The following is a 72089-nucleotide window of genomic DNA, read 5'->3' as shown; positions in this document are numbered from 1 at the left end:
ATATTCCTTGGTGTGGGTGGTCAATCACCTCACATAGTAATCAAATTCCTTGCATAAATCTTTTCATTTATTAGATGTTGCCAAATGAACAGAAGCAGTGTTTAAGTTGGCACATTGTAAATAATCATTATATGCCGCCGTTCTATTGTTGGATTTGGTATTGCATGTTTTTTGAACAACCAACAAAAAACATGTGACCAGAAGGGTCTGCAGAACATAATGGCAAATTACTTTTCTTAATTATCCTTTGAGCCAAACAATTACAGATAAACCCACTACACACTTCTAGATTTTCCTAATTTTCATGGTTTTGAGTTCAACAATTAGTTTATTTGAGAAAACCAAAAGTAATTTCTGAAAATGGCCCTTTGCTGAACTCTGTATTCTACTTTTCAGACATCTATGGTTTCCTTGGTTCACCCATGGGCTTCACACCTGTTTCCTCTACAAACAAGTCAAAAGAATGACAAGTATGAAAAATGTACTAACACTTGGAAAAATGCAAAATCTGTGGTCAAAACCGATTTCTTTACAACTCTGTCTGTTGCTGGAAGCTGAGTAAGTGGTGATCTTAGCACTGCAAACCTTCTGCTGTTGCCATTTTTAGAGAAAAACAAAGAAAACATTTTCCACCCAAATAATCCCTCAATATTGTGATATAATTTGGCTATTTTCTCAACTCCCTTTAGGGTACTCCACAAACTCTAGGCATCTTTAAAATCCCCAGCATGTGGGGAAAATGCAAATTTGGTGTGAATATTCTTTGTGGGGAAAAAGTTATGAATACCTGAGCACAAAGTGACCAAAACATCAAAAAAGGCCAGCACTTAGCAGCTAAGAGGATCTTTATTGAAAAGGTAAGGACACTCAATTTTGTGTGAAGCTCACAGATTGCACGTCAGGTAACGTTCTTATTCGTACAGCTGTTCTCACAATTGTGTACTAACATTGAACACAATTAATGTGAGAAACTGGCTTAGTATATGTTGCACACTTATGTAAGTGGGCATCTAGTACTAATCCAGTGGTTTTAGTGGTGGTCTTAGACAACCTTAAAACGCTCTGTAAGTGGTAGCAGTGGAGAGCAGCCTTCAGGTTTAGTACACTAACACATACAAATATCTTCTGCCCGGAGATGTACACAATGGACACAATACTTTGCTAATAAAACAGGTAAGTAGCACAAATACACAGTGGTCGCCAGGGGGAGTCCAAACCATATACTAAAATAGTGGTATGCGAACTACGACTCAAGTCAAGACTGTACCCAGAAGACATAGAACTGCTGGGGCCCCAAGGAACCTCCCAAGGTAAGTACCCAGAAACCCCATGGAGGCCGTGAGCAGAGAGGAAACACGACCGCGTGCTCAATTCAAGTCAATAGGTAGGTCGTGGTTGCAATTTTAAAGAAAAAAGACCCTTCCCAGTGCACAATGAAGAAACCCCGTGGAAGACAGAAGGCTGGAGAGCCACCCCACCCATGGATACCCTAGGAAGCAGGATACCTACACCTGGGAAGCCGGGTGCATAGGTGCTAAGTGGCATCGGAAACCGCCGTCAAACTCAATGGAGGACTTCAGGAAGATGCGCTGCTGGAGAAGGTGAAGGTGTGCGGTGGAACCCAAAGGTGGATTCAAGATGAGAAGTACCTGCAAGCCGAGGGGACAGAGTCTATGCCACTCAGAAGTGAACAGGAGGCACGGAAGACGAATGCCCACCGATGTCGGGTGTTGCAGGAGAGCAGACGGTGACCGTGGCGCTTCAGCAGTGTGGACCAGGCGACGCTGTGGAAGACCAGGAACCATTCACAAGCTGTCCCACGTCGGGTGTCGATAGTTGAGTGGTCGGTGTCCATCGGGAGCACCAACAATCTTGGCAACTGCCACCAACGTGGAACGCGAAACAGGTGGGGTGTCGGGACCAGCAAGGTTCAGGTGATTCACCACAAGCACAGGAGTCAGAGCAGGCCCGAGCAATCAGGGGAGCCGGCTGAAATCAAAGAAGACTCTCAAGAGAACCCACAGGCCAGAGGTACTGGAGTCGCAAGAGGACCCCGAGCAGCTCACCAAAACTTCAATTTAAATACTGCCAGCATCACCGAAAGAAAGAATGAGGAAGCATCCTACCAGCTTTGCTGGCAATTATTGAATTGGAGGACTGAAGTAATATATACGGAAACCTGCAGGATGGTGCAACGTTTGGGATTTTGGCAGGCGAGGGACTTGAACATGACAGCATGGCACTGACAATTGGAGGCACCACGACCGGATTAATTTCGAGGGGCTGGCTGAGCCATGCAGCGTGTGAGTGACGTACTTTGCATTTAAAAAATAGTCTATGAAAAACAGAACTTTTTAAGCAAAAACTATATGTTTTCATCTGGTTGCAAGTAATTAAGCAATGCAGACATGGCAGCCAGGGGAAAAGGCATCAAGACCTTGAACTGTTCCAGTCCTTCCTTCATCACTAGTTGTGATTGTGTGCCTCTCCAATGAGATCGTTTAGAAGTAGTTATACATGAGCAATGTTTAAGTATCAGTTGATATGCACTGAAGAAGGCTAGATGCCGAAATGCATTTTCTTTATTAAATCAGCTTAAAAACGTTGTGAGTGCTCCGCATTTTTAGCTTGAATATATATATATATATATATATATATATATATATATATATATATATATATATATATATATATATATATATATATATTATTGTCCACCAAGCACAGCAGCCGCTGTGCCTATGCACTCCAATCCAGTTAGTTCAAGGAAACCACGAAAACAGTGCGTGTGCTCAAAATAGATTTAATTCTCCATTCGAAGTTCCAGCATGTGATACACGGCAAGTATGGAACAAAAAACCCAACGCGTTTCGGCGATGACTCTCGCCTTGCTCACGGGTAACTCGTGTATGAAAACCAACAGTTAAATAAAGTTTACCCAAAGTGCACATGTGGTCAGTGACTCGGTCATGAACATAGACAAAGGACATAGTTAAGGATCACTATGGTGGCCATCTTAGCATGGTAAAATAACAGTGTGCCAAGTAAGAAAACAATATTACACACAGTTATTGTTCACTGTTACTCAAGGAATTTTGGCACATTCTAAACATGATGTTGACATGCTGGATTGCGGTATGCATACACTTATATACAAGCCCAGTGGCTGAATTGAGACGGCCCAACGTAATGCTACCTGTGACCCTTATTCTCAGTAATGTTAACAGTATCGGCTGCCACCGAGCGGTTGAATTCACATGATCTAGTTGATTGGCTGTTATTAAGTAATAATTGTCCAAGTGGATATTCGTAATATTGACATTGTCAACAGTTAATCATAATTGGTCAAAATCATCTTTTCATAAGCTGTTGTATACTAGTGAATGTCCAAGTGGACTAAATAAACAAAAGTACATAGGTCCTGTCTGGTTAAATAATAATGCAAGATAATAAAATAAGAATAGGACTTGTTAATTCTGTGCCAAGTGGCCAATTTGCAAATTGTCCAAATATTCAAATTAATCATATAATAAACAATGTTTCCACTACAGAGTGAGTGGCCCAGAACCTTACTACACTCATCCTAGAGTTCTCATCCTTTCTTCCCCAGTGGGAATTTCAACATCTATTCACTTCAGGTGACAAGTCTTCTCGATCCTGTACAACAGCGAAAGAAAACAAAAATATACAGCCAGTCAGCATCTCCAAGTAATAAGCCAATAATGATAATACTCAAACTATGTTCAAACAAACTCGGTACACTGACTGTGCTCCAGTGATTTCAGTGATTAAAAACAGTTAAAATGATGTTGTTTATGCAGGACATTTGGAACAAACATTGTTAATCTTCATAGTTAATCAGTTAAACCAATGCTCAGAAATTTTTGAGAACCAAGACTAGGGGAGCTCCCTGGAATTACACCATACTGATTAAGACTCCTTCACTCTCCCAGGTGCCAGATCATTTCTTCCTCCGAATTCAGGCCCCCCGGAATCAGACTGTCTAGGTCAATAATGTATCTGTTCTCCAGTTGCCGTAATTTACGAATCTTGTCCCCCCCTCTTTTCATTTGTGGTAATTTGTCTATCACAAAGAATTTTAGGAGGTTACGGTTTCCTCCATGTAATTCCTCGAAGTGTCGAGCAACGGGGGAATTCTGTTCTTTGTTTTGAATTGCCCTCATGTGTTGCAGGATCCGAGTCTTCGCAGGAAACATGGTGCTACCTACATACTTTTTGTTGCAGGGGCATGTGAGAACGTAAACACAATATTCTGACAGGCATGTAAGGTGCTTTTCAATGGCTCTTTCTTTTTCCTCTACAGGAAAATACACTTTTTTGACGTTCGTACTATACTTGCATGCTTTGCATTTCATGCAAGTATAGAGACCTTGGATCTTGGAGGTATTGGGTTTGATCATGCTTACCTCATTGCGGCTTACCTTACTCCTGAGAGTGTCTGATCTCCGATAGGTGCTACTAGGCCTTTCTTTAAGGATATCATTGAGGGTAGGTTCAGTCATAAGAACTTTCCAGTGTTTATGGAGACTTTTTTGTACCCTCCATGATTTTGAATGAAATGTGGAAATGAATCTGATCGTTTCATTTTCCCCATTCTCCCTTTTCTGTTCTGGGGTCAAGAGGGACAGGTGACTGATCTTGCTAGCTTTTTCAAAAGCACGTTCTAAGATTTCTTGCTTGTAACCTCTTTCTATGAACCGTTTCTTCATACACTCGCCTTCTTTGATAAAGTCACAGTCCCTACTACAATTCCTCCGGGCCCGGAGAAATTCTCCATACGGGATACTTTCAATCAAGGCCTTGGGATGGCTACTTTCTGCGTGGAGTAGGGTGTTTCCTGCGGTCTTTTTGCGAAATAACTTCATCGCAAGTTTGCCTGCAGATACCTCCACCAATAGATCTAGAAACACTGCCCCAGATTTGCTTATGTTCCCCTCTAGGGTCAGGTTGAGGTCATTCTTGTTCAAATCTTCAATAAATGACTCTGCGATGTTGTTCGGACCATCCCAGATGATAAATAGGTCATCTATGTACCGCAGCCATATTTTCACATGGCTGCGGTACAGATGGTTGGTCCTGGCCATGTTGTTCGGACCATCCCAGATGATAAATAGGTCATCTATGTACCGCAGCCATATTTTCACATGGCTGCGGTACAGATGGTTGGTCCTGGCCACTTGCTGCTCCCAGCTCGCCATGAATAAGTTGGCGAAACTGGGAGCAAAACAAGTTCCCATCGCTGTCCCCTGGCACTGGCGATAGTACGTGTCATTGAACACAAAATAATTGTGTTCAAGACAAAACTGCATCATAGTGATGATCATATTTGTGTGTTCCATATATGAGATAGATCTTCTTTTGAGGAACAAACGGCAGGCCTCAATACCATTGTTGTGTCTTATAGACGTGTATAAGCTACACACGTCTAATGTTATAAACAAGTAGTTTTCATTCCACGCAAAATCTTTCAATTTGGTAATGAAGTCCCTACTGTCTTTGAGGTAAGATGGGGTCTCTTCCACAAAGGGGCGTAGAAAGTGGTCGATATATCTGGATGTATTCTCCAGCAAGGACCCAATTGAAGAGACAATTGGCCTTCCTGGAGGATGTTTGGAGTCTTTGTGCAGTTTAGGTAACAGGTATAAGACTGCTATCATAGGGTTACGGTTCAGAAGGAATGAGTACTCATTCCATTCAATAAGCCCTTGATCTTTCCAACCTTTTAACATATCAAAATATGTGGCATTAGTTTCCTCAATTTTTTCTATAGATGAGATCTCGTAACAGTCTGCACATCTCAGTTGCCGCATACCTTCAGCAATATAATCTTTTGTATCCATGACCACCACATTCCGCCCTTTATCAGATTGTCTGATTACAATAGAAGAGTCATCACGCAAAGCTTTTATGGCAATCCGTTCACATTTGGTCAGATTGTCTCCCGACCAATGTTCATGTTTCGCCAAATTTTTAAAGTCAGCAATCATCAAGGATTCAAAAGTGTCAATACCACATGTAGGTAAAGAGGGGTTAAATGTGGATTTCGGTCTGAAAGGATTTGGACAATTCAAATTCGTATTAAAACCCAAAGAATTAGCATTAATCACTTCATTAATTGGTGTACCCATTTCTAAACTCTTCAGAGTGATAAGTGCTTCTACTTCAGTTATACTTTCATTAGCAGGTTTGGCATTGGGTGGAATAGATGTAGTGTGTTTTACTTTAAGTTTATTCCACTTGTGTAGTCTTAATTTCTGTGTAAATTTAAAAAGGTCTATGCGTTCTTGCGAATAGCAGAAATTAGTTGTGGGACAAAAAGATAGGCCAAATTGGAGTACCTCATGCTCACTCTTGGATAGAGGGCGAGAAGACAGATTTATCACATTCTGTTGATTCATTTTCCTCTTCTTTTTTGGCCCCGTGTTTCCACTCCCATAGGGGCTGTGTTTCCTTTTGCCGCCTCCGCCCCGCCTGTCTTTTGGTTGGGCTTGTTGTCATTTTCTCCTGGATTTCCTCTGCCTTTGCCTTTTCCTCTGAATCCTCGGCCCCTTCCTCGGCCCCGATCTATTTGCCAATTCTGCTGTTGTTGGGTTTGGTTCATACGTTTGAATTCCTCCCAAAAATTTGACGACTTAGTTGGATCCTTTGTCACATTTTCTGTTGATCCTGATGTCTGTTCCTCCACAGAAACATCACTCTCTACCACTTCTTCACCAGATTCTGCTTCCATCTGGGTCTTATCAATATTTGCCTGTACTCCTTTGCGTACCATGTGGTCATACTTCTTACTAAACGTAAATACTCTTCCCGAGCTGTAGTCAATTTGATCTCTTAAGAATTTGCGTTCCTTTTTGGCTATTATTTCATCTTCATGTTTGCTGATTCTTTTGTTGATTTCCTCCATTTTTTTTGTAAAGGTTTCTGGTATTTCCTCCTTAGAGATCTCCTCCTTGAGTTCTGCTATTTTCTTGAGCAGTACAAGTCTATCTTTCCATGCATGTTTTATAAGGATAGATAGCATCCTGTTAGAACAGTCCATAAGATTCTCTGCCCACTCTTCTGCAAGTTCCATGTCAAGTTTCTCATAAGAGGGTGCTATTCGAATCCGTAAACCCCTTGGAATTCTTTTTTCTTCTTGATGTTTCTCCAGGGTTATTTCCTCCCACCATTTGGAGACTTCTTTACGGATTCGCTTTTCCAGTTTGTTATATTTGTTCTGTAGATTCATTATTGCAGATTGGGGTTCTTTATTGGGTTGTCCTGTAGGTGTTGCTACAAACATTGTCTGTGCCCTGAGCCTCCTGCGGGACTCCGTATCATCATCCATATTGCCGTTTCCTTCACTGGGTAAAATACCCTTGTTTATGCTGGTAATCAAGATAGTATTTGTAATGTTCACGCACTGTTTATTATGTGAATCAAAGTTTAACTGGATGCCCGTGTCACCTACCGGCAGACTTGTTTTATGCTGCGGGTTGAACACAGGACAGTAACGTAGTAAGTTGACAAATTAAGCGAATTATATAAGTGGAAATGTTCGACTGAGTCTTTTACGTCTAGTCAGACGCTCCACATGGTGGCCTCATCCATACCGTTGGAAAGTCTTTTTACTATGGGCGCCATGTGAGCAATGCTCGCGTTTACCAGAGAAAATAAACGTAAATGGACTTACCCAGGGATCACGCCGACGAGGTCCGACAGAGTCCTCTGTATTCCGGACAGGCAGTTCCCTTCCGAGCGGTCCGAAATTCAATCTGGCAATAATCCACAATAATTCGCTACGTAGTTTGTACTCCAACGCGGTCGACCGGTGTCTGTCACAATAAATCGGCCCACTTCCTTCGTTTACACCGGGACCTTAAAACTGCGGTGCAATCCAGGGTCGGAGGTCGCCCTGTATACATTATTGTCCACCAAGCACAGCAGCCGCTGTGCCTATGCACTCCAATCCAGTTAGTTCAAGGAAACCACGAAAACAGTGCGTGTGCTCAAAATAGATTTAATTCTCCATTCGAAGTTCCAGCATGTGATACACGGCAAGTATGGAACAAAAAACCCACACATACTTATATATATACACACATACCTAATAGCTATTATCTACAAGGAATTAAAAGTAAAAATCGTTTCTATGGGACTCCCCGGATGTGAACGTGCGTTGTTTGTTCTAGATCAGTGACACTCAAAGTGTGGCCCTACTGACCTTTGAATGCGGTCCCCCCGGGCAGCAGCACTGGGCTGCTGTTTACGCGACTCACAAATGGATGCTGCCAAGTTTGGCAGGGTATCCGGTCGCACTCTGTTGGGGAAATTAATCCCTTTTCGCCAAAAATTCACCAAAAATTCAACCTGATTAGACAATGATGGTCATAAGTCAAGGTAGACTTTTAGTTATGCATGTTTATTCGCTTTTGATTTGAATGCTTTGTCCTTTTTTGTGAAAAGGTAAGGCTGTTACATCACAGCCATATGTCATTTCAAATATTTTTCCATATACAATAGTTCATCCACAAAATGGAATTAGGACCCAATGCATTTCGTGCTAGACAGCACTTCGTCAGGGGAAATACATATCTGTGGGTTAAAGCCAAAGGTAAAACGTAATCAATGATAGGGAAGCAGTCCACAATCAAATTAAAAAAATGAGAATGGTAAGAATAGAAACAAAGGGTAACTCAAGTTTCTTAGTGCAAATGTGTCCTCTTGTTTAAACACGTAAGTGAAAGTGAGTTGAAGGCTCCAGATGGCAGAGCTTCAAGGTGATGGACTCGGCTAGTAGAGAATCCGATAATAAGTGCGTGCAAAGGAGCCAAAAGCATGCGAGTGAAAAGAAAGTATCCAGGTGCTGCCCTCGCGTTATCCAATATATTCCTACAGCGTGGTACGTCTGGTTATCTCGAAGAGTAATGAGATGCTCCGGTACAAATCACCAGTGAATCCATTCGTTAGGCGCATGCAATTAAAACGTCTCTAAGGCGTGTGTCACGAACTGCATGGTAAACGGGCGAAGACGCGCGTTCAACTAGTTCTATCAACATGCAGTGATGGTAAAAGCACTCGGGTCTTACCGGTTTAACGCGTAAGGTGCATCTCCGCTCTGTGCTCAAAGTCGTGTTAGTTCGCGCATGCGTGCAACGCGTATTATCAGAAGGTTACCATGTGACCCGGAAGAAGACGCAGGTTACAAAACGAAGTTAAGGGAATAAAAGGAATAAAAAACAAATTGAGCTGTAAAGTATGAGGAATAAAACGTACAACAAATATAGACACTTTGCTTAAATGTAACAGCGTTCCGTGTTGTATCCAAGCTGTGGGTGCATCGGACAGAGAAATTGTAATCGCGGCCATCTTGAGATGGTCAAAAACCAGTCTACCTGCATACAATTACATTGTGGGTAGAAAGGACACTCATGATTGTGGATCTTATTTGCGAGTGTAACGCAATCAATTCAACAATAGACACTGTTATATGCAATAAAGTTAAACCATCATTAAAGCAGTTTAAATAAAAAAGCATTCATATAAATGTTAAACAGTAAAAATTAAATGTAAATGGTTATCAGAAAAAATCAGAGAAATCAGAAAAAATGTCTGAAATAAAAGTTCATCACAGGAAGCTACTATATTCAAGGCGTTCATTTAACCCCATGGGGTTGCTGGAGTTCAGTTTTTTGATCCAGAACATTTCTCTTTGGAGTAATCTTTTTCTGTTGTCACAGCCTTGCCTTGCGGGAACACACTCCAAAACCAGAAAACGGATTTGGCTGATGTTATGACCATTAGAAATGTAATGAGCAGCTACCGGAGCTTTGGTGGATCTATTTCTGATAGTGCTTTTGTGTTCTGTTAAGCGAGTTTTAATTTTTCGCTCTGTCTTCCCCACATAAGGGAGTCCGCATGGACATTTCAGCAGGTATACCACATTTTTGGTGTCACATGTGGCATTAGTATATAGGTTGATAAGTTTTCCTGTGGTCGGATGGTTGAGGCTAGTGCCACGTATGATGTTGTTACAATGGCCACAGTTTGCGCATGGTATTGTTCCTGTGTATTTTTCCATTTTATGGTGTACCTCTTTTTCGATAAAATCCTTAAGGTTTCTGGACCTTTGATAGGCAAACAACGGTTTACTGAATAATCCATGAAAGTCTGGTTCTTTCTCAATCATTTCCCAATTCTTGAGGATAATTTTCTTCATTTGGAAGCTCAAGGTGGAATATTTTGATACAAACACTGGTCTATTTTGAGTTGAATCCTTTGTGCGTGTTTTCAACAACTCCTCCCTAGAGATGGTTTGGGTTCTGGTTTTGGCTTCTTCCAAAATGTTGTCCGGATATTTCCGCTCTCGAAATTTGGTGATCATGGTAATAGCATTCTTCTCATAAATCTGATCACTGGATGAGATTCTTTTCATCCTCAGCAATTGCGAGTATGGTAAATGGCGTTTTAAGGACATTGGATGACAACTGTCAAAGATCAGCATATTATTTCTATCTGTCTCTTTGGAGTATACATCAGTTTGGAATTGATTGTTTTGTAGGGAAACTAATACATCCAGGTAAGGGATAGACCCAGTATTAATGGAGTGTGTAAATTGAATGTGATCATCAATGTCATTGATGTCCTTTATGAAGTCCTCGATCTCAGTTGGTGAGCCTTTCCATATGAGGAAAATGTCGTCAATGTAACGCCAAAATTTCAGAATTTTGTGTTGCCATCTAGGATTTTCTAGAATATTCTCTAGTTCCAGTTTGTGCATAAAAAGGTTCGCATAGCTGGGGGCTGCACAATTCCCCATAGATGTCCCTGCCAATTGTTGGAAATGTTGATCGTTCCAAGAAAAATAGCTATGGTACAGAGTAAAATGTAACAATTCCAACAGGAAGATCTTGAGTTCTTGTTTGATGTCATGATTAATTAGGAATGCCTCTATGGCTTCTAAGCCTCTGTTATGTGGAATAGACGTGTACAACGAGCATACATCAATGGTGCATAATGTTATTTCCGTTGTGTTGTCTAGTTTGACTTCTTTTAGTTTGATAAGAAAGTCGGTGGTATCACGGAGATAGGTTGACATGTTCTGAACAAGTGGTTGTAGATGACGGTCCAAATACTTTCCTATGGGTTCATGAATTGAACCTCTTGTAGACACTATGGGTCTAAAAGGTGGTTTCTTCAAGTCCTTGTGTATCTTAGGTAGCATGTGAATACTTGGGCATTTGGGATGGTCTTGGATCAGGAAACGTTTTTCTTTGTCCGAGATGGTCCCCATCTCGACAGCTTGGTTGATGATGGTTATCAAAACTCCTTTGAATGTATTGGTAGGGTCATTTGGCAGTGCCATGTATAATTTGTCATCGGACACGTGGTTGTTCACACTTTCGGTGTAGTATTCCTTATCCATTATGACGATGGCGCCTCCTTTGTCTGCCTTACAACATTTGATTTTGTGATTTTCAGTGATTTGGTTGATCGCACGAATCTCATGGACTGACAAGTTGGAGCGTTTAGAGCTTTGTTTTTTGAATAATTCCTTTATTTCATTAGATGTGATTGTTTCATAGGAATCCAAAATTTTATGGCTTACAGGAGCCAAAAAGGTACTCTTGGTTTTTAATCCCAACAGTGTATCTTCTGTTTGAGTTGAGGATGGAGGTTCAGGCACCACATTTGTAAAGAAATGTCTCAATCTAAGAGTCCTCATGAACTTAAAAAAGCTCACTTCCATTTCCAATTCGTTGGGTCTGTAAGTTGGTACAAATGTCAGACCACGTTGTAATACAGAAAGTTGACTCTTGGATAAGTTCTCTTTGGATATATTAATAACTAGGTTGTTTTGCTCCGTGTCGATTGCGCTATTGACGAGCCTGGTTCTCTTTGTGCTCTTGCTCCTCCTGGTTCGACGTGCTGGTTTTGGCCTCTCCCTAAAAAAGGCCTCTCTGATGTAGCTGAGCTAGAAGTACTGGTGGTATCTGTCCTGTTGTCTGTCTGTCTTCCTCGTCTGTCAGGCCTTTGAGAATCTTTCTGTGTGGAATCAAAGGATGATGTGCTACCTTCATCGGAGGATGGATTTTGGAATGGTCTTTGTTGTCTTCGTTGGGCGTACACCTCGGCCCAATTATACACCTCCCCTAATTTATAATCAATCGTATCGCGCTTGTATTTGCGAATTTTCCTGTCATTTATTTCTCTTGTATATCTGTCGAGTTGAATGTTGATATCTGTTAGAGCTCTATCCAAATCATCTTTAGAGAGGTTGCTTTCCAAGTTGGTTTTGATTCTCTTGATGTCTTTGTCAAGATCTTCAATGACTCTGGATAATTCATCTACGATGAGTAAAATGAGATCTAGTGAACATTTGTTCAGTATCTCGTACCACCGTTCTGTGAATTTTGGGTTATTCCTGCAAAGTGTCGGCTTAAGGGCAATTCGAAGCCCTCTTGGTATTCTTTGATCCTTGTGATATCTGATCAAGGTTCCTGCGTGGAGTTTCTGATTAATAATCCGCTTTGAAGTATATAGTAGCTGTTTTAACAAGCTCTGGGATGAGAAGGTACCTGCTGTTGTGGGATCTGCTTCCTGTATCAACGAATAAATCCTATTGGTTTCCTCGGTGGAAAAAGCAAAAATGTTAGCTCTGTTGTCTGTTAAATTCGAAATGTCTTCGTACTCCATTGTAATAAATAGGTGCTCACACTGGTTGGGTCAGAAGTGTCAAATGTCTAAAAGAAGGGGGGTGTGGCACTCTGTAGTAAATTGCGGTTTAGCAATTATTTCAATCTCTTAGGTGCTGGCCGGTTATCTCCCACTGACCTCCGGGGGAGTTCTCTATGTTAACAAATGGATGCTGCCAAGTTTGGCAGGGTATCCGGTCGCACTCTGTTGGGGAAATTAATCCCTTTTCGCCAAAAATTCACCAAAAATTCAACCTGATTAGACAATGATGGTCATAAGTCAAGGTAGACTTTTAGTTATGCATGTTTATTCGCTTTTGATTTGAATGCTTTGTCCTTTTTTGTGAAAAGGTAAGGCTGTTACATCACAGCCATATGTCATTTCAAATATTTTTCCATATACAATAGTTCATCCACAAAATGGAATTAGGACCCAATGCATTTCGTGCTAGACAGCACTTCGTCAGGGGAAATACATATCTGTGGGTTAAAGCCAAAGGTAAAACGTAATCAATGATAGGGAAGCAGTCCACAATCAAATTAAAAAAATGAGAATGGTAAGAATAGAAACAAAGGGTAACTCAAGTTTCTTAGTGCAAATGTGTCCTCTTGTTTAAACACGTAAGTGAAAGTGAGTTGAAGGCTCCAGATGGCAGAGCTTCAAGGTGATGGACTCGGCTAGTAGAGAATCCGATAATAAGTGCGTGCAAAGGAGCCAAAAGCATGCGAGTGAAAAGAAAGTATCCAGGTGCTGCCCTCGCGTTATCCAATATATTCCTACAGCGAGGTACGTCTGGTTATCTCGAAGAGTAATGAGATGCTCCGGTACAAATCACCAGTGAATCCATTCGTTAGGCGCATGCAATTAAAACGTCTCTAAGGCGTGTGTCACGAACTGCATGGTAAACGGGCGAAGACGCGCGTTCAACTAGTTCTATCAACATGCAGTGATGGTAAAAGCACTCGGGTCTTACCGGTTTAACGCGTAAGGTGCATCTCCGCTCTGTGCTCAAAGTCGTGTTAGTTCGCGCATGCGTGCAACGCGTATTATCAGAAGGTTACCATGTGACCCGGAAGAAGACGCAGGTTACAAAACGAAGTTAAGGGAATAAAAGGAATAAAAAACAAATTGAGCTGTAAAGTATGAGGAATAAAACGTACAACAAATATAGACACTTTGCTTAAATGTAACAGCGTTCCGTGTTGTATCCAAGCTGTGGGTGCATCGGACAGAGAAATTGTAATCGCGGCCATCTTGAGATGGTCAAAAACCAGTCTACCTGCATACAATTACATTGTGGGTAGAAAGGACACTCATGATTGTGGATCTTATTTGCGAGTGTAACGCAATCAATTCAACAATAGACACTGTTATATGCAATAAAGTTAAACCATCATTAAAGCAGTTTAAATAAAAAAGCATTCATATAAATGTTAAACAGTAAAAATTAAATGTAAATGGTTATCAGAAAAAATCAGAGAAATCAGAAAAAATGTCTGAAATAAAAGTTCATCACAGGAAGCTACTATATTCAAGGCGTTCATTTAACCCCATGGGGTTGCTGGAGTTCAGTTTTTTGATCCAGAACATTTCTCTTTGGAGTAATCTTTTTCTGTTGTCACAGCCTTGCCTTGCGGGAACACACTCCAAAACCAGAAAACGGATTTGGCTGATGTTATGACCATTAGAAATGTAATGAGCAGCTACCGGAGCTTTGGTGGATCTATTTCTGATAGTGCTTTTGTGTTCTGTTAAGCGAGTTTTAATTTTTCGCTCTGTCTTCCCCACATAAGGGAGTCCGCATGGACATTTCAGCAGGTATACCACATTTTTGGTGTCACATGTGGCATTAGTATATAGGTTGATAAGTTTTCCTGTGGTCGGATGGTTGAGGCTAGTGCCACGTATGATGTTGTTACAATGGCCACAGTTTGCGCATGGTATTGTTCCTGTGTATTTTTCCATTTTATGGTGTACCTCTTTTTCGATAAAATCCTTAAGGTTTCTGGACCTTTGATAGGCAAACAACGGTTTACTGAATAATCCATGAAAGTCTGGTTCTTTCTCAATCATTTCCCAATTCTTGAGGATAATTTTCTTCATTTGGAAGCTCAAGGTGGAATATTTTGATACAAACACTGGTCTATTTTGAGTTGAATCCTTTGTGCGTGTTTTCAACAACTCCTCCCTAGAGATGGTTTGGGTTCTGGTTTTGGCTTCTTCCAAAATGTTGTCCGGATATTTCCGCTCTCGAAATTTGGTGATCATGGTAATAGCATTCTTCTCATAAATCTGATCACTGGATGAGATTCTTTTCATCCTCAGCAATTGCGAGTATGGTAAATGGCGTTTTAAGGACATTGGATGACAACTGTCAAAGATCAGCATATTATTTCTATCTGTCTCTTTGGAGTATACATCAGTTTGGAATTGATTGTTTTGTAGGGAAACTAATACATCCAGGTAAGGGATAGACCCAGTATTAATGGAGTGTGTAAATTGAATGTGATCATCAATGTCATTGATGTCCTTTATGAAGTCCTCGATCTCAGTTGGTGAGCCTTTCCATATGAGGAAAATGTCGTCAATGTAACGCCAAAATTTCAGAATTTTGTGTTGCCATCTAGGATTTTCTAGAATATTCTCTAGTTCCAGTTTGTGCATAAAAAGGTTTGCATAGCTGGGGGCTGCACAATTCCCCATAGATGTCCCTGCCAATTGTTGGAAATGTTGATCGTTCCAAGAAAAATAGCTATGGTACAGAGTAAAATGTAACAATTCCAACAGGAAGATCTTGAGTTCTTGTTTGATGTCATGATTAATTAGGAATGCCTCTATGGCTTCTAAGCCTCTGTTATGTGGAATAGACGTGTACAACGAGCATACATCAATGGTGCATAATGTTATTTCCGTTGTGTTGTCTAGTTTGACTTCTTTTAGTTTGATAAGAAAGTCGGTGGTATCACGGAGATAGGTTGACATGTTCTGAACAAGTGGTTGTAGATGACGGTCCAAATACTTTCCGATGAAGGTAGCACATCATCCTTTGATTCCACACAGAAAGATTCTCAAAGGCCTGACAGACGAGGAAGACAGACAGACAACAGGACAGATACCACCAGTACTTCTAGCTCAGCTACATCAGAGAGGCCTTTTTTAGGGAGAGGCCAAAACCAGCACGTCGAACCAGGAGGAGCAAGAGCACAAAGAGAACCAGGCTCGTCAATAGCGCAATCGACACGGAGCAAAACAACCTAGTTATTAATATATCCAAAGAGAACTTATCCAAGAGTCAACTTTCTGTATTACAACGTGGTCTGACATTTGTACCAACTTACAGACCCAACGAATTGGAAATGGAAGTGAGCTTTTTTAAGTTCATGAGGACTCTTAGATTGAGACATTTCTTTACAAATGTGGTGCCTGAACCTCCATCCTCAACTCAAACAGAAGATACACTGTTGGGATTAAAAACCAAGAGTACCTTTTTGGCTCCTGTAAGCCATAAAATTTTGGATTCCTATGAAACAATCACATCTAATGAAATAAAGGAATTATTCAAAAAACAAAGCTCTAAACGCTCCAACTTGTCAGTCCATGAGATTCGTGCGATCAACCAAATCACTGAAAATCACAAAATCAAATGTTGTAAGGCAGACAAAGGAGGCGCCATCGTCATAATGGATAAGGAATACTACACCGAAAGTGTGAACAACCACGTGTCCGATGACAAATTATACATGGCACTGCCAAATGACCCTACCAATACATTCAAAGGAGTTTTGATAACCATCATCAACCAAGCTGTCGAGATGGGGACCATCTCGGACAAAGAAAAACGTTTCCTGATCCAAGACCATCCCAAATGCCCAAGTATTCACATGCTACCTAAGATACACAAGGACTTGAAGAAACCACCTTTTAGACCCATAGTGTCTACAAGAGGTTCAATTCATGAACCCATAGGAAAGTATTTGGACCGTCATCTACAACCACTTGTTCAGAACATGTCAACCTACCTCCGTGATACCACCGACTTTCTTATCAAACTAAAAGAAGTCAAACTAGACAACACAACGGAAATAACATTATGCACCATTGATGTATGCTCGTTGTACACGTCTATTCCACATAACAGAGGCTTAGAAGCCATAGAGGCATTCCTAATTAATCATGACATCAAACAAGAACTCAAGATCTTCCTGTTGGAATTGTTACATTTTACTCTGTACCATAGCTATTTTTCTTGGAACGATCAACATTTCCAACAATTGGCAGGGACATCTATGGGGAATTGTGCAGCCCCCAGCTATGCGAACCTTTTTATGCACAAACTGGAACTAGAGAATATTCTAGAAAATCCTAGATGGCAACACAAAATTCTGAAATTTTGGCGTTACATTGACGACATTTTCCTCATATGGAAAGGCTCACCAACTGAGATCGAGGACTTCATAAAGGACATCAATGACATTGATGATCACATTCAATTTACACACTCCATTAATACTGGGTCTATCCCTTACCTGGATGTATTAGTTTCCCTACAAAACAATCAATTCCAAACTGATGTATACTCCAAAGAGACAGATAGAAATAATATGCTGATCTTTGACAGTTGTCATCCAATGTCCTTAAAACGCCATTTACCATACTCGCAATTGCTGAGGATGAAAAGAATCTCATCCAGTGATCAGATTTATGAGAAGAATGCTATTACCATGATCACCAAATTTCGAGAGCGGAAATATCCGGACAACATTTTGGAAGAAGCCAAAACCAGAACCCAAACCATCTCTAGGGAGGAGTTGTTGAAAACACGCACAAAGGATTCAACTCAAAATAGACCAGTGTTTGTATCAAAATATTCCACCTTGAGCTTCCAAATGAAGAAAATTATCCTCAAGAATTGGGAAATGATTGAGAAAGAACCAGACTTTCATGGATTATTCAGTAAACCGTTGTTTGCCTATCAAAGGTCCAGAAACCTTAAGGATTTTATCAAAAAAGAGGTACACCATAAAATGGAAAAATACACAGGAACAATACCATGCGCAAACTGTGGCCATTGTAACAACATCATACGTGGCACTAGCCTCAACCATCCGACCACAGGAAAACTTATCAACCTATATACTAATGCCACATGTGACACCAAAAATGTGGTATACCTGCTGAAATGTCCATGCGGACTCCCTTATGTGGGGAAGACAGAGCGAAAAATTAAAACTCGCTTAACAGAACACAAAAGCACTATCAGAAATAGATCCACCAAAGCTCCGGTAGCTGCTCATTACATTTCTAATGGTCATAACATCAGCCAAATCCGTTTTCTGGTTTTGGAGTGTGTTCCCGCAAGGCAAGGCTGTGACAACAGAAAAAGATTACTCCAAAGAGAAATGTTCTGGATCAAAAAACTGAACTCCAGCAACCCCATGGGGTTAAATGAACGCCTTGAATATAGTAGCTTCCTGTGATGAACTTTTATTTCAGACATTTTTTCTGATTTCTCTGATTTTTTCTGATAACCATTTACATTTAATTTTTACTGTTTAACATTTATATGAATGCTTTTTTATTTAAACTGCTTTAATGATGGTTTAACTTTATTGCATATAACAGTGTCTATTGTTGAATTGATTGCGTTACACTCGCAAATAAGATCCACAATCATGAGTGTCCTTTCTACCCACAATGTAATTGTATGCAGGTAGACTGGTTTTTGACCATCTCAAGATGGCCGCGATTACAATTTCTCTGTCCGATGCACCCACAGCTTGGATACAACACGGAACGCTGTTACATTTAAGCAAAGTGTCTATATTTGTTGTACGTTTTATTCCTCATACTTTACAGCTCAATTTGTTTTTTATTCCTTTTATTCCCTTAACTTCGTTTTGTAACCTGCGTCTTCTTCCGGGTCACATGGTAACCTTCTGATAATACGCGTTGCACGCATGCGCGAACTAACACGACTTTGAGCACAGAGCGGAGATGCACCTTACGCGTTAAACCGGTAAGACCCGAGTGCTTTTACCATCACTGCATGTTGATAGAACTAGTTGAACGCGCGTCTTCGCCCGTTTACCATGCAGTTCGTGACACACGCCTTAGAGACGTTTTAATTGCATGCGCCTAACGAATGGATTCACTGGTGATTTGTACCGGAGCATCTCATTACTCTTCGAGATAACCAGACGTACCACGCTGTAGGAATATATTGGATAACGCGAGGGCAGCACCTGGATACTTTCTTTTCACTCGCATGCTTTTGGCTCCTTTGCACGCACTTATTATCGGATTCTCTACTAGCCGAGTCCATCACCTTGAAGCTCTGCCATCTGGAGCCTTCAACTCACTTTCACTTACGTGTTTAAACAAGAGGACACATTTGCACTAAGAAACTTGAGTTACCCTTTGTTTCTATTCTTACCATTCTCATTTTTTTAATTTGATTGTGGACTGCTTCCCTATCATTGATTACGTTTTACCTTTGGCTTTAACCCACAGATATGTATTTCCCCTGACGAAGTGCTGTCTAGCACGAAATGCATTGGGTCCTAATTCCATTTTGTGGATGAACTATTGTATATGGAAAAATATTTGAAATGACATATGGCTGTGATGTAACAGCCTTACCTTTTCACAAAAAAGGACAAAGCATTCAAATCAAAAGCGAATAAACATGCATAACTAAAAGTCTACCTTGACTTATGACCATCATTGTCTAATCAGGTTGAATTTTTGGTGAATTTTTGGCGAAAAGGGATTAATTTCCCCAACAGAGTGCGACCGGATACCCTGCCAAACTTGGCAGCATCCATTTGTTAACATAGAGAACTCCCCCGGAGGTCAGTGGGAGATAACCGGCCAGCACCTAAGAGATTGAAATAATTGCTAAACCGCAATTTACTACAGAGTGCCACACCCCCCTTCTTTTAGACAGTTTACGCGACTCAGCCTTAACATATAAAAAAATTTAATAAACAGCAAGCACTTATTTAAAGGTTAATTGCAGTTAAAGAAAGGAAGTAACTAGGCCCTTAACTTAAGAAAGACCTTCATTTATAAAGACAGCAAACGTGTAAAAAAATATGATAGTTTATTCAAAAAGTGATTTTCATTAACTTGTAGAACCATTTCACCTTAGTAAATCAGATTATGGCAGTGCATTCAGGAGTATTTTTTAAAGTGATTATTTCCAAACATGAACTTAGAAACGTTCATGCCCCCCGACAACAATGTAATTAATGATTACATCCAAAAATACAGCACGCATTCCTGATGTCATGTATTTTGAGGTTCTCTTATATGTGATAATGAAAAAAAAGGTGGGAAATTGAAATAAAACAATTGCCCTGGATCACACAATTTGGTCAAGTGGGGAAGCTGGGATTCATCCCAGGTTTTCTGGTTTTACATTGTGAAATTGAGTTTAGCCAATAGTTGTACATACTTTGCTATCCTTACACCCATTTTACACCCACCCCCTGTGCTGGAATCAGTGCAGCCTTCGGTCACACCAAAGACCAAACTTTCCAGCCCCAGGAAAAATGTTTGTGAGTACTTATGCTCTAGATCAGTGGTTCCCAAACTTTTGACTCCTGAGGACCCCCATTGAGCCACCACTGGAAGCCGGGGACCCCCAAGCAATTTGTAGGATTTAAATTTCAAACATTAAAACAGTAATTCAGAAAAAATTAACACACGTGTGCACACAAAACAAATACTCAAATTACTAATGATTTAGGGGCATATACAAGCCCCTATCACCATGGGAACATCACTTTTTGAGATGATCCCGTGGCAATAGGGGATTTGCCTTATTTACAAGGCAACGTTAAGCCACTTAAAGTGGCTTAATGGTGCCTTGTAAATAAGACCCCCTTTCACCCAATGCTTAGCGTGAAAAGGGTGGGCAGTGGGTGTTGCGATGGGCGTTTCCCCTGCAACACCCATTGATTTTGACGCTGCCCCCTATTTACAAGGGCAGCATAAATGGGAAGCAGTGCCAAAATTAAGACCAGGGAAAACCTGGTCTGAACTTGGCGAAACAAGGGAAAATGCTTCATTTCTCTTTGTTTTTGCAAAACACCTTGGATTGTTTATGTTCAGGAAGGTGACCCTTCCTGCACATCAACAACATTTAAAAAAATGAAATTTTGTAACTTCCATGTGTGCTGCATTAAGCAGCGCACATAGAAATGACAAAATTACATTTCAAGATTGTTTATGTGCATGAAGGGGGACCTTCCTGTACATAAACAATCTTCCCCTGTTAAGTGTAGCGCCAGCGCTGGGGAAACGCAGGGCTGCACCATATTTTTGTAAATATGGTGCAGCCCTGCGTTTCTGAAGTGGCGAAGTGTGCTGCTAAGCCAAGGAGGCTAGTGACACTATCCACCACTTTTGTTGTATTTTATATTGAAAGAATTTGCAAGAAAACAAAAAAAGTTAATGGGACGGTTGGTGCTGCATCTCCGCGACTTTTCAATGGTTGGTTTTATTTCGCAGTACAAGGCTCCTGCTCCTGCCCTGGCCAGACTAGAAACCCAAAGCAGCCCTGGCAAATTATTTCAGACCAGTGCCCATACGGTGCACACCAAGTGCAGTGATTGAGCCGGACGCCTACAAAGGGGGCTTTGGGAGGCTCTCCCCTTAAGAAATGTAGGAAATAATGGTGCATTCTACAACCGATTTATCATTATATATTGAATTGTATTAGCTTTTAAAGAATAGTAAACGAAGACCTGACTATGCACAAGAATGCGACAATCTTTCTGGGCGTTCTTCAATGATTCCCCCACTATCACCCTCCAACGTGCCTCTCATCGCTCCATAGCCCCTCTGTCATATGTATTTCATTTTTTATAGCCTCTCTCATACCATTGTAGGTTGTCAGAGCACTTTACATCACACACATATAGAGACAGTGAATCATATGTGTCAATCAGTGTAGAGAAAATGTTACATAAGGCAAAGGGGACTACAAGGTGTAGAATTCACATGTAATTCATACTGGTAGGCATTTTTAAAGAGTGCTGGTCTGGAGAAGCACAAAGTCAGGATTCAGAACATAACACAGTGGTTAGCATTGGCTTTAACAATAAAAATGTATTTCAACCCAAATAAACCTTTTTAGAAGCACCAGGATAACGAAAGACTGAGAAAAAAACATAAGTCACTAACTTGTACTTGCAGTTTGCAAGCAGCTGTTTGATGGCAGTTTCCATATGAAATACTGTTTTTGAAAATGCATGATACAAGTTCTTTGCAGTAGGCAAATTAACCCTCTGTGCTACATTAGTTCAGTAAAAGCTGCCACTGGACAAAACTCTCTTGTCTCTCCAGCAGGGACATTAATCACTGTTGTTATCTTGACACTTTTATTGTTCTTTGAACACAGCTAATTAAACAAGATAATTTGCTGTGCTTTTAAAACTGCTGCCTGCGGACCCCCTGGTAATGTGTCAGGGACCCCTGGGGGTCTGCGGACCACAGTTTGGGAAACACTGCTCTAGATCTTACCCCAACCTGTACTTTTTCAGGTCTTTTAACATACCGCCCCCCCCCCCCACTCGCCCGGCAACACAGTTTATACAGGCTCTTCCTGATGGTGTCACCGAACATAGTCTTCCTTCAGTAAATTTTACTGTGATGGGAGATTTAAATTTGCACCTGGAAACTATCTCCAATTCCGACGACTTCTCAAACCCACGCTTTTTCAGATCCCGTTGATGACTGTGTAATCCCCCTTCATCCACCCAACACTGACTTCAAAGCATTACTATATCACGGATATACCCCTTTGGGGGTGATTCAGGCGCTCTATAAGCCACATAAATAAATGACCAACTGTGGAGTATCCAAAAATGTTTGAATGAACCTTGCAGCGCTTGAACTAAATATACTAGTTAAAGCCCCCACTCACAAGCATGGCCATTTATTAGACCCGATGGTCTCCCAACGTAGCTGATGTAGTAGAAGACCTCTTGGTTTATCCTCCAGTTTCCAGGTGAATTTACCTTATGGCCCTGTTTTGTGATGTCTGGAAACGCAAAGCACCTTGGTTTCCTTAAGGTTTATTATTAGTTGAGCAGAGATGGTGTACGCTCCTAGTTGGGTCATCGATCGCTGCAGGCCTATTGGAGTTTGTGCTAGAAGAACAATGTCGTCTGCGTATTGGAGACTGGTGATTGGTGTTTTGCCAAGTTTGGGGGGGGGGGGTCAGTTTGAACTTGTTGGAGATACTTCTCAAGATCAGCGGTGTAGATATTGAAGAGACAGGGGGCCAGCACGCACCCCTGTTTTAGCCCGTTTTTAGTTGGAATCCTGTTTGTTATGGTGCGGCCATCGCCTTTCCTTATCTGCACCCGCATATCTGAGTAAAGGTTGATTATCGCCTCCAGAAGTTCATTTGGTGAACCCCCAACTTTGCATTTTGGCCCATAACTTCTCTCTCTGTACTTTGTCAACCGCCGCTTTGAGGTCAATGAAACATGCGTACAGGGTACGGGATTTTGCAAAAGCTTAATTAGCTAGGAGTGTCACCGCGGAGATGTTAGTGAGGGTACTCATTCCGTCCCGAAATCCGGTCTGTGTGTTTGGTATCAGATTTATATTGTTGACCCAGTCCTCCAGATCTACCAAGAGGTTTAAAGCGTACATCTTGGCTTCAATGTCTATCAGTGCGATCTGTAGTTAGCTGGATCTGAACGTGCACCCAATTTATATATGGGGTTTAAAATACTTCCTCACCAGGAATCGGGGACCATGCAAGATGCTCACGCATATGTGAACAGCGGGGTAAGGATACCAGACCAGAATGGAGGGTCGTGCAGGAAAAGTGCGTTTGGCAAGCCTTTGGATCCAGGTGCTCCCTTGGGTCTTAGGTTTTCTATAATTTTGAGGACCTGATCTTGTGTGATTTGTGGCAAACGTTCTGGATATTCTGCCTTTAGTGTCTTATGGGCTATGCCTGGTATAGGAGGTCCCAGGTTTGTATCGCCTAAGAATGGAGTAACATTACATGTGTGATCGATATGGGTTTTCCGGGTGTCCCCCATTATTTCTGAGTTGAAATGTCGGTTCTTGCCATTTGATAACTGACTAATAACTTCCCAGAAGAGCTTTGAGTCTCTCAGTTTACTTGCATGGAGCAGTTTCACCCATAGATGTTCACTGAAGTCTTTCTTCGTCACCTTAATTCCCCCTTTTAGGTCTTTTCTTGTTTTTGATATTAAGGAGAAAATATCCTGGGAGGGTTCTGCGCCTCGAATTCGAAGTTGTCTTAAATATTTGTTTAATTGATTTTTTTGTTTCCTTAGGCTGTTGGTGAACCATGCTGCCCCTACTAATCTTCCTCCTTTACAGACATTGCCTTTGTCTTTAGAATTCCTTATTTAGATCTTGAGTGAAGGATGTCCAATCCTTTAGGCATGATGGTTCGATTTTGAAATTCTAAAGGAGAGCAATGCATGTAGCCATGATGTCTACAATTTTTCCCTTTTTCCAGGTGAGACGTTTTAAGTTGTACATTGAGTAGGTAGGGACATTTCATTATCTGTATAGGGATTGCCGTACTTGTAAGCAAGGTGAAGGTTTGGGGCTGATGGTCACTTTCTGCCCGCTCTTTTATTAGGTAGTTTGCAATGTATGGAAGAATGTCCTGATCTGTGAATGTGTAATCGAGGATTGAGCCTGTTTTTTGCGTAACCCTTGTATATAACGGAACTCATCCATTTAGCACACAAATTGAGAGTTCTTTCAGCAGGAGCGCACACCTGTTACTGTGTATATCACGTTGTTTGCTTGATTGAGTGTGGCCTAATGGTTTTTCTTTCCAGCCATTTAAAAGGTTCATGTTAAAGTCTCCTGATAGAATGATGTAAGCATATGGGTGAGCGAGTTTGAGAGTGGCTAATGTCTCTGTTAACTTCTCAATACTTGACCTCTTTTGTTTGGACGAAGGATGAATGTAGATGTTCAATATTATCAAACTGAAAGAGGACGAGCCCACTAGTTTGATGCATGACATCCAGTTCGAGTTTAGATCTACTTTGGAAGCTTCCCATGAGAGGTCATTTGAGACAAATATGGAGAGACCTCCTTTAGCTCTTCCGTATTTGAAATCTCTCTTGGTTGGATTGAAAAATTGTTTATATTTTACAATTGGTGTAGGATTTGTCTGCAATGTCTCTTGGAGGAGGAGTAAATCATACTGAATGATGAATTCCATAAAGTCAGGATCTTCCAATTTTGGGCTTAGGGCATTAACATTCCAGGACCAGATGTTGCAACAGTTAAATGGTTTTGATGGGTTTATTCATACCACATAGTAGCTAGTTCTTGGTATGTTCTTCTTCTTGTAACCCAGGGGCGTATCTGCTGCGGGGTGAGCGATGGTGATTTTCCTACCGCTTTAGGCTATACCATTGATTGAGCTATGTTGATCCGGGCCTTTCGCACCTTTCAGCATGGCCTTCAATTGATTTGGTTGTTGTAACGGGAATGGATAACGGGAGGAGCAAGCTTTTTTATCTCTATGCCCCATTTGGCAAATGCATCCTGCTGCTGCCAGATCTACTCTGTAATGGAATTGTCAAAGAAAGTTCCTATTGTAGTTTCGTGGCCGGTTAAGTTGGGATTGAGTCCGAATTCTATGCTTTCTAATTTATGGAATCCTTATAGGAGGTTGGACTGTTAGAGCCCGCATGACATATTGAACCAATTGTCTATGTATTTTGATTAATTGTTTTAGTTGAACTAATAGTTCTGCACCTGACATTTCTTCAATGGCAGGATGTGATGTATAGCTGGCTAATACCGGCCATGTTGCTCCTGGTCTACCTAGTGGCCGGAGCCTGGTAATGTGATTTTGATGTTGTAGGGCGCCTTTAAACCAGAGCGCATGCTCTTGGTACGTTAGTGGAATTTCAATATCCTCGAAGGGAATGTATTCCGTTGGATGTTCCTCTTCTTTGTAGAAGTAAAACACATGTGTTACTGGATTTGCTTCAGGGAAGATAATCCATTAATAGAATACCTCTGTCTGTCGATATTCATGTGCCTCTATGACAAAAATTACCCTACCACCTCTTGATGATAGGCCATTTGTTATAAGTTTTATAGTGATGGTTTTCCTTAAATTTTCTGGGATGATTATAGCATCTGCATCTGCTTCATTAAAGCCTGTAACGTCAAGACCTGGTAGGGCTGCAACTGCAGCAGCTCCACCGGTTGCGTTGTTGTCGCCGTTATTCAACATTGTTGAATGAAAGTTGCAGAGAAAGTTTCAAGGAGACAAAGATAAGTTGCACAATATTTTGGAACACTGTACCCTTCAACGTTAAACAAACCAAAAACTAATACATAGGATTTTCGTCCTACTCAATTATGGCGAATATTTTATCCTTTCACCCACTCCAGACGTCTATTGGAGTATTTATGGGAAAAGGGAGTCTCTGAGAAAAGCATGACTGAGTTACTTTAGTATCTAGCGTTAAATTAGTACCTTACCAAACGTTGGGCTCCATGTAGTGTATTTCCTATATTCCCAATAGGCTCTGCGCATTGGAATAATATATCCTATAGTTTAGACGTAGGACTGAGGTCGACTAGGTCTCTATCGAATAATTTAAACTTAATAGTGAGTGCCAGTTAGCTTAGAGGGAACTAGAAACGTTCTCGAATTCACAAGAAGGGATTCGTTTCCGACAACCCCAAAAACATGACAACTTTTTTCCCAAGAATAAGAAATATATCTCTAGAGTCGTGGAAACAGTAGATAAGTATTTCACTCAGTCAATTTTGCATGCTTTGTTTCTACAGAGCTGCAGAGAAATAGAGAGACAGGCGTTTTCAATAAAAGGATTTATTGAACAGTCTTCTTTCTCATGCAAAAGAAATGAACTACTACAATCGTAATGCAGACTGCAAAGTATAATGCGTACAACGAGAACAATATTATAAAATAATACTGTAAGAGCATTGTATGGTTTCTAAGCCATAAAAATACATACATAAATAACAATTACTAAAATATACCCAACTGATGCTTCTAAAATACGCCTACCCCGGTGTACCTAACCTAAGTCTAGTACAAGGGAAGAAGTAAGTATTGTGCAGCCTAGGTTTAGTTTTCTTTGCCAAGAATCTATCCAAGATTTCTCTTAGGTTCTAATCAGCTCCATACCTTAGTTTAGAATGAGAGAGGTCTGGTATCTCTGTCTTGAGACTCGATTTCTCAACACTCCGCGAGGGGAGCTTGAAAACACTGGAGCTGGATTCTCAGCGAGAGAAAGGCAGCTTCTCGATCACTGCATCACCTTGAGGGTCGGCTTCCTTCGGCACTTGCTGTAGCGAGCTGCATCGGGCAAGTAGATAGTCGAACTGCTCCGAACCACCGTGTCTTGCTAGAGCAAGTGAAGGCATATTTATACCTTGAAGGTGTCTAGTTTGACATAAAGTCGGGCATGATAACGTCAGGAAAGAACCCCTAGGCAATAGTAATTCTTTGCAAAGTACATGAGTTCTTGGACAAATCAATATTCAGGCACGGGAAGGTCCCTGACTGCTTAAGCCAATTTTCCAAGAAATCGTTGTGACGTTTGGTACGGGTTGAAGTAGCCATGCCTGTATTTGGTCTGCATGGGCTATGTCTAAATAAGGGAATGATTTCTATGCCTATATTAGGGCAATGTGAATTGTACCTACATAAGGGCATGAATCAGAAAAATTTACTCAGAGCCTAAAACGCCACACAACAGGGTGTCAATGTGGCACAAGGAAGGAAGTGCTTTAAATAATTTTAATAGTACACCTCTGTTGAGGATATCTTGGGTTCCCCTCGAGACATAGTGGGTGATAAATTCCAGCTTGTTGTTCTTGTCGACAAACTCTGGCGTTTGTTCAATGTCTGCGCTCTTATCCATTTGTTTTACCATCACCATTTGCTCCGAGGTCGCGCAAGGTTTCTGAGCATTGCGTGTGTTGCTTTGTAAATGTGTATCATTGTCCTTTGCGGGTAGGGCTGCGCTACTTCCCAGGCAATGGCGGTCTGTTAATTCGGGGTTGCTCCTCTCCTCCTCTCTGTTGCCCTCCTTGAGCAAGGTGACTTCTTTTGTGCTGGTTATGGTGGGTTCTATCTTGTGAAGCACAGATGTGGATATTGTTTTTATAATTTGAGTAGCCTGAGTTATTGAGTGCCGTTACATTTCCTTCTCGACGGCCTTAAATATGCTGTATACTTTTACTGCCTGACAGTCCTCCTTTAGAGGTTGAGTGATGCTTTTTGAGATGGTGGACTTATAAATTGGTGCAGTCAGGTGTTCCTCGGGGATGGCCTCCTCAATGTTTCTAACAGTTACATTGGCTTCACATTGGGACACTAGTGGCTCTGACGTGGTGTTGATTACATTTGGAGCCTGTCTTTTTTTTTTCCCCTTTCTGGCATTTCTCAGGCGCTTCCTCTCCCGCGTGGTTAGTGGGCATGTTCCTTTTGATTGATTTGTATATAGCTCATTACAATTGTCAGTTGATAAAGTGACCAACACATCTCTGTTGTCCATAGCATTTGGTTGTTGTGGAGTATTAGTGATATCCGGTATTTGGGCTGCATTCGTCCCCATTTCTCTTGCGTTTGCCTCCATGAGAGGGATGGGACTAGCCTGGTCCTGTTCCCTTGGTGTTTCTTTTACTCTCTCCGCTGATAAATTGAATTTTGATGACGTATTCATGCTGGCACCCAGTAGTTCAGTCATTAAGGTTGGAACTACAACTAGTTGGTCAATTATTTGGGTGCAATGACAGTGACAGGATTGGTAAGTTGTTTCTCTGTCTAATTGCACCTTTATGATTATCTCATTGAAGTTTTGCAGCTTTTGTTCCACCTCCTGAATGTAAATCGCAAGAGTGTTTAGAAGATCTACTTGGGTATCAAGTTTATCTGCGTGGTAAATCATGGCTTAGCCAATAGTATCCAGGGTGTCTAGCAGATGCGACCATACTGCGGATGGAGGGGGGCTGGCTCTCTGGTCCGCAAGTCGTTGGAAGTCTGGGGGTGGAAAATCTGTTACGCCAGGCGACTCTCTTGATTGGTCCCTTTTTTGTAAGGATGGCATTGTCAAAGAATTTTCAAGATTTTGGGATTTAAAGTACATTTCATCATATTGATTAAAGAGCAAAAGTTACTGTCCACTTATGTTGTCTTTTTCCCGAGAGTGAGGTGGGGAGACGAATTGGTCCAGCTTGTTTATGTGCATTTCAGCGGAAACCGGCACATCTACAGAAAAGTCCTCCTGGCGCTTATGTATTTTTTCATAAGGACTAAGGATGTTTATGCTCATCTAAAGTGTTGTAATGGCCTCATTATTGCCACTGGAACAGGGTGGCGACTGTTGTTGCTGCTGCTGCAGTTGTGATTCTAAAGAGAAAGGGTAATTATGAATGAGAGCCTCCATTGTCTTCGCATTGTGGGTTTTTCCACTTTCACGGAGAGCTTTAGGTGTTTCAGTTTGCGAGCGTCGAACTTCTGAGTCTATTGTGCACTGGGAGTATGATCGTATCTCTCAACTGTCTTCCGTTATGGTTTTGTTACGCTTGCCACTTCTGTCTTGGGATGCATTAGTATCAATTTGGCTTCGAACTTCCTTAAATTCTTTACTTGAATTATTGTGTTTTGGGCCTTTGAAATTGTTGGAGTCGTAATTGACCTTGTTTTCCTTGATGGTTTTTGTGGCCACACCTAAAAAGTCTGTGATCAACGCCCGTTTGCTACTGTTTGGCCATGAATGGTGCCTTGATGGTGCTGGTGGAACTAATGGAGCACCTTTCTTACTTCCGTCATGAGAGACATGTGGAGCCGACTTAGTGACTTTTTTACTGCTGTTACTGGTGGTTGGCTTCGCGCTTGCCAATCCGGAGGTTGCTATCGTAACCAAGGTTGAAACTCCCAACGCATACAGCCTGTGGCCTTCTGTTTGCCTCAGCCCTGTATGGGCCCCTCCTGATGTACCTCCTGGAGTGATTCCGAGTGGGGTACTGGTGTCCTCCATACCCGACACCGTAGGGCCGTCCCATGCCATCTCCTTTTTAGAGTTAACTGATGGCTTTTTATCTTTTTTCTCTCCTCCTCTTGTTTTTCCTGATCTCATAGCGGGATATTATGGGGGATTACCCACCCGCTCGAGCTACTGCAGTTTAAAATTATGAATTAGGTAATGAGGATGTGAAGAAAAATTGGAGGGATTAACCTCTATTTGTTTTTCCCTTTTTTCCCCCCCAGGATGGATGATTTTGTGTTATGCCCGTAAAGTTTGAATTTAAATTTAGTCAGACTAAGCAAAAAATAATTTTGTAGTTAGCCTGACTTTCCTCTGAGAGCAAGTGGCAGGAATGCAGGACCACGGGGAGAGGAGGGGGGCAGTAGGGTCCAAGTAAAAAAAAAACCCCTCACAATCAGCCCCCCACCAACTCCTCACCGTTTTCTCCTCTGGCCTGCTGCAGCCTCCTCTGCTGCTGGTCACTGTCGCTGTCAGCTGATGTGAGTGCCTACCCCTCCAGCCAAGGGAGGGGGGCTCCTTGCCAGGCTCTTTGCCTTGTGCCTAGCTCAGGGCTGTGCTGTTCTGTGCTCCTTGCTGGGCGCTGCGAGGACAACCCGTGTTTCAGCCACCTTCTGCAGCCTCACAACGGCTCTATTGCAGCTCACTGTCACCTCATCATAGACCTGGGGGAGCGGGAGCCACACAGAGCCGCAAGTCAGTGGCTTGGCTTGGCAGGAGCTGCGGGTCCAGGAACTGCGGGTGACAAGCTCCTGCTCAGACGGGGTGGAGGACGGGTGAAAGAAAGCAAGCAAAGTAGAGCAGCGAGGAACAGCATCCTCCGCCTCCTTGCTCTTCTCGAGTCTCAAGTCTCCCTCACAGCGTGTGGCAACAGGACGCAAATCCCGGACTGGATTCTCTGTCATAGATCTATAATAGATCGTTTCAGGTATGTGGGGAAGAGATACTGTGGAAAACTACAAGTTAATGTATGGGGTCCCGCAGGAATCATCACTAAGCCCCGCCCTGTTTAACCTGTATCCTATCATTGACTAAAATCATACAAGCTAAGGGGTTCGCTTTAATATCAAATGCTGAGGACACACCGATCATCACCTCCCCCTCCAAACGGACAAGACATCCAACCATTTAAATAACTGCCTTAAGGAAGTTGTAGATTGGATGGCAGCAAGTAGGTTAAAACTCAGTGGGGGGGGGGGGAAACAGAGGTGATGGGGGTGGGGAATAACCCAGGGATGTGGCTAGATCTTAATTGGCCCGACTTTCTTGGCAACCAACCTACCTCTAAATCTTTTGGGGGTATACCTGGATAACATGTTGTCAACAGCAAATAAGCTTACAACTTCTTTAACTTGCTTAGGACCGTGAGAAAAATACAGAGATGGTTACCAGAATATGCAAGAAGGATGGTGGTGCAGGTATTAGTCCTACCCCGAGTAAACTATTGAAACTCTCTGTACTTGGGTAGCCCCATGGCGATCATTAAAAGACCACAAGTTATCCAAAACACTGCAGTGTGTCTATTGCTGAAAATGCCTAGATATAATTCTATCTCTCATTCGCTAGCTATTCTGCACTGGTTGCCAGTGAATAAAATAATTCATTTTAAGGCATTGAGCATGGCTTGAGTGGCATACTGAAAGGGCTCTAGACCGATTCAGAAATTCCTCACCCCTTACGACCCGAGATCTCTTTGCTGTACTAGTCTGCAATCGTTCAAAGTACCAAGGAAATTGCATTCGCTCCTTCACCTGTTGATATATTTTAATTTATTTAAGGCATTTTTACATAGCGCAGACTTTACCCAAAGGTGTCAGAGCGCTTACAATAGAACCAAGTATGTTACATTAGAGGATTTACATACTTACATTTTCAGGATTCAGGCAAGCCGGGCTGAAGACGGCTGGAATGCCGGAAACCGGTCCTCGGAAGCTTATTTCCGGTCCAGGGAAGACATGGCTTGGCAGTTCGGGCTGGACTGTTCCCATGAGGCACAGGGTCAGACTGATTTGCATGTAGCCATGTCTGAACTGGGGTGGCAGAGTGGGCTAAAGAACGGTGATGGATTAAACCCAGATCTTTTGACTGGGTGTGAGTGTTTGATTGATTCAGATGCTCCGTCCATCACCACCCCCTTTTGTACCACTTTTGGCCGCCATAAGTGTGGCAGGGTATGCTCAGACGTGAGTCCCTTGCTCACTTTGCCACTGGATTCAGGCATGCCGGGCTGAAGACGGCTGGAATGCCGGAAACCGGTCCTCGGAAGCTTGTTTCCGGTCCAGGGAAGACATGGCTTGGCAGTTCGGGCTGGACTGTTCCCATGAGGCACAGGGTCAGACTGATTTGCATATAGCCATGTCTGAACTGGGGTGGCAGAGTGGGCTAAAGAACGGTGATGGATTAAACCCAGATATTTTGACTGGGTGTGAGTGTTTGATTGATTCAGATGCTCCGTCCATCACCACCCCCTTTTGTACCGCTTTTGGCCGCCATAAGTGTGGCAGGGTATGCTCAGATGTGAGTCCCTTGCTCACTTTGCCACTGGATTCAGGCAAGCCGGGCTGAAGACGGCTGGAATGCCGGAAACCGGTCCTCGGAAGCTTGTTTCCGGTCTAGGGAAGACATGGCTTGGCAGTTCGGGCTGGACTGTTCCCATGAGGCACAGGGTCAGACTGATTAGCATGTAGCCATGTCTGAACTGGGGTGGCAGAGTGGGCTAAAGAACGGTGATGGATTAAACCCAGATCTTTTGACTGGGTGTGAGTGTTTGATTGATTCAGATGCTCCGTCCATCACCACCCCCTTTTATACTGTTCTATATGTCTAGAAAGAGTGCCTGCCACCACTCGCTCTACAATTTTATCTGGCTAAAGTAGAAGCGAGATGGGCCTGAAGTTCATCAAACACTCAGGATCAAGGGTGGGCTTTTTCAGTAATGGGGTCACCACAGCTTATTTCCACTGAGGTGGAACCACTCCAGTAGTGAGCGACTGGTTACAAACCAGCCGAAACGTGGGAAAGAGCTCAGCTTCGAACTCCTTCCAGATTTTTAGTGGAATTGGATCAAGCGGAGACCCAGACGAAATGCCAAGGGCCACTCCCCTGAACTCATCTGCAGTCAACTGAGCGAATTCCGAAAGGGACTTATCTCCCGCCTGTTCAGGGACTGCCCCGAAATTCATCGGGACCTGCTTCAACGGACTGCCACAGTCAACCAATACTGAGGGATCGATTCCGGTTTGTTGCTACTCCACCCCCAAATCATCAATGATCGTTTTGATTTTATCCTGAAAGAACCTAGCTAGGTTCTCACAGAGTTCCTGGGAGGGGGGGGAACTCATTCTTGGCACAGTCCGGACTATTCAGGATATTAAAAATACTGCGGGAGCTATTCGGGGCATCGAGAATCACCTTGGAAAAGTGAGATGCCTTAACTCTATGGATTTCCTTCTTGTAGTCCAAACGCTTGGCTTTCCAGGCAAGCCTATCCCTGTCCAGGTGTGCGTCTCCACCTCCTCTCCGCTTGTTTACATTCCAGCCTCAAGTTTTTTAGGCTATCCGTAAACCAGGGAGCTGAGGGTCTTCCCCTACTCCTATGATGTTTTAAAGGAGTAGAAGCATCCAAAACCGAAACAATCTTCGAGCAGAGGGAGGCGTAGTTCACCTCTATCTGCATATCAGGAGAGAAACACTCCTCAACCCTAAACAAGGGTGACATGCCTTTTTTCCGAGCGAGAGACTTCCAATCCCTGCTAGCATACTCCCTCACTTGACTAGATGTCCTAGCAATACATGTGCCTGACTTCACACATTTTTTTTATCAAAGAATGATCAGACCAGGCCATGGGTAAGATATCCCCCATAGTGAGAAGGTTGGTCTCAGAGAAAATCAAGTCCAAGCGGTGACCCCCTATATGGGTGGCCTGAGAGACTCGCTGAGAGAGGCCAAGACCCTCACATGAATTGATCACGTTGAGAAAGGCTATGTTCATAGTGCCATTCAACCACAGATTAAAGTCTCCAAGGATCACTAATTGACTGTGAATAGCAGCCATATTGGTAAACAGTTCCAATAACGACTGCTGCTGGACTAAGGTGAAGACCCCAGGGGGTCTATAACAAATAATACCTGTTAAAAGATGCCTTTGTGCATTCTTGATAGAGAACCCAAATAGTTCACAGCCATCACATGCATCGATCTCAATGACGTTTAGGTCCAGCGTATCTCTAAAAATCACACCCACCCCACCCCCCTACCATTATATCTAGGCCTGTGACGGATTTTGAACCCTGGCAGACAGGCATTCCCAGCATCGACCTCGCACTCAGGCACAGTCCACGTTTCGGTCATACCCAAAATGTCCAGCTCATGAGCCTCCAGCACCAGCTGTATCTCCACGCTGTGTTTGGGTAGGGATCTCACATTCAATCAATCAATCAATCAATCAATCATAACACTTGTATAGCGTGCTACTCACCCGGCAGGGTCTCAAGGCGCTTGGAGGAAGGGGTCTGCTATTGCTCGAACAGCCAGGTCTTGAGGTGTCTCCTGAAGGCGAGATGGTCCCGGGTCAGTCGAAGATGGATGGGGAGGGAGTTCCATGTCTTGGCCGCCAGGTAGGAGAAGGATCTGCCACCAGCGGTGGCTCTTCGGATGCGTGGTATGGCGGCGAAGGCGAAGCTTGTCGAACGTAGCTGGTGGGTGGGCGTGTAGAAGGTCAGGCGGTGGTTGAGGTACTTGGGTCCCAGGTTGTGGAGGGATTTGTGTGCGTGGGTGAGGAGCCTGAACATGATCCTCTTGCTGACGGGGAGCCAGTGCAGGTCCTTCAGGTGGCCGGAGATGTGGCTGCGTCGGGGGATGTTCAGGATGAGACGGGCGGAGGCGTTCTGGATGCGTTGGAGTCTTTTCTGTATCTTGGCTGTGGTTCCGGCGTAGAGGGCGTTTCCGTAGTCCAGTCGGCTGGTGACGAGTGCCTGGGTGACCGTCTTCCTGGTCTCGGTCGGGATCCATCGGAAGATCTTGCGGAGCATGCGTAGGGTGTTGAAGCACGATGAGGAGACGGCGTTGACTTGTCTGGTCATCGAGAGGGAGGAGTCCAGGATGAAGCCCAGGTTGCGTGCGTGGTCCGTTGGTTTGGGTGCGCTGCCCAGGGCCGGGGGCCACCAGGAGTCGTCCCAGGCAGAGGGTGATGATACAAGGATGAGGACTTTCGTCTTGTCTGAGTTTAGTTTCAGGCGGCTGTTCTTCATCCACTCGGCTACTTCTTTCATCCCTTCGTGTAGGTTGGTTCTTGCGGTGGCAGGGTCGTTGGTGAGGGAGAGGATCAGCTGGGTGTCGTCTGCCTAGGAGATGATGTTGAGGTTGTGCTGGCGTGCGATGGCTGCGAGAGGTCTCATGTAGATGTTGAAGAGGGTGGGGCTGAGTGAAGATCCTTGCGGTACGCCGCAGATGACTTCGGTGGCCTCGGAACGGAACGGGGGAGGCGCACTCTCTGAATTCTGCCGGTGAGGAATGAGATGATCCACTCCAGTGCCTTCTCTTGGATACCGATGTTGCTGAGGCGTTGAACTAGGGTGCGGTGGCAGACGGTGTCGAACGCTGCAGAGAGGTCCAGGAGGATGAGGGCCGCTGTTTCCCCATTGTCCAGCAGGGTTCTGATGTCGTCGGTGGCTGCGATGAGGGCGGTCTCGGTGCTGTGGTTGGCTCGAAAACCAGACTGCGAGGGGTCGAGGGATCCGTTTGTCTCGAGGAAGGCTGCAAGCTGTCTGTTGACAGTCTTCTCGATGACTTTGGCAGGGAAGGGGAGGAGCGAGATGGGGCGAAAGTTCTTGAGGTCGGTGGGGTCTGCTGTTGGTTTCTTCAGTAGGGTGCTGAGCTCGGCGTGCTTCCAGCTCTCCGGGTAGGTGGCGGTGCTGAAGGAGGCGTTGATGATGTCCCGCAGTTGGGGTGCGATGATGGCGTCGGCCTTGTTGAAGACGTGGTGGGGGCAGGGGTCGGTCAGAGATCCGGAGTGGATGGTGTTCATCGTGTGGGCTGTGTCTTCGGTGGTCACCGTGGTCCAGGTGCGGAGGTGGTGGTGGAGGGCGTTGGTTCGACGGTTGGGGGCGTTGATAGTGCGCCGAAGCTGTTGTGGATGTCGGCGATCTTGCGGTGGAAGAACGAGGCGAGAGAGTCGCAGAGGTCTTGTGAAGGAGTGATGTCGTTGTTGCCGGTGCTGGGGTTGGAGAACTCCTTGATGATGTTGAAGAGTTCCTTGCTGTCGTGGGTGTTGTTGTCCAGTTGTTCCTTCAGTGATTTCTTCTTGGTAGTGCGGATAAGCTGGTGGTGCTTGCGGGTGGAGTGTTTGAGGGCGGTCATGTTGTCTGTGGTCTCGTCTAGGAGCCAGGCTTTCTCGAGGGTGCGGCACTTCTTCTTGGAGTCCTTGAGTTCGTTGGTGAACCAGGAGGCTTTCTTGCTTCTGGGTCAGCGCAGTCGGACAGCCACTTCGTGAGGTTGCGTGCTGCTTCGGTGGGGTCAGTTGTGCTGGCGGGTGGGTTCTGACTGAGGGAGATGGTGAGCTGTTCGGCGGTGATCTTGCTCCAGCTCCTGTGGGGAACCTGTTGCGGGTGGTGATGAGTCGTGGTTCTTCTGAAGCTGAAGTGGAGGCAGCTGTGGTCGGTCCAGTGAAGTCCTATGGAGTGGCTGAAGGTGATGTGCTTGCTGGATGAGAATACTGGATCAAGCGTGTGGCCGGCGTAGTGGGTGGGGGTGTTGACCAGTTGCTTGAGTCCGAGGTTGTCCAGCAGGGTGGTGGTGTTGCGGTCGTTGTGTTGAAGCCTCAATGATTAGCTGCAAGAATAAAAAGATCAATGACAACAGTTCAATAAACAATTCGCTCTCAGCATGTTTGAGTATGCAAGATTTATTGGGAACCCAATTAGAAAGTAATCACAATGCAAGATACGTGCACACGGAGACCTCAGCAAAAGCTCACTGAGTGCCCAATTGGTATGACAGTGCAGAGACATTTTATAGGTATATGCCCCCACAGGATGGGCATCATAGCATACGTAATCTGGATGAGGGTATGACCTGCTAGACCAATCAGTGAAGTGCACATATGGTGTGATACCCTTTTAAGGCTCGAAAGTGTGCTTACATTACCCACGTGTCATCTTACAAGAGCAGAATTGGGTTTTTCCATAAAGGTGAAATCAGCGTTTCTAGTGTACGTGGGTTCTGCACGTATTTGACCAGCAAGGGCAGGTCATGTCATGTCGACATCTTTTACTGAAAGATATGAGGTTTGGCAATAGCAAGCTAAAAGCTGGAAGCTGGCATGTCATTTCTCGGAAGCCTTGCGTTCGCTCTGCACGTTGCAGCTGACTGACACACAGAATAGAGCGTGCGACCACTCTGTGGATTTCTGCTGGTGTCTTTCTTTAGTAGTTCAAAGAAGACTATAGGCCTGAAAACATATGTATTTGGTATCATATAAATGTCTGCTTCGTCATCCCCAAATCTGATACTAAATCATATGTTAATCAGAAGTCATTCATCTTTATCATCTCCTGTTCCTCATCCTCATCCTTGTGAGTGTGGTGTTGTGAACCACCTTTCCTGAATATGCAGTTAGCGCAAGACCTAAAAATTGCTGCACAACAAGATGGGCATATTCTTATCAGGAGGCACAGTGTCAAAATAGCTGCTATCACTATTATAACTGCCTCAAGTATCCATGATCCCCAGCCGGTGAACCACTTAATCACCTCTTCCCATAGACTACCTGTATGTATCCCGTGGGCTTCATCTCTTATATCTTTAATTTTTTTAATAGCTTTTATTATATTCCCACTGTTGTCAGGAATGAATACACAGCATTGGCTCGGAGCCAGGGGAGATGCTTGGGAAGATGCCTCATGGAGGACGGAACAGACTCCTCCCTCCTTTGCCAGAATCATATCGAGAGCAATCCGGTTCTGAATTACGACAGCCCTCATGGAGGTGAGCTCTTCTGTTATGTTCCCTAAGGCGTCAGTGGTAGAGTCCGCTAGATCTTCAATCATCCTGGACAACTGGTGTATCCGTTCTGAAGTATAGATATTGCCTAGTATTGGAACCATTGCCCCAACACCTGTTAACACGTGGTCTACCCAAGCGGGCGTTCTCTTGGCCCTCGCCAGTGTCATCTCTGGTTTTTCTGCTGGCACTAATTTTGTGAAGTGGGTCATTTTTGGGATGATGGAGGCTAAGTAGCAACTTCCATACCATCCTGGGGGCAGGTAGAAGTATGCCCATGGACCACAAACAAAGAAAAGGCCTTTGTAACCTACCAGACCTGGTGACGGCTCGTCACGACTCCTAACTCGAGTTAGCCTAGTTGTGTGGTTACAGCTGCTCATTCCCATGTAGATCTTGGGAACTGCCTTTATGGGTGGTATGCCTTTTATCCTGTTTATCCTGTCCTCGCAATCAAATAGGCCCTGCTCTCCTTGAGCAACCTCCTCGAAGGTACATCCAAATGAGATGCACTCCTTCCAATTGTCTTTGGACAGCAGTTCTGATAGGGTGCATGTTCTGGTAGCCCCCTTTGGGATAACCGGCACTCTCTTGGGTGTTACTACTTCTTCCTTGAGGATGCAGGAGGGGGCTGGGACTTCCCCTACCCTGAACCTTGGTATTTTCAAGTGGCCTGTTTCTATGTCATCCCAACCTGCTCTGCCATTCCATTCCTTGTTTCTGGACGCCCTGTCAAATCCCTTTAGCATCTCTAAGTCTCCCTTGGTTGGCTGCATATTCATACAAGGGATCCTCTTAGGTCTGGGAGGGGGGTCTGTTGTCTTCCTGCTATAGCTATAGCCATGGCTGCCGCTGGGATCAACAGTCAGTGTTTCAGATGAGGGTGTACCTATCGATACTGACGCAAACATGCCGTGTTGACTTTGGAACATGTCTCGCAAGAGGACACAGCCTACATATTTGGATAATGGCAGGACGTTGTACTTTAAACTGTGTGTGGTGTCTGTGGGCAAGTGGGTGCAAACATAGCAGTCAGATATATTCAAAATTGTCACATACAGTTTCAACATTTCCACATATTGGTTCCCTTCGTAGGTATCCCACAATCCTTCTTTGTCCCCTTTATTCACATCCACCCCCACACCAGTAATGTTCATTGTTATATTTTGTTCATAGTCTCTTGGTATTTTCGTTGGCTCAGTTCCATCACTACCATCCCCCACCCTTCCATTGAGGTGTGGTATTTCAAGCTCATTAGAATACGTTATTATAATTGCCGTCACTATCACCGCTGGAATCGGTAACAATATTGCAAGAATCACTGCTCTCCAATTACATGTATGTCTCTCAGTGGACTGCATGACTCTGTACAAATCTCTCCCTTTCCTATGCTATGCAATCTTCTTGTGAATAGGCCCTAAGTTGGTCCACTTGGCGCTATGCTGGCTTGCCCTTAGAGTCAAGCATTTACCCACTGCTCTTCTCTCAGTTTCAATGTCTCGAACAGGTCTATGACCAGTGATCTCTGTTGCAAAAGCGGCACAATGGATGGTGTTCAAGGTTTTGAATAATGCTAGAACCAGAACTCTGTATCGCAAAAATAGAACTATTGAGAATGTCAAAACGTAGGTCTGTTAACTCTTGCTCAGGAATTTGCTCTTGGCTCGCCGGAAAGGAAATGTCATTGAAAATCAAATGTATCAGCTCACTGAGCAATAGAGGCCTCGGCACCAGGAGGGTCAGAGTTGCAGTTATGTTTTTTCCTGGACATAAAATAGTTAATTGTATCCTGGACCGTTGTCCGCAGGCTTGTATTGACACAGATCGAAGTCTATTTGTCAGGAGCATTGCATTTAGCCAGCAGCCCGTTGATCATTAACTCCCTTGGTCATGTTTCTGTTTGCTGTGGGAGCGAAGGTTGTATCCCTGGCTGGGCCCGGTGGCTGCCACCTGCATCGGTTGCGTCTTTTCTCCGCCCGTTACTTTCTTTGTGTGTGAGGCATGAATCCACGACGCTACGCCTTCACACTTCACAGCTGTGGCCGTCGTGAGGATGACCTGCTTTGGCCCCTTCCATCTCGGCTGCAAGCAGTTTCTCCGTGTGTGGGCTTTGATCCAAACCCAATCACCAGCCTTTAGATCATGGGGTGGCGGTGTCACTGCATCTGGAAGGGACGTCAGCACCTGGCAGTGGAGGTAACGTAAGACATGTGTTAACTCTTTACAGTAACATAGCAATAAGTCGTCCATTACTGACAGGGGGGCTGTTGACATATGCCCTGGTATTTTCATGGGGCGGCCGAATATGATCTCATGGGGGCTTAACTTTGTTATTCTGTCTGGCGTACATCTCATTGCTAAAAGTGCGAGAGGCAACGCGTCTACCCATGAAAGGTCAGTTGACGCACAGATCTTTGCAATTTTACTTTTCAAAATTCCATTTCTGCGCTCGACAGCCCCTGCCGCCGGCGGGTGATAGGCGCAGTGTAGCCTTTGTTTTATTGCCAATCCCTTGCAAAGCCCTTTTATGACATTGGAAATGAATGCAGGACCATTGTCGGATGCCAGGACGGAAGGTACCCCAAATCTGGGTAGTAGCTCTTTGAGTAAACACTTTGCCACACTCTGGGCGTCACAATTTTTGGTGGGATAGGCCTCTACCCATTTGCTAAACATGCAAACAATTACCAAAACGAACCTATATGACTGGGTGGGGGGCATGTCTATAAAATCAAGCTGAAGGCTTTCAAATGGTCCATGGGGGGGTGGAAAGTGGCCAGGCGCAGTTGGGATACCTTTTCCAGTGTTGTACTGCGCACAGACAGCACACTGCTTGCACAGCCTCTCTGCTGTCTGGCGGAATTTCGTGTTGTACCAACACTGGGAGAATAACCTGACCATGCCATCCCGCCCCACGTGTGAGGGTCCATGGAACAATCTACTCATTGAAGGGAGCATGGTTGAAGGCAAGCATATCCTGCCATTAGGTCCTACCCATAGCCCCTCTTCAGTTTGTTTGCATCCCTGTTGGTTCCACTCCTCTCTTTCACTGTCAGCTGCCTCCCTCTGAATACGTATTGGATCAAAATGCAGTGAACCCTCATCCTCTATTGTGCCTGTCTTGTTGCCTACTAGTTGTACCATAGCTTGCTCGCAACCTGTAAGCGCTATTCTCTTTGCTTCTTGGTCAATGAAGGCATTGCCTCTGGAGATGGGGTCTTTTGATGAAGTGTGGGCAGCACATTTTATTATGGCCACCTTGCAAGGTAATAGCAGTGCTTGGAGGAGGTCACAAATCAATTGTGCATGCTGTATTTGCTGGCCTGCTGATGTAAGGAACCCCCTCATTGACCATAACTGGCCAAAATCGTGGACCACCCCAAAGGCGTACTGACTGTCCGTGTATATATTTACTTTCTTCCCTTCAGCTCATGCACATGCTCTGGTGAGTGCCACAAGTTCAGCTGCTTGTGCACTTTTTGCTGCTGTCAGTCTCCCTCCTTCCAACAATTTAGTTGCTGTGCCCACTGCATAGGATGCTTGTAGTACTCCTGTGTCATCCCTTAAACATGACCCATCTACAAATAGATCCCCTTGAGCATCTGGGAGCGGTGTGTCTTTAAGGTCCGGTCGTATCTTAGTGTGCCTGTCTATTGCCAATGCGCAATCATGGAAGGAATCATCTGAGTCAAAGTCTTCCAGCTCATGCTGCGTGGGTAGCAAGCATGCAGGGTTCAAAGTGGTACACCTCTTGATGATAATGTGTGGTGTCAGGAGTACCAACTCATACCTGGTGAGGCGTGCATTTGTGAGGTGCTGTGTCTTAGTGGATGTCAGAAGTGTGTCCACGGCGTGGGGCACGTGCAGCACTAGTGTGTGTCCTAGCACTAAGTTGTCTGATTGTTCCACGGCGAGTGCTGCAGCAGCTACTGCTTTCAGACACGGTGGGAGCCCTGCAGCCACTGGGTCTAGAGTGGCAGAATAGTATGCCACGGGGCGGTAGAAAGCTCCATGTTTCTGAGCCAAGACCCCCGTCGAGCACCCCCCCCTCTCGTGGCAAAACAAATGAAAGTCTTTCCCATAGTCTGGTATTCCTAATGCTGGGGCTCCTTCTAATTCCCTTTTCAGCGCATTGAAGGCTGCCTCGCATTCTTGTGACCAGGGTACAATGTTAGGTATGCCTTTGTGTGTCAGTGCCTGCAGAGGTTTTGCAATGAGAGAGAAGTTTGGTATCCAATGGCGACAGTATCCTGCAACTCCTAAGAAAGCTCTAACTTCCTTCTGAGTGCGGGGTCTGGGAAAATGTGTTATTGTCGAGATTCTGTCTGGCAACAGCTTCCTTGTTCCTTCTGTTAACTCGTGGCCTAAGTATTTCACAGAGGTGAGGCAAAACTGTAACTTCTTTGGGGAGACTTTATATCCTTTTAATGCTAAGTGGCATAGGACAGCGATGGTGTCCTTCACACAAGCCTCCTTTGAAGGTGAGGCCAATAGCAAATCGTCAATGTACTGGATAAGTGTGGATCCCTCCTTCAGTACCAGGGAGTCTAAATCTGTTTTTAGGGCATGTGTGAAAATGGATGGTGACTCTGTATAGCCCTGAACGAGCCGTGTCCAACAAAATCTTTTTTGTCGGAAACAGAAGGCGAAGAAGTGTTGGCTATCAGGGTGCAAGGGGATTGTGAAGAAGGCGGAGCTAAGATCCATCACAGTGAAAGTCTTAGCCCACACAGGTATATTAGATAATATTGTCGCTGGGTTTGGGACCACTGGGAAAGATGGTAAGACTATTTTGTTCAATTCTCGGAGGTCCTGAGTAAATCGATAGACAGGGGCCCCGTTCGGGCCCTTGGATCCTTTTTTCACAGGAAGTATCGGGGTGTTGCATTGACTGTATTGAATCTCCCTTAAAATTCCTTGCTTCAGGAGGTCTTGTATCACTGGTGCGATGCCCTCCTCCCCTTCTTTTGAGATTTTGTATTGTGGCACTCTTGGGAGAACTGCCCCTGGCTTCAGTTTTATCTGTACCGGTGGGTAGTTCAATACCCGCCCTACGTCATTGGCACTTGTTGCCCAGACCTCTGGCGGCACACAATGTCGTAATTCTGGCGGTATTTGGAGGTCGGGGCATGTCATGAATGCTTGTACCATTAAACCATTTGCCTTGCTCTCTAAAAAGACCCCTGTTGGTGAGCAGTGTATGGTGCATTGTAATTTGCATAACAGATCTCTCCCCAGCAAATTCACGGGGCAGAACCTGCTAAGGATGAATTGGTGGTGCACTGTTATCGTGCCTACTACAAACTGTAGTGGCTCAGTAAGGTATTCTGTAATCGGTTGGCCAGTCATGCCTACTGCGGTTATCGTAGTCCTAGAAAGTGGAGCTTCAGGCGTTGTTAGTGCCTTCAGCATTGATCTTTGAGCCCCTGTGTCAATTAGAAATGGAACAACCCTGCCCAATACCTCTCCCTCTACATATGGTCCGGATTGATCTACTAATATTGCTGGTGCTGTTATTATCACGCAGTTTCCCACTTTCAGGCATCCCTAGAATGGTGGTGGGGGTGGGGGTGGGGGCCAGTCATTCGTTACTGGAGTCCATCCCTCCCCTCCTGCCCATTGCTGCTGGGACTCATTTTCATGTGGCGTGTTGTCTCTGTACTCTGTGTGCTGAGTGTAGTTGGCGTGCTGGTGTCTGCCCTGTTGCCCGCTGTTCTGTTTGTACCTACTGTCCTCACCTCTTTTCTTTAATATTGGACAATCTGCTTTCCAATGATTAGGATCCTTGCAATAGAAGCATGCTGTTCCTTGGGGTGGCAGGGAGGTTGATCTGCGGGGTAAGGAAGGTGTCCTACCGGTCTGCTGTCTTCCTACGCCTCGCCCCCCCCCCCTGCTCCTTTCCCTGCCTCTGTTATTGCTATAGAACCGTTCCTGTGCCACCATTAACCTGACTTTTTCTTTCTTCAGTTTTTCTGTCTCCATTGCCTGAGCGCTAGCCTGGAAATCTGCGCAATATTTCGCCGCTGACAGCACTTTTTCTATTTTCTCCTGCTGCCAACAGACGAAAGAAGTCTGAAGGTGTGTCCTGATGGGTGGTGCGAGGCCTTGTACAAATGTAGTTACCAGAGCTGGCATTGCATCTCCCATGGGGTCTTTCAATCCACTGTTCTGCCTATATACTTGCAGGAGGCGATCAAAGTATGCATTCACACTTTCATCCTTTTCCTGTTTGGTGCTTGTAATTTTGCTCCAATCAACCCTATCTTCCGGCACCCTCTCCTTCAAATGTCCCACTACTTTTTTGTATAACTCATCTACCTCTGGGCCTGGTGTCCCTCCGTTCCCCCGCTTTGGTTCAGCCTCTGGCCACTCAATCGCTCTTTTACAATCCTCCCACAGATCTTTTGGGATGATAATGTTAAAGAGCGTGTCGAGGTCGCGCCACAGTAAACCTCCTAATGATGTCATTCTGCTAAGCTCTTCGTACCATCTCCTGGGCTCCTCGCGTAAACGGGGGAAGTCTCTGCTGAAGGCGCTAATGTCTTGCCTTGACCATGGGACATAAACATATGCTACATCGTTTGGCGCGCTGCCAGGTGGTGGTGGTATCTCTCGTAGGGGCATAATAAGTGATGGGGCCTCTGTTGTTGTAGAGTTGCCTGTTGTGTTGGCCGCGGCGATGGAGTGGGCCAGGGAGTGGGCTACGTCAATTACTGCACATGTGTGGATTAGCTGCTTCCATTGCTGCAATTTATCTATAGCATATTCAAGCGTGTCCTGCAACTTAGACTCCTCCCATGTTACTAAATCTGGGTCTGTGAATCCGAACTTCCCTACCTCCCAATCATATTTTTCTGGAAGTTGGGCACGACTACCTGTGGTCGTCTGGGCGTCAGCTTGCTTTGCATATGCTGAGTGGGCCTGGGGTGCTTTGTTCATTAACTCTGCGCGTGCTAAGGACAGTGTCTTCTCTAAATATCTCCTATGCTGGTTTTTTATAAAAGAGTCCACAGTTAGTGAGCCCTCAACAAGCTGCTGTAGTAGCGCCTGACACTTTAAAGAATCACTTTTTAACATCAGTTTTGGTGAATTTGGATTTGATGCTGAAGCCCCTCCCACCGTTCCCCCAAAACTGCCTCTTCTTTTGTTCTCTGGAGCTGGCTCTGTTTCTGTCAAACACTGCTCTAGTGTGGAAATGTCGTGTTCTGTGTGATGGACATATGTAAATGCATCCCATATTAGCGAATGCCATTGTTGTTTGCTGAGTGAGTCATCCTGTGATCCATCCTCAAATAATTGCTGCCACGGACTGTCTATTAGCTTAGGTATTTTAATCTGTTTTTTAATACATTGTTTGAGAACGCTATTTTTCTTCTCGTTGTAATCTGAAGCGGCTTTGACAGCTATCTTTCTCATCAATTTCAGCGTAGCCAGGTCTTGGATAGCTTCCAATTCTGGTTTCGCAACCTTATCTTTCAATGCTCTGCGTACAAAGGTTATGGCTGCGTCTCGTTCCCCGGGAGCTAGCTCAGTGTGTTCTGGCTCAGGTACCTGCTGCAGTGAATCACTGCCCAGGCATCCCAAGAGAATATTTTCTAAGACTTGGTCTTCTGCCTCTTCTTCTTTAACTTGTACACATGGGAATGCGCCTATTGTATCTAATTGCTCTTTTCTCCATCTCCCCTCCAATTTTGCCTGTAATATATTTTTTTTAATTTCCATAAGTTCGCTGTGGACTTTAGATTTTACTGCGCTCGTTGAACGCATATCGCTTAACACGGAGTCCCAATGATGGTACGCCTCCCATTCTAAACTTCTAATCTTCCTTCCTTTTATATTTAACATTTGGCGTAAGTATGATAGTTTGGCCATGTCATATGTGCCATTGCATGGGAATTGGAGATCCTTATTTTTAGATGTCAGATCGTGCCACTTATGTGTGTACATTATTGAGCTTAAGCCTTTTTTTATAGCTACATTATATGCAGGTGAGTTTTTTTGGGTGGGGCTGGCTGAGTCGTATTTAAATTCTTTTTACTATTGAGGTTTCCCATGGTTGAGTCGTGTGTAGCAGCTAGTCCTAACCGCTTACAAATAACTGTTCAAGTATACCAGACAAATGGGTTGCGGGGTGGACGTCAATAGAGTAACATGTGACACAATAGGTTGACAAATACTTCACTTATATTTCAGCCGTACAGTATTTGCAAGAGGGCAACAAGAAAGCCATACATCAATCACCCCAACAGGTCATGTACGCCAATTCACCGAAGCATTTTCACAAGGGAGAAAGAAGCCAGATCCTATTTTGTTTGTTTGGGCCTTGACGGCCTGAGAAGCAGGTAAGATAGGAAAACAGACCCTGTGTGCGGCTGTGCCACAGGGTGCTGGCATTCAACGATATAGCGATAGTGGTGAATTGTTTCACTCTGTTCAGTCAATCACAAAAACATCTAGGACAAATACGGGGATCCTACGCAGCAGCGCTGTAGAAAAACCCTTCTGTGCAGAGAATGTGTGTGGGTCTGCTGTACTTAGTCCCAAAGAAAGTGAGGGGAATATTAGAACTTTTATCAGAAACCATCAAATTTTCTATTTTTAGGGAGGTGCACTTTAATCGGTCTTTCCAGCCAGTCCCTTCCCGAGGCCAGGGGTATTGTGGGCGGGAGTACTTATTTGGCAACGTTGGTAACTGGGTGTGTGAGATGGATGTTTTCTACCAGATCTCCTTCAGTAATGTTCTTAATATACGGTTTAAATGGATGAGCCGGCAATGGTAACCTAGGACCTAGCCAACAAAATACTCATCCGTTCCTAGCAATATTTGGCCACTACATAGGCCAAGCACATCACAAGTACACAATAAAAAAATGCAATGAAACCTATAATGATTGAGAAAAGAAACACTGTTGTACTAGGCGTCACACCCCCCTCCTCGTGCCGAGTATATCCCCTTGGCACGAACCTAGAACCACTCTGGCCCCTAGGTGGACGTCTCCAGGGGGAGGGTGGAGGCGGAACCCAGGCAGGGCGACTGGCGTTAGCAAGAGAGCCAGGAGCGCCCGGGGCGTTCCTCATAAATGCCAAAATATTAGGCCAGCTGCGCGTGTGCGATGGTGCTGGACCCAGGCCAGAGCTCATTAGAACAAATAAAATCACAATCTATCAGATACACAGTATAAACTAAATCTAGTAGCCAACCTGGCCACTCGTATCGCGATACTCAACAGGCACAAATACTGTGTGCCAATCTGGGGAGCGAAACTGCCACGTCCTAAAACGGCGAGCTACCTGCTACCACCCACAGGGGAGCACAAACTGCCACAGCTCACAATGAGGGGCCAACTGCTACAACCCAATACCGGAGGGTTAAAGTCCCCTCCCAAGTGTACTCACCGGGCTTCGTCCAGTCTGTTAGAGCCTACCGACGTCCACTGCACCCGCTGGGAATGGTCTGGCGATGGTATCCCGCATCCCAGCTGCCGGTGACTCTCTGCGGCGGGGTAGGGGTTGCAGACCTTCGCCCTCAATGGCTGGCCAAGAGCCCACTGACACGAAGTCACCAAAGAGTTACTGCTGGCCAGGAATCCTGCAGAAGCTTGCCGTCACCAGCCAGCCAGGAAACGCAGGGGACCAAGGTCAGACCCTATAAGATAAAAAAAATGTATGTGAGAGACGGCAGTGGACTTCAGGCAGCAATGACAGAGGTGAACACACGCCCGTGGCACAGAATGTCAGAAAGATCAACGGCGCCGAGGGCTGGAGGAAAGGAAAAGAGAGCTAGACGGGAGCTACCTCCCGGGTCGTGCGGTGACAAAAACACACGTAAACCATCAGAGCCAGAAACAGCAGAATGAAGAAGGCGATCAGAAAAGGAACCACGAAAGACATGGAGTCTGAACAAGCCTTGTAAATATCCCCAGGACACAGGCACACCTCGTCAGACATAGAGAGCCAAGAGTAGGAAGAGTCAGCAGAGTCAGAAACACAACACAAGCGTGCCGAGAGCGAAAAAATAGCAGGACAAGACCAAAGACAGCAGAGAGGTCACACACGGATCATCCACAGGATCCGACCCCCTCCAGCAACCAACCAGGCCGGGGAGAGATAAACAAACAGAACGTTATCACCTCAAATCCCGCCCTCAGAAGGGTGCCAAAAGGGTCCGATCCAGTGTCCGCTCCTCGGTGTAGCCAGTCAGCTGTATTGGGCCCGCAGCATTCTTCACCAAATGTTGAAGCCTCAATGATTAGCTGCAAGAATAAAAAGATCAATGACAACAGTTCAATAAACAATTCGCTCTCAGCATGTTTGAGTATGCAAGATTTATTGGGAACCCAATTAGAAAGTAATCACAATGCAAGATACGTGCACACGGAGACCTCAGCAAAAGCTCACTGAGTGCCCAATTGGTATGACAGTGCAGAGACATTTTATAGGTATATGCCCCCACAGGATGGGCATCATAGCATACGTAATCTGGATGAGGGTATGACCTGCTAGACCAATCAGTGAAGTGCACATATGGTGTGATACCCTTTTAAGGCTCGAAAGTGTGCTTACATTACCCACGTGTCATCTTACAAGAGCAGAATTGGGTTTTTCCATAAAGGTGAAATCAGCGTTTCTAGTGTACGTGGGTTCTGCACGTATTTGACCAGCAAGGGCAGGTCATGTCATGTCGACATCTTTTACTGAAAGATATGAGGTTTGGCAATAGCAAGCTAAAAGCTGGAAGCTGGCATGTCATTTCTCGGAAGCCTTGCGTTCGCTCTGCACGTTGCAGCTGACTGACACACAGAATAGAGCGTGCGACCACTCTGTGGATTTCTGCTGGTGTCTTTCTTTAGTAGTTCAAAGAAGACTATAGGCCTGAAAACATATGTATTTGGTATCATATAAATGTCTGCTTCGTCAGTTGTTGTTCTCCAGGTGGAAGTTGAGGTCCCCGAGGAGGATGTAGTCAGCGGAGGGGAGTGCGTGTGGGCTGATGAAGTCGGCGATGTCTTCGCTGAATTGTGTGCGGGTCCTGGGGGTCTGTAGATGAGGGTGCCTCTGAGGGTTGTCTTGGGGTCGGTGTGGATCTGGAAGTGAAGGTGTTCGGCCGGCGAGAGGGTGTCGTCGGAGTTGGTCGTGATGCGGATGGTGTTCTTGTGGACGATAACGATGCCTCCTCCAGTCTGGTTGACGCGGTCCTTCCGGGTGATCTTGTATCCGTCCGGAATGGCGATGGCAATGTCGGGTGCTGAGGAGGCATTCATCTAGGTTTCTGTCAGGAAGGCGACGTCTGGAGAAGTGGTGTTGAGGAGGTTCCAGAGTTCCACGGCGTGCCTGTGGACGGAGCGGGTGTTGAGCAGGATGCACTTCAGGTGGTTACTGCTGGTGCTCGTCTTGGCGGGTGCGGTGCAGGTCCGGATGCAGGAGAAGTTGCAGGCTCGGCAGCAGAAGGGTACGTGGGAGCGTTTCGGGGTGGCTCGGTAGCATCCGGAGATTCGGCCGGGGTTGAGTGCTTTGAGTGTAGCTGCGTCGTAGGACCGGCGGATGGGTTGGCAGCCTCGGGGGCCAGGGGTCCTGGCACTGGGCGCGGTCCAGGCGCAGACGGGCTTGCCTTTGGCGCGTCTTCGGCGCACAATCGGCGCTCCCGCTGCGTGTGACCGCTGCACGTTCGCGTGGGCATCATAAGAGAGGAGCCCACCGGCTCAAAAAGTCTGACACAGGAAAAGCAGTGTCAGACCACAGAAGAGCCCCCATATCACTACCCCACTCACCAATGTTATTCAGTTCTTTACTGGTGTAGCACCTAAGACTGTACCCAACAACTGGTCCCAATCCCATCCCAAAAGAGGCAGCGTACCTGACGCTAGGCGCGTCCTTGGTGCGGACGGGCGCAGATGGGTGTTAAGAACTCCAAAGCAGTAAGTTTGGTCAAGTTCTGTTTATTACCATGAACCAACACACATGCTCCAACACTAGTCGGAGCGAACGCCTGCCAGCTCGGTGATCAGCTGATAACTGTCAAACGTGACAGTTCCAGCTGATTACCTCACTGCTGTACGGTGTCCACACAGGGACACTGATGCGCACACTTGATACGGTGTCCAAGGAAGGACACCAGCATCATAAACATAACACATCCTCCCCCTTAGGGAATGAGACCAACAAAAACAAGAAGGCGCATAAGGCTCCTCTATTCACAAACATAGTCCATGAGTTTGACAGGTGGTCCCAAAAGTCTTCCTGCCCTGCTTCTGTCGATTGGTTGTGCAGGCTCACACAACGGAATAGTAGGTAACTTCCGTCTGGCGCCTTCTGGTCGGGCCTGATCAGTTGAAAGGTCCTCTGGCCTGGTGTCCTCAAACATACAGCTTCCACTCCTCTCTACTGAACGTGCTGGCCATTCATAGTACAATTCAGTGTCTGAAAAGTATTGTTCCCTGTACCCCGTGTTGTTCTTCATTAGATACGATGGGTGTGTTTACCTCCATCTCACCCGGAGGATGTTTGTAGGCAGAAAGAGCTGAGAAGTGCCAGACTTTGCCATCGCTTAAGCGCGCGGAGTTACAGTACACCTCCTGTACAGTCAAGGGTTTGGTATACCTTTCTTGACCCTTGCCAATGTGTCCGCTCTTCTTCACTTTGACAGCATCACCTGCCTTGATTACTACATCCTTGCATCCGTGTTTGTTGTCATAGATGCTCTTGCTCTTGGATTGTGCTTGAGCTAGCCTCTCCTTCACTACCTTTGACGACCAGTGTACTCTGCGAGCAGCCTTAACCCAGCCCACATTGTCCTTTGTGAGTGGAGTCCGCCCCAGCATGAGTTCAAATGGATTGTGACCTGTTGTTTCACATGGTGTTATTCTATAGGCCCACAACATCTTCAGTATTTCCTTCTTCCAGTCCAGCTGGTTAGAATTTGATATGTGGATGATACCTTTGAGGACTCTGTTAAATCTTTCCACTGCTACATTTCCTGCAGGATGGTAGAGTGACGTTGTCTTATGTTCGATGTTGTGCCTCAACATGTAATCCTTGAATAAATCAGATGTGAATTGCACTCCATTGTCGCTCACCACCTGCTTAGGCAGTCCCTCGCGTGTGAAGGTATCTTCCAGGAATCGAACCACATGCCCTGTGTCTGCTTTCTTTGTAATCTTTATTTCTGTCCACTTGGTGTAATGTACAATTATGACGATTATGTATTGTTGTTCATCATCGCTGAGCACAGGCCCCATTATGTCAATGCCTATTCTCTTCCATGGCATGGATGGACACTGTATGGGATGTAGCGGTGGCTTGAATGTTACTTGGGTTTTGTCAGAATCCATGCATTAACTACAATTCCTTACTTTCCTCTCCACATCCAGACTGACACCCGGCCACCAATACATGCTCTTTACCCTGCTTTTGGTTTTTGCTATGCTTAGGTGTCCCTCATGGCATATATCCAGTATTATCTTCCTGATGACTGTAGGTGGTACATACCTTCCGCTCCTCACTAGTAGTCCATCTTCCAGTGATAATTCGTCTTTCACTTTCCAAAAAAGCTTCAATTGTTCCTTCAATTTGTTTTTGCTTATCCATCCTTCTTTGATCATTTGCATTACTGTTTCCATGTCCTTGTCTTTGCTCTGTTCCATCAGCCACCTTTCCTTCATTATTCCGCCAGTACACTCCCATATGTTTGCTACACACGGCTCGTCCACATCTTTTGTCTCAGTGTTGTTTTTATTTGCTAGTGGCATTCTGCTTAAATAGTCCGCTACCACGTTCTTTACGACTGGAATATATTGTATGTCATAGAAGTAATCAAACCGACGGATAGAAATTCTCGCCAACCATAGTGATGCTGTGTATAACCCCTTAGTGGTGAGCACCTTTGTTAAGGGTTTATGGTCCGTATAAAGTTTGACCTTTCTACCCCATATGTACTGTCGGAAGTGCTCAAGTGCCCAGACACAGGCCAAAGCCTCCCGTTCTATTACAGAAAATGTTTCCTCTGCCGCCGTTAGGGATCGTGACTCAAATGCAATCGTGCACTACACTCCTTTGGTATCTTTCTGCGTGAGTACTGCTCCAATGCCCTTGTTGCTGGCAACGGTTGTTACAAAGTTTTGGGGATTGGGGTCAAAAGTTTACAATCTGCTTCTCTGACTTTGAAAATGAACTTTAGTCTTCTGTACCCACATATTTCAATAGGCCATCCGTTGAATGATTTTATCGCAATATCTGGTTTGTTAAGTCTTTCTCCAATCTTTTCCTTGAATTTTGTGCTCCAAACTTTTTCATTTACAATAGTGTACGGTGAACCAGAATCCGCTTCAATGCTTATTTCCACTCCACCAATTGTCATTTCACATACCGGTTTTCTTGTTTTTGCCTTGCATTTAGTTCTACTGTCCTTATCCTGTTCGTCGTCAATGTTAAGTATATACATATTGATGTCTTCATCTGAATCTTCTTCAAACCCATCTTCTTCGTCTTCTACTACTTTCACCTGTTGAGGTCTTCTTCTATTGCACACCTTGTTGAAATGTCCAATTAGGTTTCTTCCCTATGTATAGCAAGTAAAATTTGTCCAATATATAGGGGTCCCCTACTTTCAAAAATAATATGAAATGTCCAATTAGACCACAGAATGTGCACTTGGCCTCACGGGCAGGACATTTAAAATCGTATGCCATGTGCGCTGTGCTCAAACATCGGTAACTTTATCTCTTATTTCGTGTTTCTGCTTTACTGTATGTTTGCGTGGTGTCTTTCTTTTTCCAATTCTGCTTTCCAGGTTTCCAACTTCTTTGGTCTGATACCCTACTCACATGTTCACTTTCCTTCTTTATTTTGTCTTCTTTAAGTACCGCCTTAGCACATCTTCCAGTGAGTTCTGCTTTTCTTGCAATATCTATTATATTCTGTAGTGGGTATTCCCCCATGGCCCATAGGTTGTCTTGAATGTTTTCATTAGAGCCTTGCATCACAATTTGATCTCTTATCAACTCATCATGGAGATCACCAAAACTGCAGTTTGCCAAATTTTTAAGTGCGGAGACGTAATCATCTATTGTCTCTTCCTTTCCCTGTTTTCTGTGAAAAAACTTATATCTGTCTACTCCCACACAGACTGTTGGTTTGTAATATGTATTTAAATCGTCAATTGCGTTTGTGAATGCATCTCCTTCATTTTCTGCTCTTATCTTTTTGTTAATTGAATTATACACCTTAATTCCCCCTGCCCCCAGACTGTGCATTAACATTTTGTACTTCTTTTCTGGTTTTATTTCATCATCTTCTTCTAGAGTGGCAATATAATTTAGGAAATATTCCCTCCACTCTTCCCACTTTAATGCTGGTTCACTACCAGCGCGCAGAAAAGATTCTGGGCGCGAGAGATTCCAAATGCAGCCAGATGCCATTTTAGTTGAATCTAATACTTTGTTTACAAGAGTGTAATACAATGTAATAAACCTTAGTCTTTGAAATTTTAAATAAAAATTTCCACTCGCACAAGTTCACTGTGTTTTTATCTTTTGCTCAGTTGTTTATCTTTAATATAATGTTCCTGTATATTTATTTCAATGTGCACACTTCTCTTTATCCAGTTACTATAGTTTATTTCATTTGCGGATTTATGGAAAGTGAATTCAGGTTGTTGCACAATCTTTTTAAACTGCTTGCTCAATTTTTTTTATGAAAATGCCTTTTCAAATTAATTTGCTGACCTTTAGTATGCCTTCCTTATTCCGGTTGAATGTGCTGAGGTGTCGTGTTGCTTTTCTCAGATTCTCCGCTCGTTTTCGACGAGCGCTTGAAGACTTGACCGTTCCTTAATGCTTCCTTAAATTTCCTTATAAATGGCCGCCACGTTCAGTTTGGAGGCGTGATGACGTCACCATCAGCTGTCGACGGTTTCACCTGAAACTGACAGTTGTACACGGCAGTTCCTTTTGACGGTTGCTCACATCTGCCTGTTCAGTTCCTCAGAGTTTTTTTACACACCGCAACCTCTTTTCTTCTAACCTTGCACATCACAGTATGTTCGCTTGATGTTTACACCAGAAAGCTCTTGATACATTAAATTTGAATATCGGCAGATTACTTCTTCTCACAACTTTTCTTCGTGACAATGCAAGACGCTTGCTATTATATTAAATTCCACTGCTCAATATTTTCCATGCGTGCTTCAATTCACTGCTCAGTACTAGCTTTGTCAAAAGTCTTTCACTTTTTTAATTGACGATATCTACATACAGTACATTTTTCCTTTGAAGGTACCTGTTCATTTCATGGCAAATTCTTAGGCATTTCCTCTTCAAAAAAAATGTCCTTATTTCTTTTTTTTCCTCACTCCGATCGCTGGTCATTTCTTCTAAATGCTTTCTTTTTTTTCTCGGCGCGTGGATTCTGTGTTGGTTCCCTCGTCGCCAGTCTTGTTAAGAACTCCAACGCAGTAAGTTTGGTCAAGTTCTGTTTATTACCATGAATCAACACACATGCTCCAACACTAGTCCGAGCAAACGCCTGCCAGCTCGGTGATCAGCTGATAACTGTCAAACGTGACAGTTCCAGCTGATGACCTCACTGCTGTACGGTGTCCACACAGGGACACTGATGCGCACACTTGATACGGTGTCCCAGGAAGGACACCAGCATCATAAACATAACACATCCCATCCTCGTCGCCAGTCTTGTTAAGAACTCCAACGCAGTAAGTTTGGTCAAGTTCTGTTTATTACCATGAATCAACACACATGCTCCAACACTAGTCGGAGCGAACGCCTGCCAGCTCGGTGGTCAGCTGATAACTGTCAAGCGTGACAGTTCCAGCTGATGACCTCACTGCTGTACAGTGTCCACACAGGGACACTGATGCGCACACTTGATACGGTGTCCTAGGAAGGACACCAGCATCATAAACATAACAATGGGCTTGCCTTGGGCGCGCCGCCGGCGTACCCACTGCGTGCACGCGCCAGCATCCGCTTTTGTCTCCGCGAGTCCTGGTAGGTCATGGGAGACTAGATCGCCACTTCGCTTCTCCCAAGATGGTGGGTCCGCTTGCACGGACGGACCCCCAAATCGGGAGAGCAGGAGGAGAATAGGCGCGATAGCCCGGTCCCACTACACTCGTAGGTAAGTGCAAGAAAGAATTAAAACATTTAAAGATGGACAAATTTATTTTTAAAAAATCAGGCAAGGTTGAACAGAAATGCCCCAAAATTAATTAAACACCGTAACAATAGTTTATAAAAAGGCCAGGAGCCACAAACCGTAAGTTCCTCACCAGCAGCCTCCCACCTTCAAGCTGCCCTAACACGCCGTTGTTACAAATACAATTGGAATAGTTAAAAAACTAAAATTTAAAAAAAGAAGGGGCAAACACAAAAAAACTGCGTACAGGAATAGAGTTTGCGCTATAAAAAGGGAATACATATTTACGACGTTGGGAAGTCCTGAATTATAGAATGTCATTGTAAACAGAAGCCCAGTGACGTCATGGGCCCTAACTGGGCCGTTAGTCCTATCTCTATGTCTGTGGCCCCCGCTGATATTTTATTTACTTCAGATGCGCGTCTAGGAGGCCACCGGGGATCCCGCTCACAGACGGTCGCCGCCTCCGGTCCCACCCACGGTGATGCCCGGTCCGCCGGTGCAGCTCGCTGCGGCCCCCGGGCCCCAGCTCCCGGAGAGCCCAGGCCCAGCGATGCCGAAGCAGCGGCCCGCAGGCGGCTGGCTCGTGACTTCCGGAGCGCAGACGCCTATGTCTTCCGGGTCGAGTGGAGGTGCGTTTGTCCAATCGTATGCTTGATCGAGTAGGCGAGATACAAGCCCTTCCTCTACTGGCTCCTCTGCTTGTCGATCAGTGTGACCGTCTCTTCCGATTGGCCCTCGCTGCCTTCGGTTCTTGGAGGCTTCTGGAGTGGGAATTGGGTCGGTGACAACCGGAGGAACCTCACGTCCACGGCCCTCGGGCTCAGGCTTGCGGCCGGTTCCGGTGCGGGGTGTCCCTCCTGCTGACTCGGAAGGGTTGAGGGACTGGGCTGCCAGCCTGGGCGAGGTGACCTCGCTCCGGGGCGGAGTGGGCGTGGGAGCGGCAGCTGCACCGCCCCAGCGTCGAGGAACAGGGGCCTAGCCGGGATCTACGCATGTTCCGGCCCGGGGGCCACGTGACAGGGCCCGGAGGCCACGTGCCCGGCCCAGGGGTCTGTGGGCCCTCAATGGGCAGCTGTGGCCCTTCCATGGGGAGCTGTGGCCCTTCAGTGGGGAACTTTGGCCGTTGGGGAGGAGCACAGGATCCAAGACAAGGGATCTGCATCTCCGGAGCACAAGGAGGCTTCAATCCTATACCCATCGACTGTGTGCCCGGGAGGGGCGGCCATGGACCTGACTGGCGCACCCAAGGCCCCGGGCGAGGAGAGCATATGAGCCGGGGAAGAGACTGGGGGCCCAGACCCGGAGGATACGGTAATCAGGAAATAAACTGGGGTCCCCGGCAAGGAGACTTTGGCCCTGGCGGAGGAAACTTTGGCCCTGGCCGAGGAGACTTTGGCCCTGGCCGAGAGAACTTTGGCCCTGGCCGAGGAGACTTTGGCCCTGGCCGAGAAAACTTTGGCCCTGGCCGAGGAGACTTTGGCCCTGGCCGAGAAAACTTTGGCCCTGGCCGAGGAGACTTTGGCCCTGGCCGAGAAGACTTTGGCCCTGGCCGAGAAAACTTTGGCCCTGGCCGAGGAGATCCTGGCCGAGGAGATTTTGGCCCTGGCCGAGGAGACTTTGGCCCTGGCACTGGCAGAGGAAACTGGGGTCCCAACCAAGGAGACATTGGGCCGAAGCAAGGAAACTCTGGACCTCTGAAGATAAATTGGTGCCTTCCACAAAATGTCATTGGGTTTGGACGAGGGGATGGAATATCAGGACGGGGAGAATATGGACCAGGGAGAGGAGACTGCATGCCCAAGAGAGGAAGCTGTGCAACTGGAAGAGGAGGCTTTGGTACTGATAGATCGAGTTTGTTGAAAAAACGGAAACCATGTCCAGGAAAAGAAACTCGCGAACTGGTTAAAGTAAACTGTGTGCAGCAGGAAGGACACTGTGTGAAAATAAAGGAGTCCAAACCATCAAAAGATAAAGGGGAGAACAATGGGAAGGAGCAGCATCAACTACAAAAGCAGGAAGAGTTGAAGGACATGACTCAACTGGAGCAAGGCCCTGTGAAGATGAAACTTTCAAAGCGAAGTCTTGCAAAAAGAGATCCCATCAAAGCAGAGCCTCCTGCAACAGGGCTCTCAGAAGTAGAGTCTCCAAAAGCAGTTTTCCAGAAAGTAGAACCACCAAAGACAGAACTCCCAAAAGCAAAGATTCTAAAGAATCAGCAGGTGAAAGCAGAGACTCTCAGTACTAAGAATACAAAATCAGAGGTTCCAACTTCAGCTCTTCTAAATGCAGGCCCACAAGTGAAAACTCAGCTGTCATCCGTGTCTCCGGTGCACAAGCAGGACTTTTTTCGGCCTTATACACCCACAGGGCCGTGTATGCCACCTCCGAAGCAAGGGGGAAAAGGAGTTAATGTGAAGGAAGGCCTACAAGTGAAATCTAAGCTGCAGTCAGTGTCTCTGGTGCACCAGAAGGGCTCTTTTCAGCCTTACAGACCCCCTGTGCCGCATAAGCCAGTACCATCACGTATAGTCCCAGGGAGTTCCATGCCACCCCAGAAGCAAGGGAAAGGACACTTTGTGAAAGAGAAGTCGAATTTATCAAAAGGTGACAAGAAACTAGGACCTCATAGTGGAAGTAGGGGTCATGAGAAAAAGCAGAATCAACTACAAGATCGAGGAGAGGTGAAGAACATGATTCAACAGAACCAAGGCTCCATCAAAATGGAACATTCAAAACTAGGTTCCTCAAAGAAAGAGCCAATACAAGCAGAGCCTCCTAATGTAGGGCTCTCAAAAGTAGAGCCCCAGAAAGCAGAATTCCTGAAAGTAGAAACACAAAATACAGAACTCTTAAAATCAAATATTCTAAAGAAAGAGAAGGTGAAAGTTGAGACACTGAGGACTAAGACTCAAAAAGCAGAAGTTCCAGTATCAGATTATTTTACGGTGAAAGTCCAGAAGGCAAAGGCCTCAGAAACAGAAAGGCCAAAGGCAGGACTACCAAAGGCAGGAGCCCAAAAAGCAGAGACTCTAAAAGCTGAGCTCTCAAAAGACATTCCAGTGGCTAAACATCAGAAAGGAGAGACCCCCAAGCCAGAATTGTCACAGGCTAAACCCACAATAGATGATCACGTGAAGGAACACCAACAGGCCTTTCTTTGGCCTTGCAGAAGTCCACAGAGTTTCACAGTGCCGCATAAGGAACTAGCAGCCCCAGAGAAATTTCCAGTGGACTCTATGCCACCCCCGATGTCTCCTGTTGCATCCAAATCCCAACCACGTTTTTCTCTGGTCTCGTATGCGTCTCTTCTGCCTTTACAGATGCTTCAGCAACCTCCGCCAATGCCAAGGACATTTCCAGGCCCCCTTCCATTTCTTTCTGTGCCCCAACTAAGGCCTCCTGTACCACACTTGCACATATCAGGGCTTCCAGTGTTCCGTCCCATACTCCATATACCCACGATGAAGAGCAATGAATCACCAACACTCCAACAGAGGTACTTCTTGCCAACCTCTACGCCAATGCATGAGTTCTCCAGCCCACCAGCACATTCACAGGGTTTCTCAGTGCAACACCCAATACCACCTATGTCCCCTGAAGTAATTCATGGCCAACTAGCTAATCCACATGCTCTTCCTAAACCACCAGTGTATCTACAGGAGTCTCCAGTATCTTATCAGGTGTCCTGTAATCCCCAAATACCTCAGCAAGAGGGCAGATTGAGGCCATCCTCACCAGTAATAATGGTCCAGTCTCCCTTTATATTGAATGATGCCGTTCCATCCAGTGGGCCTTCAGCATCAGTTAGTGGTCCTTATTCTTCTGAAGGAAACTCCTTTGTGGTTCCAATTCATAATCACGGTGCATCCAGCCCTGCTGAGGCTGTTCCCATCCAAGATGTCCAGTATCCTTGTGCTCCTCTCAGTGCTACTCAACGCACACCCTACTCTTTACAGAAGGACTCTGTCTTGGCTAATTTCAGCTTTAAAAGTCAGGATGTATTTTGTTCTTCAAATGTAGAAAAGTCGGATTGCCTACGGACTACACATGATGTTAACATGGCTCAGGAACAATGTTCTCAACCTTGTGGGGGTGATGAATTGACAGATGCCTTTCCATCCAGTGGACCTTCAGCATCAGTTAGTGGCCCTTATTCTTCTGAAGGTACCCCCGTTGTGGTTCCAATTCATAATGACGGTGCCCCCAGCCCTGCTGAGTCTGTCACTTTACAGAAGGACTCTGTCTTGGCTAATTTTAGCTTTAAAAGTCAGGATGTATTTTGTTCTTCAAATGTAGAAAAGCTGGATGGCCTACAGACTACACATGATATTAACATGGCTCAGGAGCACTGTTCTCAAACCTGTGAGGGTGATGAATTGACAGATGACTTTTCATCCAGTGGACCTTCGACATCAGTTAGTGGTTCTTATTCTTCTGAAGGAACCCCCTTTGTGGTTCCAATTCGTAATCGCAGTACCTCCAGCCCTGCTGAGGCTGTTCCGATCAACGATGGCTGGAATCCTTGTGCTCCTCTCAGTGCTACTCAACGCACACCGTACACTTTACAGAAGGACTCTGTCTTGGCTAATTTTAGCTTTAAAAGTCAGGATGCATTATGTACTCCAAAAGTAGAAAAGCTGGATGACCTACAGACTACACATGATGTTAACATGGCTCAGGAGCACTGTTCTCAACCCTGTGGGGGTGATGAAGATATAGACTCCTTCATGGAGAAGATCAAAAAGGAGATGCAAATTTTGTGGCCAGATGCAGATAACTGTCTCAGTTCGAGAAGTAGGAGCAGATCACCTTCCTTAAGCTCTCCACGAAGAAGGCACAGCCGTCTGACACCAAGTAAGCATTCTAGCTCTTTGACTCGGTCGAGGAGTCTCTCGCCTTCCTTCAGAGGTTTATCTCGGCGGTCGAGGAGTCGGTCTCGGCGGTCGAGGAATCGGTCTCGGCGGTCGAGGAGTCGGTCTCGGCGGTCGAGGAGTCGGTCTCGGCGGTCGAGGAGTCGGTCTCGGCGGTCGAGGAGTCGGTCTCGGCGGTCGAGGAGTCGGTCTCTGCGTTCGAGGAGTCGGTCTCTGCGTTCGAGGAGTCGGTCTCTGCGTTCACGGAGTCGGTCTCTGCGTTCACGGAGTCGGTCTCTGCGTTCACGGAGTCGGTCTCTGCGTTCACGGAGTCGGTCTCTGCGTTCACGGAGTCGGTCTCTGCGTTCACGGAGTCGGTCTCTGCGTTCACGGAGTCGGTCTCTGCGTTCGAGAAGTCGGTCTCTGCGTTCGAGAAGTCGGTCTCTGCGTTCGAGAAGTCGGTCTCTGCGTTCGAGAAGTCGGTCTCGGCGTTCACGGAGTCGGTCTTGGGGTTCGAGGAGTCGGTCCCTACACTCAGGGAGTCGGTCTCTACGCTCGGGGGGTCGGTCCCTGCGCTCGAGGAGTCGGTCCCTGCGCTCGAGGCGTCGGTCACTGCGCTCGAGGCGTCGGTCCCTGCACTCGAGGCATCGGTCCCTGCGCTCGAGGCGTTGGTCCCTGCGCTCGAGGAGTCGGTCCCTGCGCTCGAGGAGTCGGTCCCTGCGCTCGAGGAGTCGGTCCCTGCGCTCGAGGAGTCGGTCCCTGCGCTCGAGGAGTCGGTCCGTACGCTCGAGGAGTCGGTCTCTGCGTTTGAGAAGGCAGTCCCTGCAATCAAGGAGTCGTTCTTCAAAGCGAACCTTGTGCTCAAGAAGTAGGTCTTCAGTTCTACACCACTCTCCAGTGAAGACAAGCCAGGAATTAATACTTTCAGCCAAGTCCAGTATCCCATCCCTGAAGGACATACAGCACTTGCCATTTTCCATGGATAGTGACCACTCTTCAACAGAGAGGACTAGTGGCCACTCTTCAGCAGAGAGGACTGACTGGTCCCGTTATCTATCTTCTTCTAAGAATGATTCCCAAATTAAACGGGCAAACAAAGATTCCATAAATTCTCCCAAGGATTGGATTCACTCTCTTTTGGTAAAGGATAAAGCATCAGCTAAATTGTCTCAGAACACTAGCCTTCCTTGCCTGAAGACAAGACGTCAGTCAATGTCTAAATCCACGTCTAAGAAACACTGTTCACTAGAACGGGCTAACCAAAAGTTCTCTCAGGACAGTAGCCAGTGTGCATTTACAACAACCCCTGTGCTTTCATCCCTTAGTGATTCACAGCCTCCACTTGAAAAGACAAGATTGCACCCACCTCTTTCCTCGCAACACAGGAAAAAGTCCACACACAAAAGTAGCAACCAGCCATTGCCTCGCATGTCTTTGCCATCAGGCACAGATTAGTCTATAAGCAAGTCTCAATGGAGGGACCGTTGTAAACCGCTTTCTTAACCACAGGCATATCTATAACCAACTCCAGAGAGTTAAGACTGTGGATAAAACCGTGCCCCATATTTCAAAAGCATCAAGATGAAGAATAGCTTTGAACACATGAGTGCATTTCTTGAGGATCCAAAAGTACATTAATTTGAGAAGAGACAGTGTTCACTGTAGAAGAAAGTCTGGCAAATGTCTGATCTGGACAGACAATTAAAGTTTCTTTAGGTTTTTGAGAAAATGTGAAGCCTTCGATGGCTGCTGGGCATTCTTCTGGATTCCTTTTAGATGACACTGCTAGGAGTAGGTTTTATGAGGTTTGTGTGTGGCTCTAATCTCTCCGTACATTACTCTCTTGAACAGTATTCTGTCAATCCAGAGCATGTGAGCCTGCTACAAACGCGGTATGCCATCATGGTCAAGGCTTTGGTTCTCTTCCGGTGCAAGCAAGTACTTGCAGAAGTTGCACTAGATTACCGAGTGTATACCCTTTGGGAACTTTGCCCATAAAAAGACTTGGTTTGTTCCTTGTTGAACCACATAAGCCTCAGAACAAAATGTATGATCTCTTGTCAGGAGCTGTATATTTTTCTTACACATGGGGATATTTCCGTGAAATGGTATTTCAGAGTTGTGGTTATATCACAAATATAAAAAATTGAAAACAGTTTATATCGCTTGCAGTAAGATGTTTCTTTCTACTTAAATGTGACAAAACTAGACTGCTTCATGAAATGAAAGAGGAATGGGAAAGGCACTAATCTTTACAGTACAGAATGCACCACAGTTGCTTTGAAACTGTGACCAATACTGAAAGTAGTTTAAAGCTTATCAAATTTAAAAGGCAGTTCGTAACTGCATTAGTTAGTGCACTCCCGCACGTTTGTAGGAAGTCATGTAGTTTATCTGTCAGAGCTCACCCACCTCTTCTGAGATGCTCAGGTGGAGAGCAATCGGTACTTTAGCTTATTTCCTGGCGTAATACTATCAGTGCCGCACCATCGACTCCAGATCACAATAAATGTTTGATAACACACTCTCATTTAATATGTAGCCCCTCAATGTCTCTACCCAAAATAGGTTTCCTTTGGGGAGGGGGGATTTCTCCAATGGCATAAACTTGTGCTAGAAAATAGAGTTTCTGTGAAATTGGGGCTCTGTACATGATGCCATGCTTTTCTGGATGCTTTTATTGTTGCCAAGAGCCCATAGGCTGGACCAGCAAAGGCACTGCAAGAGGGAAGTGAAAGCAGTGTGTGGAGTTGGAAAGAAAGTTTATTAGGGCAAAATAAACAAATTCCTGTCACCTCTGCTGCCCATGCCTCTCTTGTCCAATCACATATCTCTCCTGATTCATGAATGCACCAGCCCTAGTGGGGTTAGGAGTAACTATTACACCCAGCAATATAGAATAACCACAGCATTGTAATTATTACAACCTGGCACAAGTAAAACCGTTTATTATAGGATCTAACATGCAGATTGTGGAACCACCAACTCCCAAATGTCAATGTACAAGTAGGCATTTTCCACAGTAAATTCTGAGGATTAGGTAATTATTACAAAACCTGTAACTTGTGCTTGTGAAGCCTACCGAAAAGAACCAACAACTCAGAATGGGGGCCTTGGTGTAAAGATGCGGGTCCTCTAAGTCATTGTCGTGGAAAGGTGGGTGACTTGAGTGACCCTTTGCTTCTGCCGTATTTTATGGTGAAGAACAGTCTGTACATTTTATTCCTAGGTGCTGTTTGACTGTTATTTTTCAGTACTGAAATGGCTGTGTAGTACATTAATGCACGTTTTGCATCCCTCTGTAGGGTAAGTCAACAGAGGCTTCCCCATAATCCATGGTAGTCACCCAGTCTGTTATATTTCTCTCTCTATCCCTGCGTTGCATCTATATCTTAAGTATTATTGAGAAGCTGTATCTAAAAATGGTTTAACCATGAGTTACGGATTTCTTCCTCGTATTGTGATACAAAATGTGGGCGAGGTGTGAAATGGCAGTGTTTTGTATAAATCTAATGTACAAAATGGATGGGTTTATCCAAAATTTTATGTACAATCTGATGATCCAAATTCCCACTTTCAGCCTTGCAAAGGGTTTTTTCTATCTCAGGTGATTAGCTGGCGTGGGGAGCCACTGCAGACGCTGTGCGATCAAAGAATCTGAATTATAGAATGACAAGGGTCCAGAGTGTGCCCAATCAGAGAGTTGGGTTTCAAGTAAAGTGCCTTTTGATCCAGTCGTGTAGTTGGCATCCTTTTTAAAAGGACATTTCTCGTAACTTTCTAGTCCCCATAATCCCCAGCAGAGTATTCATACGAATCCATGCAACGAAAATAAACCCTATTGAAAACATAAAGCCTACATCACATGGTGATGGTGATGGTGGTGGTAGGTTACAGTTGCCTTTCTACGAAAACTATTCCTGCTGAGATAAACCTAATGAAAATACAAGATGAATGATTTTTAATGACCATGTTACCAGATCTCGAAGGGTAGTGTTACATAATTTTTAATCGGAGCAGACCTCTGTAGTGTAGATGCCTAAACTACTCAATTTTAAAATAGAAGTCTGAGTTTAGTTTCTACGCCACAGAAATCTTTTGGGCCTGAGCTTTTGGATATCCGTACTGATGAGATTTTCCAGATAGGCGACATTTTGGGGATTTATCATGAACAAGGAGTCCCTGGTCTTATTACTGTGAATCTACATGTGGATGTTACCCTCAAGGATTGTTTGCTTCGGCTCTGTTCCATTTTAAGAAGACTAGTGATTTGGACTGTGCACACGCTGTCTTTGATCTAGGGGTTTGATATTTTGTCGCGTGCTTCAGAGGAGTCACTCTCTGACTTCAAGAGTGTTATCTGTTTCCATTGCTGAAGGCGATCCCTAAACGTAGGAATCGACCCTCTGAGCACAACGGTATAATTTGCTACAGGCGATTGAATAGCAATTTGATCTGTTGTTCCTTCAAAAATTGTATCGCAATGTTCGTTGTCAACGTATACTTTTATTTAGCTTGTTGATTCATGAATTAAATTCATATTTATTCATCAATGTTGATTTTGTAAATTACATAGATCCAGAGTCATTCAAACTGATTAGAGATCAAATCCCAATGCATTTCGTGCACATTATGTGCACTTCTTCAGGGGAATCTAGGTTAAACCAAAAATAGTAAACAAAATGAGTTCCACTCCGTGTATATTACATCATTATAAGCAGGGTATCGTTATTTCTCACATTATTTAGCAAATTGAGTGTTCTAATCAATCAAAAAGAGGTTAAACGAATAAATAACATGTCAGTCTATCATCATGATTATATGCTTGTTGTTAACCCCTTCGATGCTCATGACGAGCTCAGCTCGCCATGCAGTACAGTGCTCCTGTGCTCATGATGAGCTGAGCTCGTCTTGACCACACCTGTTTTTATTATGGCCCAGCACAGGAGAGGAATAAGACCAGCATTGATGGTGTTAAAGGCATGTGTAAAACGGGAGATGAATGCGCGGGTTATCAATTGCGTGTGTATTGTCAATAAAGATCCCCAGTTGACAATAGTTGTATGTTAATCACAGATGTGAGTCCGCTTAAATCTGTCCTTCTCTGTCCCAAGTGTATATCAAACCGTAGCGACATAATGACATTCTTTATCTCAGTGTTAGAAAAATTCTTTGCAACATTGCCGAACACAAGACAAACTGAATGCGAGGTAAGCTTTCACCGGGGTAATAAACCCGTTTAGAGAGCCAGAAAGCTTAGAATACATTTTTTTAACAATCGGTTGCATGCATAGACAAGAATTGAAGATTAAACAAATGAAAACTTAGGAGTTTGAATAGGATTAACGGTACAAAAAGTGGTGTTTTTCGCTGAATAATGCTTGTATCGTAATTTGGTATATCATCAACGTCGGGTACAAACTTTTGAGATAAAGAATGTCATTATGTCGATACTGTAGGATATACACTTGGGACAGAGAAGGACAGATTTAAGCTGACTCACATCTGTGATTAACATACAACTATTGACAACTGGGGATCTTTATTGACAATACACACGCGATTAATAACCTGCGCATTCCTCTCCCATTTTACGCATGCGTTTAAACACAAGCATATAATCATAATGATAGACTGACATGTTATTTATTCGTTTAACCTCTTTTTGATTGATTAGATCACTCAATTTGCTAAATAATGTGAGAAATAACGATACCCTGCTTTATAATGATGTAATGTACACGGTGTGGAATTCATTTTGTTTATTATTTTTGGTTTAACCTAGATTCCTCTGAAGAAGTGCCGATAATGTGCACGAAATGCATTGGGATTTGATCTCTAATCAGTTTGAATGATTCTGGATCTATGTAATTTACAAAATCAACATTGATGAATAAATATGAATTTAATTCATGAATCAACGAGCTAAATAAAAGTATACGTTGACAAAGAACATTTTGATACAATTTTTGAAGGCACAACGGATCAAATTGCTATTCAATCAGATGTAGCGAACTATACCGTTGTGCTCAGAGGGTCGATTCCTCCATCTTAACCCTTTCGATGCTGATGACGAGCTCAGCTCGTCATGATGCACAGTTGAGCTGTGCTGATGACGAGCTGAGCTCGTCATAAAACAATAAAAAACAATAATTTGCAGCACAGGACGGGAAAACGCCTAGCAGCCATGTGGTTAAGAATGGCAGTACAGATGATTCTAATACAGGAGCTCAATTAAGCATAATGGGTAAAAGGAAGGCAACACACCGGTGATGTTGAGAAATCCAAGTTGAATAGCGGTACAAGTGAACAGAGATTGAAGTAGAGTTTAGTCAGGAGGCAAGATTGATGGACAAATCAAGGTAAATGGAAGGTGATTTCCTAAATGGTTCATGGCTAATTAGCATAGGTGTGCAGTTTGCTCAAATTACCTTTTTTTTCGTTCAATGATGTGAATACTCCTATTAAGTGTCTCAGCAGAAAATGACAACAGTGAGCACCTTTTCAGCAGAGGTACAATGTGCGGATTTTTGAAACACGGTCAAATCTAAAAGAATCTCAGATCAAGAGTAGGATATTAAAGGTTTTCATTGGAGAGTTACACAGATATTTGTAGAATGGTGTTTGGAATACAGGGAAAAGTTACCCGGTGTGCTACCTCTAATCTGAATCTGAGAATGTCCTTGCTGTTCAGCCCTGTTTTCACAGGCCCAAAGCGCAGACTGTCTACAGATGAACTTAAAAATGTGTTCCCTTAAACATGCTTCTGTATACAGAATCCATTTCATATTTTGTCAGAAGGATGAAGTCTATCTATTACTGCTCTATATCTGTGCAAGTACGTATGCAGGAGTAGTAAAGGCAGATTTATGCTAGTATAATACAAAATGCGATTTGCACTCACCATTTGTTAATTCTTTATTTCACAAGCAAACATATCCTTTGTATATCGCTCATACTACTGGACCCCTATCGGGGTTTTCCAAAAACACATTTATACAGTCGCCTGGTAGGAGTAAATGTATTTGTGCAGAAAATGTCTTGCAGATGTTTAGCTGATGCCAACAAACCTACATGTTTGTGACTGTTCACCAGCTTTTGCTAGTGGAGTCACCCCGGACTGCCCTCAAGGCATCTGGAAGAAAAGTTGGTCACATTGGAATATTTTGTGATTTGCTTTGCAGTTATTAGTGGACAGCCCAAAAGCACCATCCATTTGTGTCTAGCCTGCCACAAAGTAGTTGTACGCCTCATGGAAGTGTTTTTCATAATAAGTAAATGTGCCACTCTGCACAATGTATAGAAATGATGCGATATACATTTACTTACTGTGTCTGTTGTCACATTATTTTACTGTGAATCTCTTTTGCAGGTGGGATTACTGTGGTATTTGCTTTCAGAGAAGTCTCTCCCTTCTTCACTCTTCCTCACTCCTGTTTTCTTTTGAGCTCTTTTCATCCGTTTAGGTTGGAAGTTTTACTTTCACTTATAATGGTAACAGTTCATTGACAACATACTACAATAATTAATGGAGCGTTCTAAAAGATCAGTATCCCACATTTTCAAATATTTAAAGATGGATATTTACTGTTTGCTCTTATTTTTTTTACTAGTCAATAAATACAATGTATTGTATTAATCAGTAGTCAACTTAAATTTAAAATCAACGTCCCTTTAAAATACATTGAGTGCAAGTCAGTAATTAAGATGCAGGATAAAATATTCACACATTAAAACATCTTAGTAGCTTATTTAAGATAATAATATGCTTGAAAATGAGCTTTCTAAAGTCTCCCAATAAAATAATTAGAAGGGTATTATTACACCAAAGCTTTATAGCCTCGTCCACTGTCGTCATGTTGGATTTTTGTAGAGTTCCCGTGAATATTTTTTTCGTAATTTTAATAATTATGGATTAAGACAGATATTGAGCCCAATTGTTTTTTTCCTATAACCACACAGGATGCATCCAATGTTACCAGCACACTGGAAAATTAATATATAAATTAGTCTGAATAGTAAGAATTTCATTTTTATAGAGCCTTCCAAATTCGAGCTGATGAATGGATGCCTTAAAGTAAAATAGGAATCTAAAACCAGATCTATATGTTTATATTTTAAAGATAGCTATATGTCTTCCGCACATCTATTTCCCAAGGGTATTTTTCTTATTAATCTGTTGCATGCACTTCTTGGCATCCTAACGAGATTAGTTAATCGTGGTACCTTTTGTTGTTCCGTTATTTTTATAAGTAGTTGAAGATCCATTCCTACTTTTCCTAAAGTTCCTTGTTTTTAGCTCTAACAGGATTAGCCACTATGGTGTTTTGGTGTTTGCCCTGTTGCATTCACATATATTTAGTTTGCCTGAGGTGTGATTCACCCACGGTGATGACGGATTTGAATCCAGGTGTAGTTTCATTTGTGACGTCGCGGGTCATAGGTCAAGCAGTGTACTGATGGCTTCCATAAATATTGTGTTCATATCGATTATTATTTTGGTACAGAAAACAGACGAGCCGTTAAAGAACTAATGGTATAGTTTTTGCATTTCATCCGTTGTATGACTGATCTACCACCCTTCCTTCATAGTTCCTGGGAACCGTTTGATGGGTTTGGTAATTATTTCTACTTTGCATTTCTTTTAATGGATGTCTTGATAATTGGTAAATGGAAACGAGAGTAGTGAATAAAAGTGCTATTTTTGCAATTCTTGCACTGAATGTTGGTTGTGCCAGTGTGTCGTCCTCTCTTTTTCCAAGCAGCGTTCTGAAACCCAAGCCATCATAAGTTTTTGCCTGTCAGTTGTCTTGGACTTTCTCGTATCGCTTGATGTGGAAGGAGGATGACTATTAGGTGCTGCATCTGGTAGATTTTGTACAGATGAATCATAGACATGTTGAAATAACAATGTTGATTAAAGCCTCCGGTCAAGATTATAAAAGAGTTAGCGTTCTCTTTAATAATGTCCGCAAAGTTATCAGTCAACGATCAGTATTGCATACTGTTCAGGAAGGAAAAAAGTAGACATTTACAATGAGGACTTGTTTCCTGTTTATGTCCTCAAGCAGAACTGGTAAAATGTTTTTTTAATAGTCCTAAGTTTAAGTAATTGTACTTGGATTTATATAGCGCCAGGGGCGCAACTAGGTCTTAATTTCGGGGGGGGGGGCTAACATGGCAGATGAAGGGGCGTGGCTAATGTAAATCAATGGGGCGGAGCTAAAATGGCAGATAATCAGGATCGGTTAATGCTCAGGTCAAGCTGAGAAAAAAATGTGGTGAATTCTGCATTTGAAACTGGACAACAATTAAAGCACACATTTTTGTTAGCTTGATCAATTGCCCCCCAAAACCCATACTCACCCTGAATCTTAAAATTACCCCTGGCACACCAAAACACATACCCACGCTGAACCCTAAAATTAACCCCCTCACACCCTAAAACCCATACCCGCCCTGAAATCTATAATTACCCCTGGCACCCCAAAACCCATACCCATCCTATCCCTAAAATTATCCCTCCCCGGCACCCCAAAACCCATACCCACCCCACACCCTAAAATTACCCCCTGGCACCCCAAAACCCAATACCACCCTGAAATCACCCCCTGGAGCCCCAAAACCCATACCCACCCTGAACCTTAAATTACCCCTGGCACCCCAGAAACCATACCCATGCTGAACCATAAATTCCCCCTTGCCCCCCAAAACCCAAACCCACCCTGAACCTTAAAATTACCCCAGGCACCCCAAAACCCATACCCATGCTGAACCATAAATTCCCATTTGGCACCCCATACCCACCATGAACCCTAAAATAGCCCCCTGACATCCCAAACCCACACCTGCCCTAAACCCTAAAATTACTCCTGGCACTATAAAACACATACCCACGCTGAACCCTAAAATTAATCCCATGGCACCCCAAAACCCACACCTACCCTGTACCTTAAAATTACCCCTGGCACCCCAAACCCCATACCCATGCTGAACCATAAATTCCCCCCCGGCACCCCATACCCACCCTGAACCATAAATTCCCCGCTGGCACCCCATAACCCATACCCACCCTGAACCATAAAATTGCCCCCTGACACCCCAAAACTCATACCTACCCTGAACCCTAAAATTGCCCCCTGGAATCCCAAAACCCATACCCGCTCAGAACCCTAAAATTACCCCCTGGCACCCCAATCTGTAACCCACCCTGAACCATAAAATTACTCACTGGCACCCTAAAACCCACACCCACCCTGAACTCTAAAATTACCCACTAGCACCCCAAAAAAAAAGAAACACTACAAACTTACACTACATTTGCATATTTGGAGGGGACTGTCCTCTTTGACGTTTCTATGTATGTAAGTCAAGAACAACATTCACAGTAACCTAGATATGCAGGCAGTAGGTAATGCTGTGCTGAAAAATGCATTAAAGTTACTGGAACTTACACAAAAAACTGCTGCCTGCTCTTCTGATACTATACTGTGGAGTCTGGCTGATCAGCAGCACTGTGTCCTGGCATCCAGCTCCTCCCGAAGGTCTCACTGTGTAGATCAATGTGGGTCAAATGCACAGACAGCAGGGGGAAAGGGATGGCCAGTGCGGGTGAAGATTTTCCTTTGTAAATTAATTCCTGCTGGCGCCATAGCCCAGGGTTTGCTGTCTGTGCACTTGTATGGAATACACATCTATACAAGTGCACAGACGGCACACCCTGTGCTAAGATGCCAGCAGAAATTCCTTTACAAAGGAAAAGAATCACCTTATCTGGCCATGCCTTCCCCTTGCTGTGCACATCTTCACACCCCATGCTCACAACCCATCAAGTGCTTAGGTGAAATCCCTGCCTTCAGGCAAGGATTTCACCTCTGCGCCACTCTAAAGGAAACACAAGAGGCCAGAGGGGGGTTCACTCGCTGAAACTGTTCAGAGGCTCGCTGTCTGGCTCAAGCTGCTGGGCCTCTCAGAAATCATTAAAACAATCACATTCTCGGATCGGATGCTCAGCCTTCCTGCACCATTTCAGTGCGTGTCATCTTATCCCGGGCAGAGGAGGCAGAGGGGGGGGGGTAGGCTGAAGCCCGGTGAGCCCAATGGGTGTTGCGCGCCTGTATAGCGCTTACTACCCCTAATGAGGCATTAAAGTGATTTACCGCAAGTAGCATGCTACTCCGGAATCTAGGAATAGTGGTTGATCTGGTGGTTATTGATTATTGTGATTAGCTATGTGCTCTCAAGAAAAATTCAAACTTTTACTCCAGTTACTTTGTGATATATATTGATATCAGGTAGGTGTGATCATTAGTGGAAGCTACATTGTATCAGGTGAATGGTTGGTGAGATGGCTAGATAGATAGGCTGGCGGAGATTAGGTAACGTTTCTTTCCAGGGAAAGAATTTTAAAGAGGAGAGATTGTGATCTATGAAATGCGGTATCAGCCAGGTGCAGAATTACAATAAGATGGATTGAGGCAGGCCGGCATGAGGCTAAGAGGGGCTATTCCCAGAAATAGAAGGTGTGCAGTGGATGGAAGGTAAGAAGAGGGTCACTCTGATGAAAGAAAGGAGATGAATCGAGCAGGAGTAAGTCCAGGTCAATATGTCATGCAGTGTTTATAAGTGTATTGAGCAAAGGCTTTCTGAGTTGGCATGCAATTGTAGAATGTAAGCTGTAGAAGTAAGCCACATCATACTTATTGCTCCATATTCTGGGCAGACAGCTTAAACGTGATTCCAAATGTGTACATCATTTAAACATTAACCGGCCCAGCCTATTGTCTCCTAAGCCTAGGACAACTCTTTTAAACATATATGGAGTATCTCAACCTTGGTACAGGGTTTGTACGCTGCACAAGGGGAGTTTGTTGCACAAGAGAAAGTCCTATTTAAAGATTGTCCCTCGCTGTTCTGTAAATAGTTTTTTTTTTCACTCACTCACTAAAAATAAGGTATTGGGCACTGGCTGAGAGAGTCATTTATATATATATATATATCCTGTTTGTCACCTAATCCCAACCAAATGTATGTTGTGAGTGTTTGTAAATTTAACTATTGTCGAATATTCGTTGTATGTATACATGAAGCAGAGTGATGTGTGGGCTAAATTTTTTGGCTCCCCAGGCCTTTTTCTGTGCACAAGCTGGGGGTGAAGTTGTTTTCCCAGACAGTGGAAGTGTATCACGATGCAGGAGGGAGGCGAGCTATATAGTAAAGCGGAACAAAGGAGACAAGGCTGCAATAGAAATGTGATTAGCTCCTTCCTGGAGCACTGCCACTTGGTAGATGGTGTAGATGAAGGGGGCTGCAGTCTGTTGTTCAGTGTGAGAT

The 72089-nt window shown here is 44.6% G+C and overlaps 2 protein-coding genes across 3 annotated transcripts; one reads left to right on the top strand and one right to left on the bottom strand.

The window, feature by feature from the left end:
* Positions 1-36642: 36642 nt before the first annotated feature.
* On the bottom strand, positions 36643-55545 carry LOC147678790 (uncharacterized). Of its 2 annotated transcripts, XM_086946244.1 has the most exons (3): positions 55314-55545; positions 47152-47401; positions 36643-39939 (listed from the first exon to the last, which is right to left on the bottom strand). In XM_086946244.1, the coding sequence occupies exon 3, from the start codon at positions 39114-39116 to the stop codon at positions 37281-37283; it is 1836 nt and encodes a 611-aa protein (XP_086802370.1). In that variant the 5' UTR covers positions 39117-39939; positions 47152-47401; positions 55314-55545; the 3' UTR covers positions 36643-37280. The 2 variants fall into 2 exon arrangements, with proteins under 2 accessions (XP_086802370.1, XP_086802371.1); XM_086946245.1 differs by lacking the exon at positions 47152-47401.
* A 106-nt stretch (positions 55546-55651) lies between these two features.
* On the top strand, positions 55652-61916 carry LOC147678789 (uncharacterized). The gene has a single exon (XM_086946243.1). It carries the CDS (start codon positions 55899-55901, stop codon positions 61209-61211), a length of 5313 nt encoding a protein of 1770 aa, XP_086802369.1. The 5' UTR covers positions 55652-55898; the 3' UTR covers positions 61212-61916.
* Positions 61917-72089: the final 10173 nt, after the last annotated feature.

The sequence above is a fragment of the Lissotriton vulgaris genome, chromosome 12 (genome assembly GCF_964263255.1).
Source record: "Lissotriton vulgaris chromosome 12, aLisVul1.2, whole genome shotgun sequence".
Taxonomy (NCBI): domain Eukaryota; kingdom Metazoa; phylum Chordata; class Amphibia; order Caudata; family Salamandridae; genus Lissotriton; species Lissotriton vulgaris.
Note: the sequence above shows the minus strand (reverse complement) of the source record. Positions and strands in the feature narration are given on the sequence as shown.

Bases quoted from the DNA above. Each gene is read 5' to 3' on its own strand.
- LOC147678790 (XM_086946244.1), bottom strand. From the start codon at position 39,116: ATGCAGTCCACTGAGAGACATACATGTAATTGGAGAGCAGTGATTCTT.
- LOC147678789 (XM_086946243.1), top strand. From the start codon at position 55,899: ATGTTCCGGCCCGGGGGCCACGTGACAGGGCCCGGAGGCCACGTGCCC.